This window comes from Dreissena polymorpha, chromosome 12 (assembly GCF_020536995.1).
Source record: "Dreissena polymorpha isolate Duluth1 chromosome 12, UMN_Dpol_1.0, whole genome shotgun sequence".
Taxonomy (NCBI): domain Eukaryota; kingdom Metazoa; phylum Mollusca; class Bivalvia; order Myida; family Dreissenidae; genus Dreissena; species Dreissena polymorpha.
In genome coordinates this window covers 1,925,232-1,997,320 of record NC_068366.1, presented here as the reverse complement: position 1 = coordinate 1,997,320, position 72,089 = coordinate 1,925,232, and the positions used below count along the sequence as shown (strand labels likewise).

The following is a 72,089-nucleotide window of genomic DNA, read 5'->3' as shown; positions in this document are numbered from 1 at the left end:
ATATAGTTACATTCACAAGCTCTCTCTTTACGTTTATCAGAGAACTTGTCATTGCTGTATCTCCTTGAAAGAATACAGACATCACATTCATTAGCAATTCTCAGTTTATAGGGATTTTAGGGACAGTTAAATTTTGACTATCATTTACAGAAGAAAAAAATATGTGTTGAAGGTACAGGGTTTTTTTTAATTCTTTATAAAGTACTCATTAAATGTACTTTCCCAATTGAGGAGAAAAAATACAAAATTCCAAATTGCCGTCCGAAAAATTAATAATTTGCGTCGCTTTCGTTACAAAAGCTCAATATCTTAAAATAAACAAATACAATGAGAACTGAAACTGATCATTTCAAGTAAAAACACGCGTACAAGTAAAACAATAGTTAACTGGGTTTGTGCAATGAAGTGCAAAGCAATTGAAAAGAACAATAATTTCCAATCTGAAAATTTCACGAATTTTCCCTATTTTAATGTTGCTTGTGCATATTTTGCCAAGTAAGTGCGGTACCGGCATACATGCCAGACGTCAGACGTCCCGATCTTTTGGCGGGGCAGTCCTGCTTTTGAGGTGTTTGTCATTGAGTGCCGTGTGACACAATTTGTTCCGATATTCGTAAAAAAACGACATACATTCTATAAGTTCACAATAAAATTCTCTATTCAAGCTTCGTCTGGCTTAAAATTACCATCGCCTATCCCTTTATTGACCCCTATTAACAAAACCTACTAATCAAGTGCACAAGTGTTGTTTTTGACACCTTATCAGCGACCGTGGTGTTATATGATAGAGATCGCTAATTGCTAGCGATAGATACATCGCAGTGAGTTAAAAGCAGACTGCTTGTGTATTTCACGGCCCAAATCAATTCCAAAGATACTATTACGCGGTATTTTGTATATTATACACTGTATCAACAAGATACCGCCAGTGAATTGAAACAGGTAAACAAAGTTGTTCCAGCCAGCTGTACATATCAGTTTATCACTGACTTGTATACATTCCTCTGTAATTATGGTGTTTTATTGTTGTGTTCCTAATTGCAAAGCATTAGGATTTGATGAAAATGTTTCCATGTTATTAATTATTTCTTTATCTAAAGTTCAGATTTATTCTTAAAAACACATATGTAGCATACTGCCGTTATTAGGTTCAGAACATATATACGCTATAAAATTTACAAGAAAAGATAGTATTAAAACTAAGAATCAATAAATGCTTAAACAGGGCTTTTAACATTTATTAAATTATATTCTTAGGATGTAGGCTTTAAACATTTATAAAATTATGTAAATTACAAGATTATGTAAATTACAAGAACATTTATTTAATTATTTAAATTACAAGAGTATGTAAATTACAAGAAAAGATAGAATTAAAATTAGGAATCAATAAATGCTCAAACAGGGCTTTTAACAGTTATTAAATTATATTCTTAGAATGAAGGCTTTTAACATTTATTAAATTATGTAAATAACAAGGTTGTGTAAATTACAAAAACATTTATTACATTATGTAAATTACAAGATAATGTGAATTACAAGAAAAGATAGAATCAAAATTAAGCATCCATAAATGCTTAAACAGAGTTTTTAACAGTTATTAAATTATATTCTTATGATAAAGGCTTTTAACATTTATTAAATTATGTAAATTACAAGATTTGTAAATTACAAGAACATTTATTAAATTACGTAAATTACAAGTAAATGTGAATAAAAAGAAAAGATACAATTAAAACTAAGAATCAATAAATGCTTAAACCATGCTTTTAACATTTATTAAATTATATTCTTAGTTTTAAAGTTATGTGTTATATTGAATAAAAAAAGAAATTCGTTAAATAATATTTCCTGTCTGGCTTTCGTTCTGTTGCTTTTTCTCAGTAAGTATAGTCCCTGCATTTAGGTAATTGGTCATGTCCCTCTGTCGCAAGCACCGTAACACTAACAATAGTTATTTTTAAGTTCAGTCGATTAATCCAGTTTCTCTTAATTGTTACAGATAAGTGTGTTCATATAATGGTTTACAACAAATCTATATATTACCAGATTCATAACAAACAATAAATCCCATCTAGTCATTACTTATATTTGCACAATTAACCCATTTATGCCTAGTGGACTCTCCCATCCTTCTAAATTTGATCAATTTATTTCTAAAATTAGGGATGTCTAGTATATTTAGTTCTATATTTAGAATATTTCTTACAGAAATTCCTTTCAGCAAACATCGCAGAACCAGATGAGACGCCGCATCATCTCATCTGGGCCTACGCTGTTTGCCAAGGCTTTTTCTAGACGCTATGCATAAAAGGGTTAATCAACAACTGTGCAGAAAAAAAATACAATTACACATTTTTCTTTGCTTTACAATAGATGAACCAAATGAAATATAAATTTTATTTACAAAGCATGTATTTTTGTTTTGATGAATCAACAATTAGACATGAATAACTTTATATATTCATTTCTGTATAACACCGATAAACATTCGAGTATTTTGGTCAAGGACTCCCGAGACCTCAAAAGTGTTTTATTTTTTATTTTAAGTTTCATAATTATTTCGTTAAAGTGCGCGAAGTGATATCGAGTTGGTAATAAACGTAAATATAAACGAATGGTAGCGATGCTTTAACAAGTCATGTATAACCACTGTCTATCATCACCACCGGAAATTAATAGATAACCAGCGAAGCGAAAGTTAACAAACCAACCATGGAGAGCAGTCAGTATTTACCTAAAATATCTAATAATAACTCGCTCCTGGATAACCACTGCGTGTTAGGCATGTTACAGAGAGATTAATATGTTTAAAAATGTGTATCTATCTTGCAATTCGTATTGATAAAGCGTTATTGACACAAATTTATTACTGCTTGGTACCGGGTTTAAATAGAAATTCAATTTTAGTGATAATGATAATAAAAATCATAATAATAAAATCAAAATAAAAATAAATAAATAAATAACAACAATAATAATAATAATAATAATAATAATAATAATAATAATAATAATATTAATAATAATACTAATACTAATAATAATAATACATCTTTACTTGCATTTTAATTTTGTGTCAATGTTACATAAAACCAACATATTTCTATACATCCTATCAACGCATTCGCCCGCGCGGTGAGCGATATTATTCAAGTGTCTACTTAATTTTTCAGTGGTCAGAATAGCATGTTAAAAGCGACAAACAAATAATTACATACTGAGGCGAATTGCTGAGAAAAATCTTGACAATAAATATCCAGTTTATGTATACACTCTATTATATTTCGAAAAATGAAAACACCGCTTTGATTTTAATATGCGTAAGCCTGTAAAATGCTTAAATACCATCATGGATGGGTGCTACGAATAATCTTAACATAAAAAAACATTGGAGATACGCTTGTTTCTTTTTTCCGCTGTTCGATATCTATACGAGTGATACAATAAGTAATTCTCCTTCATCTGGGTGCCATTTAGACACATAAAGCCCTCATATCAGTCGACATGCGCTTTAGCCTTTTAGGCACATTTTGTTGCGAACAACATATTGACCTTTAGGATGTTTTGCCATTTGGGCTGCGTGCAATATTTTATTGCATATCGCTTATGTGGAACATTACGAGCTTGATATAATTGTATTTTGAGTATCATTCAATGTGCGTACCTTCGCTTTGTCATAGATCATTACTTGAATTCACATGAATCACCCAGCGCTACCAATAAGACGTTATAGATGTAACTTTCGCATATTATTTGTTGACGCATACTAGTATTTGATTTATGTTCTTTTCAGCGCGCATTCTTAAATGCTGTATATTATATACGGTTAGCGCGCGCTTTATGCTTTTATATTATATGTACTTGCGAGCGCATTTTTGAACATTGAGCTGTAGCTAGTATGTAGAAATAAAGCTCTCTTCCCCCCCTTAATGCTTTGTTTGGTCTTAAGTTTAATCGTTAAAAATCTTTATAATAACGATAACAAACATAACTTTGCACACGAAATGTGGTTTTCACAAACAAATAAAATAAAGTTTAAAACAAATATTGCACCTGCCTGTTGCTTATTTTTGGTACCAGTTGTTATGTAATGTAACGGGTTATAATGGGTATATTTCCGTCAAATGTATATGCAATGTATTTTATTATTATGAGTTTATTTTATGAAAGGATAATAGATATATTTCAGTAATATGTAACGAACAGAAAAATATAAGAATCGTGACTCGCAAAATGCATATAAACAATTAGAAGGTACATTAAGCGGGAAGAAGCGACATTCCGATAGGTATATTTCAGTAATATGTTACGAACAGAAAAATATAAGAATCGTGACTCGCAAAATGCATATAAACAATTAGTAGGTACATAAAGCAATACAAATTGGAGATGTCAAATTAAATGGAGACCCGCGAGTACAGAGGCGTAAAAGTCCGGTATGCACACGTTTGACGCCCATTACTTTATGACAGGCGTGGGTCACGAATTAGGCGAGTACGTTACGAAATTGGTATAAAAGCGGAGTAATTATAACGGACCAGGAGCCATTGAGAGAGCTAGTTTTGACAATCGAGTAGAGTAGTCACGCTTTCTTGACGTGGCGGCCAATAGGCCGCCGCGCTGTAAAATTGTATTTCATGAACATTAGCAAGCGTTGTGTTAGAAAATATTCAACAGAAATAAATCTCGATGAAAACAGAAATGAACTTTGGTTGTTACTGTGTGTTATCAACGAGCAACGTGTAATTACGCTACACAGAACATTTATGGTGCGCAGTGCCAGAATGAACCAGAAGTGCCACTCATTTTAACGACCAACAGGGAAAAAAACAACGCGACATGGAAAACGGAGAACAAACAACACTTTACGGAATCACAGGCCAACGTGAAAAAACAACGCAACATGGAAAACGGTCAGTGTTTTCATAAATTATGGCAAACAGGGGTTTATTTCAAATTTTATCAAGTAAAAAATAAAAAGTAAAAGGCGTCATGACAACGACATTTTTAAAAATTGTTTTAAAGAATTCTACGTAGTCAGATGTTACAAATAATAATGATGATAATCAATTATGTACGAACAAATTTTGCAAATATCAAAATCATGCCAATTTTGCATTTATCGGTACATTTTTATAAATAACGGTGAATTGAGAAAAAAAAAGAGTTATTTGAGTGTTACATTATGTTTATGAGTAATGGAAATCATTAAATTAAAGGTGTAAACACAGAGAGTATTTAAAGAATTTTTATATATTTTTGGTATTGTTAGAATATAGGATTATGTACGGACTTATGTTTTTTTTTTGCATACCAATACATTTTAAACTGTTGGAATGCTTGTAAATTTTCATTAAATTAAAATGTACGAGGAAAAATAAGAGTATTTAAAACAGTTTTGTTTATTATTTTAATAAAGAAAATTTGTGGATGATTATGTTTATTAATATAATAGAAAAACTCGAAGAAGGAACAAATATAAAAAATATTCAAAGAATTTACCCAGTATTTCACATTGGCAGAATTAAGAATTTAGGAATTTAGATTATTTAAGACAGTTTTGTTTATTATTTTAATAAAGAAAATAAGGCGGGTTTTGTTTATTAGAATGATAAAGAAAATTAAAGAGGACGAATAAATAAAATTATTGGAAAATTTAAAAAATAGTTTTCCGAATTGTTTAAGAAAGAAAATAGGAAATAAGAAAAATAATGTTGATTGCGAATATGAATAGGGCAGACACACAAAAAAAATATTATGTAAATATGTATATACGTCATTGTGTTGATGCAAATATATGTAGGATATCGGTAATATTAAAGGTCTTGAGTAATTTTAAGTAAGAATTTAATGCGATCTGACGCGTATAGCGAAGTGAAAATATAACGATATTTACGCATTAAATTTCTAATATAATTGTTTAAGGGTTACAATTATATTTTATGAGCACGGCTGACTGATCAGCGTTCGGACATACCGAGCCCGAGGTTCTGAAAACCTTAGCGTCCTCATGAGTAAGAGAATTTATCCCTGTGCCATCGAAGCAAATTACGCTATGGACAGAAGATGCGATGTCGCATAAGAATTATTTGAGTAGTTCGATTAGGAGCAAAGACCTGAATTTTGAAGTATACCGATACGTATTCTTATATTATGAATGCATATATATAAAAGTCTGCCTTGTCATATTTGCGCATTTTTACAAGTGCACAGGTCAAACATGCCAATAAATCTATGCCCAACGGCAAAACTTTAGTAGTAAAGATGAGGTTTATGAAATCAAGATATGAACAGGTACGTCTATCATTACCCATTACTCTAGGGCAATAAAGTGGCGCGCCTGTCAAAAATTTACTGGCTACACGTGCGTAAAATGACAAAATACCAAATAGTCGAAATAGTAATCATATGATGCCTAAGGCGGTACAAAGGTCATATTAAGTAAATGGCTTGTCAGATGTCAAACTGTCATGTTCTTATCCGAAGTATGTTTTGAGGAATTGACTTATATTTTTCGTTGTAAAGAATTTATTTTTTTGAATAAGATATCACAGTAAGTTGTCATGACGATATTTAACGATAACTAAGGGGATATTTATAAATGTTTGCCATGATTTTGAACAACTGATACTTGTATCACCACAACGCATATAAAATATCGAGATTTGAAGACAACGCCGAAGAAGAGCGACTTCGCGAGACAACGCCTTTCCACAACGAATAGAAGAAACAAACAACATGATTAGGATGGAACATCACGGCGTTTACTCTCAAAGTGAATACCTGGTTCTATCGCTAAAAGAAGACCAACGCCAGAAGATTTCGAAGGACAACAAGTGACGCAACACTGGACACAATACTTGTGACGTTAAACACTTTAGAGTAGATGCAGCCGTTCAACTGTTTGACGTGCGTAGATAACGCATTTGGAATGATACTTCCGAGGCCTAAGACATCAAGGAGAACACTGCTATAGTTAATACCTCGTGAGCATTATGGCCAATAGAAGTTCTTAAAGTCCCGAGAGAAACGAAGACGCTGGGACCATCAACAAACGTACAAACGAAAACAACAACGACGATGAATACAACGGAAACGACAATCGACGACGCAAGTTAAACATCGGAAAGCAAAGCTGAATCAACAAACGCATTCCAATCGCCACGGACGAACCTACAATCGGCTTATCTCTATGACGGCGGCAATGACTTCAATGAAACATCGTATTCGCCGCGAGCTACAACGTCAAGACAACATGGACGACACCAGATGTACAGAAGGCCAACGATCAACAGATGATGTTCTACACAACATTTTGATTGACATTTAAATTGTATAACAATTACTAATGTTATTTATTTCAGCAGAGACGCTTGTCAAGGAAATCTTATTATTATCCACATATTCTCCATCATTTGTGTGTGTTTATATGAATCTAGTTTCTTTCTTCATTAAATTAGTAATTTAATAGTAAAAATTTTAAAAGATTTTTTTAATATCATAAAATATTAAAAAAAATAAAATAAAGGGGAAGCTGTGTAATGTAACGGGTTATAATGGGTATATTTCCGTAAAATGTATATGCAATGTATTTTATTATTATGAGTTTATTTTATGAAAGGATAAAAGATATATTTCAGTAATATGTAACGAACAGAAAAATATAAGAATCGTGACTCGCAAAATGCATATAAACAATTAGAAGGTACATTAAGCGGGAAGAAGCGACATTCCGATAGGTATATTTCAGTAATATGTAACGAACAGAAAAATATAAGAATCGTGACTCGCAAAATGCATATAAACAATTAGTAGGTACATAAAGCAAAACAAATTGGAGATGTCAAATTAAATGGAGACCCGCGAGTACAGAGGCGTAAAAGTCCGGTATGCACACGTTTGACGCCCATTACTTGATGACAGGCGTGGGTCACGAATTAGGCGAGTTCGTAACGAAATTGGTATAAAAGCGGAGTAATTATAACGGACCAGGAGCCATTGAGAGAGCTAGTTTTGACAATCGAGTAGAGTAGTCACGCTTTCTTGACGTGGCGGCCAATAGGCCGCCGCGCTGTAAAATTGTATTTCATGAACATTAGCAAGCGTTGTGTTAGAAAATATTCAACAGAAATAAATCTCGATGAAAACAGAAATGAACTTTGGTCGTTACTGTGTCTTTTCCACGAACGATACATAATTACGTGACAGTTATATCTTATTTTGTATGTACATCTATAATTTAAATTATTTTCACGTGGTTGTCCACAAGAAACCAGACATACTGATTCTGCACATCATACTTCTACATATCTGACTATTTTATCATAACTGGGGCAAGATTTCGTCTGAACATTATGTAGTGAAACTTCGTTGCAACTGGTTATAAGAAAACTTTCGAACAAATAAATAACTTGCACGCCTGAGAAGCAGAAACACACATGCATCATTTAAAACATTTATAGGAGTCACTATTTATTTATTACTGAGAAAATGTGAAAGTTAAATATATTTGTCACGCGTTGAATATCAAACTATACTTTTTAAATCCGGCTTCATAATATATAATTTTAGATTATAATAGCTATTGCTATACAGAATTGAATTGAACGTAACGAGCCAAATATTTGTTTAATCTTTAATACAGAGTAGGGATTTTCACGTTACGTGGAAATAGATTGTACCGCTAGAAATAGAACAGGGATTTTTACGGTACACATAATAATGTATAGAGGAACGCAATCGGACCAGAGCAAATACTGATCAAATGAAAAGCGCAACAATTAAAGCATGATGCAATTTTGGAAGTTCGCATAATTTGCACTTTTAAATATTTACATGGTATAACGGGTTTATTGAGAGGCGGGAAATGGTTATTATGTTTAAACAAATATGAATATATGATAATATGACCTAAGTGTAAAATGAAATATAGAGTCTCTAATACGGAAAGAACTATTCCAATACGAAGAACGTTCGCAGTTTTTCTAGAGTTAGAACCATTAATCAAAGTTTTAACATGATTAACAATTGTTCCCCATGTAGGCACAGCAAATTGAATAAATCTATAGACGATATTTGTTGAATTCGATGGAATATCGATTTTATTTCACGAATGATTATATAAAATAATATTTTCACGAGTGGCGCAGCATCGAATCCAACAAATTTTCTTTTTATTTTATGCTTTTTTAACTGTATATTTACATTGCAAAAGAGTTTCACTGGATAATTTCGCTGGATTTATGACTTCATTTCGTCGAAAAAATGACGTAATTTCACACTAAAACAGTGAAAAATATCGATATTTTCACTGTTATTTTTAACTGTTTGAAGCAGTGAAAAGCCACTTTTATTTCACTGATATTTCTCTATAAACCACCGGAAAGCATAAAATGAAAGGTAATATATGCTTTTATTAATATTCCAAACCCGTAATCTGGATATGATACGCTCCCTACTGTTTTCTCAAATGGCATATACAAATAAAAACAATAGACTTTTTCATTTTTGCGTTGCTGATAAACAATCATCGGCTGCAAAATGAAACTGTGACAGCAAAATTAACCCATTAATGCCTAGTGGACTCTCCCATCCTTCTAAATAGGATCAATTTATTTTCAAAATTAGGGATAAAAAATATATATTTTAGAATATTTCTAACAGAAATTCCTATGCGGCGTCTCATATGGATCTGTTTGCCAAGACCTTTTTTCTAGACGCTAGGCATGAACGGGTTAATGAAGAAATGTTCAGATACTTTAAAATTAACCATAAACAATTTAGCAGAATATGTTTCGTACTTAATAAGCTTTAAAACAGCATAATGTTTCGTTGATAGTAATTTGCATCGGTAAAATAAGCATTCTGCTGTATTGCATAACATGCTGCATTGGATCACAAAATATCATACAAATGCTAGAAATGCAGTTAATAATTGTGGCTTTCAAATGAAATGTTTTAGCGATATTAACTGTATGTTGAGTTAAGTAAGATACTTTGATTTTATGAATACTTATCATTAAATCTTAAAGCCTCCTCACACATAGGCGAAAGTCTCCCGACGTCAACTTGCGTGTACTGGCGAATAAGACTTTAGCAAATTTCGTTCTCATTAGTATATGTACGTTGCACATCGTTGGTGGTGTTTGTATGGATGCGTTTGTGAGCTTTTGCGTCCGTTGCGATTAGCTCTGTTCGTCGGAAAATTTTAAACATGTTGAAAAATTGTTGGCGAATAAAATGGAGTAAGGTAAATTTCTTATCTACCTTTTTAAATAACATTCATTTACTTCTTTGTGGGAATTTCGTCTTCTCGCCAGTGTTCGTTCACCCATGAAAGCTCGTGCAATTGTGGTCATGTCCAATAGTTATTTAGAATTGATCCGATGCAAGATAATCATTGGTCATTAAAATGTACCTGTTGATTTCATTATGAAATAACTGACCACGCTTGCATTTGCCAAGAACCTCTAGTGGACGCAAGTCCATTGTCGTTGTTTATTACAACCTGGTGAGTTAAACAGTTTTCATTTAACGAAAATTGTGTATTAATGCATTATGAAATGTGTGTGAATTATTTTAATTAATGTGAAGTTCATTTAATTCATATTTCGTAGTATCGTTTATTTTGTTTTGTTTGTAAAATATTGTCATTGTTTTGTGTAGGTCTTTTCCGTCATGGCTATATTGGTCAGCGTCAATAAATACAATTAAACCTCCACGGCTTTGATTGAATGGTGTGCCCGCACTCCCACACCCACTACAAATGGCGCCCAACGGGGGACCGTGGCGCTTGCATTCGCATGCAGTTCTCCATAGAACCTGCCCGTGGGTTCGTCGGGTTCAGTTATACATTGTTCCCTGTGACTCGATTTCGAGGACGAATTCCAACTTGGCAGGGGAGAATGTCACGGTACCGAACTTAAGCGGGATTGGTGAAAAGATGTGTGCTCGGTTAGCTTAATCGGGAGAGCATTCGCCCTGTAAGCGAGGTGTCCCGGGTTCGAGTCCCGGACTGGCCGCACACTTTTCACCACCCGGCGACAATATTGGTCAGCGTCAATAAATACAATTAAACATCCACGGCTTTGATTGAATGATGTGCCTCCAATCTCCACACCCGCTTCAAAGTTGGCGCCAAACGTTGGGGCAGACGTGCGACGGAAGGACCAGGTTGGCGGCTGGACCAGGTTCCCGGAGGGCGGCGAGGTTGGTACCACGTTCGTTGAGGACGGACCCACGCTGTCGGAGCGATGCTGGATTTGGGAGCACGACAACCCCAAAGAGGCGCGTTGACTTCCGCCTAGCTCCTAGGACCGTTTCGCAGGACCCGCAGTACTATCGGAAAGGACAGCTGAATTGTGTATTTATTATGCACTTTCTCGTAAGAGAAATCCGCGTGTTTTTCAGTGTTTATGTGAAGTTTTGTTTACACCAAGTGACTTTTGTACTTTTTAATTGTGAATTTCGTAACTAGAACTTTCCGTAACTGTTCGTTGTGGGCGTTTTGTTTGTGAATGTGTGTAAGTAAATTTGTTTTCTTAAACATGTGGGATTGACTGACCAAGTAAGTCTATTATATCAACTTCTTTTATTTTAATATTTATGACGCACCACTTATTACGTGTGTGTATGTGCACACAAATAGTTCCTTTGGTATCAAATGTAAACAATGCGTACGCAAGCACGTCCTGTATTTCAGTTCGGTGTTATTGCAGTCTTTGAAAATATTGTATTAATTTTAAACGATAATTTTCTGTAAGCATTTAAGAAACGTTTGTAGCGAAGTTCAATTTTGTAGATAATTTTAAGTTCACGGTTTATAATATTTTGCTAATATGTTTTCGTGACCGCTAGATTTCATGCACTTGCCTTAAAGTTAAAATTACAATTAAAATCGACATGCTGTTATTAATTTGTGGTATGGACTACTTGTATTACCTTTAAATAGTGGTAAAGTTATTAATCTTTTTAGTGTTGTTATATTTTGACAATTATAAAGTTTTCGCAGAAATTATTTGTTTTAATCGTGACATCAAACGTGTCCTTGTAGACGTACATTTCCATTAGAGCTTATCCGCTTTATCGAATTATCAATTAGTTGTTCATGAGAATTATTAGCGTATTTAAAATCATAATATTGTTTTGGAATTAAGGTTTTTGGTTTAACACTTTACAAATGTTGATTTTGTGTGTAATATTGGTACATATCATAATATGTTTGTGATTTAGACATTTCCCCTATAGTTATATCTGTCAAACAGTCTAGTTTTTAGATTTGTGCATGGTAATGGTTAAATTCATTTAAACTCTCACTCGACCCTGGTGACCTTCGTGAGCTAAATTTACAACTTTGCGTTGTATGATTTCCGGTATACCACGGAGTACTTCAAAGTAGTCATTTATCTTCACTGTGATTAAGTTCATGGCGCGGCTAGTTCTGCTGATGTCATTGAGACTGTTACTGGCGAAATTTGCCAGGAAGTTTACGTAATCCTCTGTAAGAGTGCTTTTTTTTGCTCTCAATGGGTGTCTTGAGCGGAAATCAGGGGATCGTTTGATTCCCTGGGCGATATTTCATTGTGGAGTATCCGAGTTCTTTCGGTTGTTGAAAATTGATCCCAGGGGGTTTTGATATGTGATTAATTTGCACTTCGACCCCAACAGGTAAAAATGAAAGTGTTTGTATCTGAAGACACATTCTAATTTAAATATTCTTTACCTGAAGCTATTTACATTTTAAAATGGTAATGCTCATTCCTTAATGTGTGTATTTGTTAAGGGTATTTGTGCGTTGTGAAGTTTTGTGTTTGTCAGTGTGTTTTTATGTACTTTCTGAGGTGCTATCAATCCCAAATTTGACTTTTTCTGCATTTTTCTTGTATGTTTGTTTCATGGCCAGAAATGAATATATGGGTGATTTGTTATTGAAAATTGTTAATACGGGAGGTCATATTGCCCTTTGTGAATGTTGGTTTATTTAAGTATGTCAAATCATGCTTTCAGCTACATACATTTTTTGTGTTGTTCTGTAAACATCAGTGCAAACTATGTTTAAAAGAATTTTGAATATTTGTGCAACTTTACACATTAGATTCAATATTAATTGCTTTGTTCATGTTCATTAATCATGACCATGTTAATCATTATTTGGTAATATCATTACAAGATGATTTAATAAATCCAAATATTCTTGTTCAGTAATAATGCAAATATTACTGCAGTTTATGAGCTCATCATCAATGTTTTTTTAGCATATGTGTACAAAGTTACGCATTTGTCTAGTAATTCACTAATTGATATGTTCGTTTGTCATTAATCATTACCGTGTTAAACTCTACTTGGTAATATCATTGTAAGATGATGTAATAAATCCAAATATGTGAATGAGTAAGTAAGCAAATATAACTTAAATGTGAGGTCTCTTTACAGAGACATATGTTGTATTCTCTATGTTATTGCTGTATTGTTTTCTTTGAAGATTATTTGCTTATCTATTTGTTAAATGTTGAGACCAATATAGATGTGTTTTAAGTTTTGTGTGATCGTAAGGTGTTAATTGTTCAGAATCTGTGTGTCATGTTTTCTTAGTATTTTTACAAGTTGAAATAATCCATTTTAATTTAGTTGCATACTGCTCATATTGCAGAAAGTTGAGTAATACCATATCAACATAATTCTTTGTTTTCTATTAAGATTGTAGAAGGAAAACATGTGCATCTTTGTGTTTTATTATTTTAAATGTATATCAAGGTTAATATTGTCATCTTTGCAACTAATAGATTGGTGTTTGTATTTTCATTAATTAAGTAACACTAAGTGTGTAACTTCAAAAACCATTATGTAATGCTGGTGCATTTTACTAAAACATTTTCAAAAGATCAATTTTTCAATTTAAATGTTTTTTGAATGACTTTTAAATGTCCGGAGACATTGAGAAAAAGAGGGGAACTGTGTAGAAAGTTAAATTTCTTATCTCCCTTTTTAAATAGCATTCATTTTCTTCTTTGTGGGAATTTCGTCCATTCGCCAGTGTTCGTTCATCCATGAAAGCTCGTGCAATTGTGGTCATGTCCAATCGTTATTTAGAATTGATACGATGCAAGATTTTCATTGGTCATTCAAATGTACCTGTTGATTTCATTGTGAAATTACTGACCACGCTTGCATTTGCCAAGACCGTCTAGTGGACGCAAGTCCATAGTCGTTGTTTATTCCAACCTGGTGAGTTAAACAGCTTTCATTTAACGAAAATTGTGTATTATTGCATTATGAAATGTGTGTGAAGTAGTTTAATTAATGTGAATTTCATTTAATTCATATTTCGTAGTATCGTTTGTTTTGTTCTGTTCTGTTTGCAAAATATTGTCATTGTTTTGTGTAGGTCTTTTCCGTCATGGCTATATTGGTCAGCGTCAATAAATACAATTTAACCTCCACGGCTTTGATTACATGTTGTGCCCGCACTCCCACACCCACTACAAAAAGTTTCATCTATCGTTCGTTAAAATTCGTTCCAATACGTTAGCCGATCGGAAAGTCTTCGCATAGCGTTCGTCAACTGGCGTTAGAGGTCGCAGCTCTCAGCCTATTTGCATATCGTGATTACTTGATTTGCATATCAAGCGAAAGAGGACGATCCGAAAACGAATCTTTGCGATAGATTGCGAACTTTTGCGAACAATAGCGAGGATTTGCGTAAAAAATGTAGCGAATTGAATCCGACGCATTTAAGCGATTTATAACGATAAGTTAACGTTCAGAAAACGAACGATATACGCTCGTATACGAATCAATCCGAAGGGTAACTACGATAAGCGAATTATGCGAATCCATCCGAATAATAGCGCTCCTAATTGTTTTAGTAGTTTTTGCAGACATATGCCTTTATTCATTTATATAATTTTGAAGGTATCATTATTTCTTCGTCAAAATGGAAGATATGCAACGCCTTAAAACTGCAGTATGTTGCTGCTATGGCCAATCAAGAAGTAGTCAAGCAACAACTAAACATACAACGGTTTCTCAGAGACCGACTAAGGTGGAGAAGAGGAGCCAGAGCACGTAATATCTGGAGAAGACCATGGCTGCATCCCGGGAGACGGCGGCAATATGGCGAATATGATCAGCTCATGGTTGAGCTCAGAAGAGAAGATCCTGGAACATTTAAGAAATTCCTCCGCATGCCTACTGAAATGTACGATGAAATTTTGGGAAGGGTTCGTCATCTCCTCGTGAAGCAACACACTCGGTACAGGGAGCCCTTGGATCCAGGGCTGAAGTTAGCTGCCACACTATGTCACCTGGTTTCTGGTGTCAAGTGCTCAGTACTATTATCGTTTTAGTGACAACAATTCATGAATAACCAAACATAAATATTTTCCAAATAAAAATAAAAATAAAGTAGAACTTCGCTAAAGCGACATTTGGATTCAGAGATGTAGTGGTCCTTTAATACTGGTGGTTTCTAAATCAACAAATGCTCTACATGAGTGATTGGTCCTATATGCATGTAGCGATCACCTGTCTAAAACACTTGTAATTGTTATTCAAACAAGTCTAATAGAGAGACTTGACTGTATAAATAACAAAAATACCGTCTCTGTGATGTGTTAGCGTTGGTATTGGACGTAGGTAGTGGGTCTTCATCACTATCATCCCTGTCAGTTTTGTTTCCATGTTCACTGTCAAGTTCAATGCCCTGAGATTGGGCTGAGGATTTTTTTGTCATAAGACTGCTGTATATCACGGCCACTGAACATGAAATATGTGAAAACTAATATTATTAACTGGAAACAATGTGCCATGTATATACCAGAATAATTAGAAACATTTACTGAAAATCATTTTTATTAAACATGACATTGCCAGTTGTAAAAATCAAGATTTAAAAAAAAATGACAAAATGAGAAAATATGTGCCATTTATGGGCTCCAAAACTCTAAAACCTTCACTTCAGTTCTGACATAATATTATAACCATGCCAAATAAAGACTACGGAAGACTTGCACATACGCCTAAAATATAATCATGGCATACGATACGAAATACTTTTATTTCGCCACTCGTGAAAATATGTATTTTTATGATCACGAGTGAATTAAAATCGATATTCCATCGAATCCAACAAATTTTCTTTTTATTTTCTGCTTTTTCACCGCTTATTTACATTGTTAAAGAGTTAAACTGGACAGTTTCGCTGGAAGTATGACGTCATTGCGTCGAAAAAATGACGTAATTTCACAGTGAAACAGTGAAAAATATTGATATTTTTCACTGTTATTTTTCACTGTTTAAAACAGTGAAATACCACTTTTATTTCACTGATATTTCTCTATAAACCACCGGAAAGCATAAAATAATATTAATAATAATTGTTATTATTATTATTATTATTATTATTAGTAGTAGTAGTAGTAGTAGTAGTAGTAGTATTAGTAGTAGTAGTAGTAGTAGTATTTTTATTATTATTAATATTAATATTATTATTATTATTAATATTATGTATAATATTATTATTATTATAATCATAAAATAAAAATAAAAATGAAAAAAAAAAAAAAAAAAGAATAATAATTACAATAATGACAATTATAACGATACTAACTATAAACATAACATGATTAATACTGGTATGACCGCATCGGCACAGTACTTCAAAATAACTGTTCAATGTGCAAACTATGCGAACGTCCAATAGTATTATGTTTTAATTGTTAACTTTCATTTTCACCTTTTTTTTCCAAAAAGTAATTTAACAACTATCTGCTCGCGTGTGTGAAATTATGTGTGTACATTCCAATTTAATCTACTCGATTACATATTTTTTACAGTTTTATTATGAAAGTTCTTTATTCAAATGGAAAACACTTCTACCATGCAGCATTACTGCAATCGTAACTACGTATTAATAACAAATGAGCAATGTATCCAAATCGTCTTATGATGATGTATAGCCCATAGGTACGTAATGTATTGTCATTATGCAAGATACCATTATGCTGGCGGAAATATAATTTACGGATTTTTTCGAGAAAGCAAACTAAACAATTATATTTTAAAAGTGAAATATTAACGTGTAGTCATAATTATGTACTTGCTTTATTTAATCTGCAAGTAAAAAAACAATTTTTTCAAATATTAACGTTAATTTGGACACTTGTATGAAATTTGAAAAAAGAAGTAAAGCCAGAACAACACAACCGTTCAAAATGTAATTGATCGAGTTCACACGTTTAAGAACTGATAAACATATCAACTTACCGCGATTAAATTTCTGGACAGTATTCTAAACGTGCTTCAAAACTTTCCAAGTACTGTCAGCCTTTTTCTGGTCTTTGATTTCTCAGTGATATTAAACCATGTTCCATTTCTATTGCAAAACGTCTTTTCAAATCCCTCAAACACTACAAACACAACTCTTTCGTAAAATAATCATTCATAATAAAATCCCCTTTAAATCGTACCACAGTTTATTACTATTTAAAGCTTCCTTAAGTTCTTTATTTCATTTAAAACTTAAACCCCAACAGCTTCGGGTTAACATCCAATGCGCACGAACACACGATATCTTGTTTTAGCCTTGCAGTACAACTCCTGTATAAATATAGAAACAATTATCGCGAATTACACAAAAACCTTTTTACAATGTTTGCAAATGGTACAGTCCGTTTTTTCATTGCTTTGCGTTCGCCACACGCCTCGCCTTGCGCTGATAGGTTAATTTTCTATGAAGGCGGTCCGATAAACGCAGGCTCGACAAGTGAGCGATAGCCGCAACATTGGCCGGAGCGAGTTATTCAGAAACCGCAGCAGCATTCTGCCGATGTCGAAACGTGAAAACCTGGCATTTAACCATTTTGCGAGCCGCGTTTTACACCCTTAAGGCCGGGTTTCCATGTCTCCGTCTTCCCTTCTACGTTCCGTGTCCGTGTTTCCGTGAGCGCGAAAAAACGAACTGGTTGAAATCTTTTGGAGCTATTCCATGTATTCGCGTTCCGCGTCCGCATTTTTCGTCCGCGTATTGCGTCCGAGAAAAATCGCTCGGTGAGCGATTTTTCACGGACGCGGACTCAGTACACGGACGGCAGTCAACATGAAAGGTCGACTTTCAAGCATACATGTAGATATTAGTGAAAAAATAATAAATTTAGTAAGGGATCACCCTGAAATATAAAACCAACGTATGAAAGAATACAAAGACAAAGACATTGCATCAAACATCTGGAAAAGCATAGCCAACGAAATGTCAATTGATGGCGTTTCAGGTAAGTGAGAATAGTAATATGCGAATATATATCGTCTGCATATTGTACACTCTATTATGGCTTTTCAAAAGACACATTATATATTTCAAACAAGATATAACGCTATAAGAAGTCGCTATTTGTGCTCTTTTTTTGTCTATTCGAGTTCACATACAAGTATTGAAGTCTGTACATGTAATTCGAATAATCAGTAATGTTTATCAATATAACTATGCTAATTGTCATTAATCCAGCTTTTTACACGGAAAGGCTAAAATAATAAGCGGATGCATGGAATAGATACTCCGTGATTTAAGATCGATGTAGACAATTAAATTGATATATGCCTTTGTTTAAGCCTATATTATTTTTGATTACATGTCGTACTTTCTATACTTTCCGGAGATATTCATTAAAAAACGTTGTAAGATTAAAGACTTAGGACGACTTCTTTAATTGAATAATACATCTCTTTGTTTGTCTAAACAGTTACCATTTCGCTATTAATATTGCCCTTGTAAGTGTCATTTTAAAGGTAATGAATTTTGTGATTTAAATTAACAAGTTTCGGAGTTATTCGTTTCAAAACTGTGTAAGATGTCAGGATATTTCATACTTTTTTATTGACTACAACTTTCTTATATTATTATTTAAATAACATTTTACATGTTGCCTGAAATATTATTAAATTTTCTTAATAACATCTTAATTCACGATTGAAATGTTCAACATGAAAAATAATGAGCCTTAAATAAACTGAAATAGTTCCAATTGCGTTCTCTAGATTTCCTAAACGTATGTCTTTATTAAATGTTCGTAAAACGGTCTAAATTTACGCTTAAAAAATAAAAACACGCACGAAATAAGTGATTTATTTTTCTTTAATTACGGATTATAAATGACAGCAACATACATCTCTTGAAAAACATCAGCGATAAAGGCGCGAACGAATTCGCTCAATTGGAGACGATGTTCCAAGTGTGGATTAAAAGCGTTTATGGGTTTGCCCGTGACACCACATGTCTGCACATGTGTTGATACCGAAATTTAGATAAGATATCACGCGTCACCTTTGAATAACATGTTAAATGACAATCAAGACCTTATTCATGCCAGGGACCTACACAAATAGGTCCATGTCCATGCTGTGTGTTATTACTCTTAAACGAATGCAGATGAACCTTATTTCTACTAATTACGTAATTTATATTAATAAAAAAACACGAACTATTATCTGGTTGTCAGATCGATAACAGAAACTCTTTAAATCCTCAAATATATTTGATAAACCCGTTTCGCTTTCTTGTTTTGCGTAGGGACCTATACACACATATATAGGTCCATGTTTATTTCTTCAGTACCGTTTTGGAGGCGCGTGCGAGTATTCAGGGGCGGGTAATCCGGAAGGAAATCGATTTCTGGGATTGTCTATACGGAAAGCTGACACAGAACGCGGAGCGCGGACACGGATGCATGGAAACCCGGCCTAACACTGTGTTTTCACACGATTTAATTAATTTGGACTAATAGAAAATTGCACTCACAGTGTTGTTTATTGTAAATAACTCAAGGCGCTTAAATAAACCGTCGGCCGAAATGTGCCAATTTTATAAAATGTACAGCATTTAAACTTACGAAATAAATTAAGATAAAATTATTGAATATTGTAAATAAAAGTTGCGTTTAACCCTGTGAAATCGATCGAGCAAATATTCAAATATTGTAAATAATTGTTATATTATTGGTCTTTTGTTTGTGAAATAGATTTTTGAATTCGTAACTCGTTTATATATAGGTACTGACAACTGTAATGATGCAACTACTGTAGATGCTTTCATTGGAGTATCCGTAGATGATAAAATCAGATGGACATGCAAGTTGCGCTAAAATAACTATGATTTTCATTTCGTTTCTTATCTGTATAAAAAGAATAATCCTTTTTTTATTTTCTGGTAGTTCATTTACTTATACACATAGTGCCGTATTATTAAACTGCATGTTTCAAAGAGTAGTGAAATCATTCGTTCCAAAAAATATCTGCGTACATTTTTGTTGATAGTATGATTACCAAAGTTAAATTTGTATTTGCGGTCCAATAATTTTGCACTAGATTACTGTTCAGTTATGATTTTTTCAGGTTCAGAATAAGATGTATAAGTCCATCCGTTATTGATGATTAACATATATTTGAAATATATTCGCCGGAAGTTTTCTCAATATATTTTCAGATAGATCGATTTATTTTCGCTCGATTATTTTTCTCGTCGTCATTAAAGTGATAGGGTATGGGCACTGAGACTTGAATGGAAATAACTGAATGTTTCATGTTATAACCCATAACGGCTTGTTAAATCCAGTAATCATTTGTCACTTTTTCCAATTCGTGAATCGCATAAGTGTTCCCATCCTTTCAATTTCTCTTTTGTATTGTTTCCAGTTACATTACTTACAATTATTATTGTGTCATTGACAGAATTTATCATTCAATTCCTTCGATTTTTGCATTTTCTCTTCAGAGCTTTATTGCTTAGTTACGCAAATGTCTCTCCGACTGACTGATTTCGCCATCTGAGACCTCCGGACCCTCAAAATATCCCATAACTGATGAAATATATCCCAGAATCATTATCGCTCAAGAGCCGAGGTCTGCGGTGAATCGCTTTGCACTCGACGTGTCCGGGGCCGCATTCGTTCCGGTCATCTCAGATCTATTCAGTTGACCGAGGGAAAAGCGCCATTGAGTGCGCGGATCCCTGCAATAAACTACTTACGGCGAGCAAGTTGTGAAAAACAATACCCGATAATAATTTTCTGCGGTAACGATTTTATTCCGACCAGTTTCAATGGCTAATTTATGATTTGAACAACGGAATCTAGCAACTGACTTTCGTCAAAATTAAAATTGCATATCGATAAACAAATATTGTTCTGGGTTTAAAGTGTTTGTAGGTATCAAATCTTGATGAAATTCCTAGAGTTTCAAGCCAGTTCTGTGTTTTACAATCAATCAATCTTTGTATCCCGGGTACTCTTAAGTATGCTTAAATGTGCCCCGGGTACTGAAAATACTACTAACACGTACCCCAATTGTAAGAATAATACTATCGAAATACTATTGTGTCATGATAAACGGAACATCGTTGAATTATCTTACCAATTATGAGTTCCGTTCATTTGCAATTGCACAAGTGTGTCAACCTCCGCAGAGACATTTGACTGGAACAAGCATAGCTGGATCAAATTGTATGAGAACGCATGGAACGTTAACTCTGCGTGGAGATTGCAAGTGCGTGACGAATACATGCATTTTCATTTTTCAATAAATAGACAAAAGAACGGTATACATAAATACTATATAATCAAATATGTATTCTAAAACATCGCGAGTTGTACCGTAATAAATGTTATAAACAAAAAATAAATAAGATAATTGATTAAAAGATCTAACAAATAAACCTGCGAGCAATATTGAACACACAGAACGGTTAGTCACTCATTAAGACAGCCATGCAGAATAGCACTTCGGTGTTAATGCGTTGCTACTCTAGACCGTCCTGTTAGCGCAGTGGTTAGTAAACTATCATAAACCGTCCCAGACGGTTTCCTAAACTGTGTCGGACGGTTTACATACTTTGAACCGCTCGTGCGTCTGTAAACCGCATCGGGCGATTTATTTTGTGGATAACAAACCGTCTGATACAAAATTGTTGAATTCTAAATCTTGCGTGAATTTCAGTTCGTACACCATACTATCGCACTATCGCAGTGTCGCCCTCTTGAATTTAATGTGTAACAACGATGGCACTAACGGTATTCCGTAAAATATCGATCGACCAATCAGCGATCGATATATCGTTCGCGCCGGTTGCTAACGACCTATCCGCCATTTTCTAGAAAAGCCGAATGCCTATTGCTCATTTATTAAGCGAGCTTCGTGTATTTTGTTCGTAAAAATAGGAAATAAAATATAAAGAAACGGTGTAAATAAGGTTTATGTAAAACGGACAGTCGATATGCAGATAGATAAGTAAGAGGAATTTCATTATACAATTTCCAACGCGGAAATGTGGTCTTGGCGAGTGCGAGTGGAAGCTTCGATGTGTAGAATTACCAAAATTACCGATATGCTAGCCGACAGTCAAGCGCTGATGACGAGATTACCAGTCGGTGCATTATTAAATCATTAATTTATTCGATGCCAATTCAACCAGTCCTCAACAGTTAAGTTCAATCGCAATTAAAAGACACAAACGTAGTGATAGGATTGTTTACATTTCTTCTTGATTTCCTTCGTGATTCATGTTTTTTAAGTTTTAATTCATCGCATGATAGAAAGTAAAGCACATTAACATATTAGCCTCGCCTTGTGAAAAGGGGGTTAAATGCATGTGCGTAAAGCGTCGCCCCAGATTAGCCTGCGGAGTCCGCACAATCAGGGACGAAACTTTCCACCTAAAATGATTTGCATTAAACCCTATTTTCCCTGAGCGAGGTTCCTACTGATGCCTCTTATTATACCCAATAGTCACCTTAACTCAGGACATATACCGGTACAAACATGTTTGCACACACCCCTTCCTTATATATTATTTATAGACGTTCAATGGGAAATCTCAGCGCGGTATTTTCATTGAAGCCGTTAAATGCAGACTATTTCCTTCGCGAAACAGTGTCGAGCGTTTTGATGAAAAAACATATTAAGAATTTCTGTCTTAGACTAAATAATAACAAAAATTGTGTTAGGTAACATGTTAATTTCATTCAAAATACTGAAAATACTAAGTACGGTAAGGCACATGCAATGTATTCCAATACTCATATTTTCATGCAAGGGATTACCAACCGTTGGCGATCAAATATACGGTTTAATTTCAGATTAAAACAGTTTGAAGCTTTAAAATTCGGAAATTCGTTTGTTAGCAATTTGCGCGCTAAAAACGTAAAACCAAACGTGCACATTAACGTATTGTTCGAAGGAAAATTACATTATCAAATTTAGCTGGCAGACTTTCTGATATGTGTTATAAATTACCTAACAATTCACGGACTTCGATGTCTTAAATAGTTATGCGGTTGAAACGCATATTCATGTTTATGTTTATGCTATTGTCGTATTAGGCTTGAAGGGGCTTTTGACGTTTTGGTAAATTGAACAAATAAAAGAAAAGTTTCAGATTCGCACATTTTTGGTGTAGTTATGATATTTGTGTGGAACAGTAATACTGAACATGTACCATACGTTAAAATATCCATTCCATGCATCTTGACGAATTAAAAACCTGAAAATTATAAAGCGTTGCAACGCGAAACGATTGAATAATTTGGAGAGTTCTAATGTAGTCGTTATTTTTTGTGATACTATGAGGATTGCTTATATAAAGTGTAAAATACATCACGGAATGAATAAAGACGGATGGCCAAGTGATTTAAGCGACAAACTTTTACTCAAGGGGTCAGTGGTTTGAGTTCTTATGTGGTTTTTAACTGGAGCGTTTTATATCCAATCTTAGATTTATCAATATAAAGCATTTAATAAAAAAACTTCAGTACATGCTAAAATCTGCGTAAAGGTCCCTCCAAATCGACGGTCCGTCTAGCGGACGGTAGGCACACTGGCTTTTCACCTAGCCGACTGGGGTTCAATTCCCGTTCCCGGCAGCATGTGTATTTGGTTGGTGGTCACCATACCGAACAGGTTTTCCGCCGGGTACTCCGGCTTCCCCCCACAACACAAGACCTCACTTAAATTGTGAACAATCGTTCAGTAAGAACGAAAAAGTTGGAAATTGCCGCTATAATTGAAAATTCACACCATCTTCCGTGGGTCTAGAAAGTTAATTTGGCAAAATTGCTGGGAAACACTCCGGGTTCACACATAATGTAGCATCTGGCTCGAAAACGACCTATAAATATCGAAATACATACATACACACACATTAAGCTTGAATCTTTCATATTAAGTTTCCCGAATATTTTATTTCTTAAGACAGATGCCGGAAAATGAGAACATTTTTTAGAATGAAAAAAATGTGTCCATTTCTCGTATTGAAGAACGTTTCTTAAAGTATTTTGATTGGTTTACATTTTGACGATATTGTGCAGTCGTTGTAAACATTTTATGTTAAAAGGTCATGTTATTATTAACAGCATCCCAACCATCATAATAATCATGATAATCGTCATATGATCATAAACCCCATACAAAATCCCATCAACGACACATTAAATGAAAATCTTCGCTGTTGATAAAACTGTTACCATCATTGTATGCGTATAATTTTGCGTATAACTGTATGAAATGTGTACATACGCGATGAATTAACTTGCTTACTTGTCATAGAACAGACATAAAAATAAACGAATCATACAAATAAAGCATTTGATATTTTTTAAATAAAATAATTATCTATAAAGGTCCGTTTTAATAGCGAAAATCGTGTGTGTGTTTTTCATGTATATGTAGGAGATTCGTTCGTTTAACCCTCAGTATTTGTCTAGCAAAACGCATTTTACAACAATTGGATTAGCTGTTAATACATGTAAGTTGATATCAAAACCTTGGTAAGGCAGCTTCGCCGAAACAAATTATTTACGATAAAAAGCGAGACTTCTTCTGTTTACGAGGATGCAATTATTTCGTTATTATGCCATATGGGCTGTCTATCAAGGGGTCTCAAAGGATTTAATCAATTTGTGATTGTTGAGGCATTTTAACTAATTGCACCCGTGATGTTTTCTTTCTACTTAAATTAATATTTTTTGTTTAAATAACTTCATGATGTTAACTACTATAATACATTCCATACCCGCATTATGCTTCACTTATTTTCTTATTCTATGTCAAATTAGTTGCGATAATTTAATTAGCTTTGTTGTGCCCCCGATATACGGTGGATATACATTTTGTTTTGTACTGTCTTCCCGAATTATTGGAACCTTCTTGGAAAAACCCCTTATTGAGCGTTTAATTTCAAAATTGATGCATTAAATATTCTACAGTGAACGTTGGGATTGTAATTTTATTCTGAAGTACCATTAATACCACGAAAATACCATGTCGGCAATAGGTATGCTGGAATTTGTGAAATAGACTTACTGCTTTGTGTAGCAATCACTGTTGATAACCCGAAAACAAAGGAAGTAGAACATAAAAATACCGTTAGATTCTGAGACCCACTGTGCGAAAAGGTGAGGTAATGCAGGCGGGTAAAATGTCAGATAAGCTTGTCAAGTCCCAATAGGCTAATCAGAGATCTCACTTTCAACTGTTATGACATTTTTCATTTAAAGAAAATCTTTTAGCAAAAAATTGTTTCTGCGGAAAGTGTCACATGTGTTAAACTCCCTTTTTACGTAGCGGGGCTCAATTATAGGCTAAGGAGCATGAACCAACGCGTGTACGTGAATGCCTACCGGTATATGGATATAGATATAGACTAACGAGCATGCACCAACGCGTGAACGTGAATGGCTCCCGGTATTTGGATATGGATATAGACTAACGAGAATGAACCAACGCGTGCACGTGAATGCCTACCGGTATATGGATATGGATATAGACTAACGAGAATGTACCAACGCGTGTACGTGAATGGCTCTCGGTATTTGGATATGGATATAGACTAACGAGAATGTACCAACGCGTGTACGTGAATGCCTACCGGTATATGGATATGGATATAGACTAACGAGAATGTACCAACGCGTGTACGTGAATGCCTACCGGTATATGGATATAGATATAGACTAACGAGCATGTACCAACGCGTGCACGTGAATGCCTACCGGTATATGGATATAGATATAGACTAACGAGCATGTACCAACGCGTGCACGTGAATGCCTACCGGTATATGGATATAGACTTTCGAGCATGCACCAACGCGTGTACGTGAATGCCTACCGGTATATGGATATGGATATAGACTAACGAGCATGTACCAACGCGTGCACGTGAATGCCTACCGGTATATGGATACGGATATAGACTAACGAGCATGTACCAACGCGTGCACGTGAATGCCTACCGGTATATGGATACGGATATAGACTAACGAGCATGTACCAACGCGTTCACGTGAATGCCTACCGGTATATGGATATAGATATAGACTAACGAGCATGTACCAACGCGTTCACGTGAATGCCTACCGGTATATGGATATAGATATAGACTAACGAGCATGCACCAAAGCGTGTACGTGAATGCCTACCGGTATATGGATATCGATATAGACTAACGAGCATGAACCAACGCGTGCACGTGAATGCCTACCGGTATATGGATATAGATATAGACTAACGAGCATGTACCAACGCGTGCACGTGAATGCCTACCGGTATGTGGATACGGATATAGACTAACGAGCATGTACCAACGCGTGTACGTGAATGCCTACCGGTATATGGATATAGATATAGACTAACGAGCATGAACCAACGCGTGCACGTGAATGCCTACCGGTATATGGATATGGATATAGACTAACGAGCATGTACCAACGCGTGCACGTGAATGCCTACCGGTATATGGATACGGATATAGACTAACGAGCATGTACCAACGCGTTCACGTGAATGCCTACCGGTATATGGATACGGATATAGACTAACGAGCATGTACCAACGCGTGTACGTGAATGCCTACCGGTATATGGATACGGATATAGACTAACGAGCATGTACCAACGCGTTCACGTGAATGCCTACCGGTATATGGATACGGATATAGACTAACGAGCATGCACCAACGCGTGCACGTGAATGCCTACCGGTATATGGATATAGATATAGACTAACGAGTATGTACCAACGCGTGCACGTGAATGCCTACCGGTATATGGATATGGATATAGACTAACGAGCATTTACCAACGCGTTCACGTGAATGCCTACCGGTATATGGATATGGATATAGACTAACGAGCATGTACCAACGCGTTCACGTGAATGCCTACCGGTAAATGGATATCGATATAGACTAACGAGCATGCACCAACGCGTGCACGTGAATGCCTACCGGTATATGGATATACATATAGATATAGACTAATTGGTATATGGACAAGGATTCGATTTACCTTTTTTTACTAATATACATAAATATACTGAACAAAATGTTAGTCTGGAGAATTAAACTTATTCAGAATTAGGAACGGGTGCGAGGTAATCATTATTAACACTTTCTTCAACGCGGTATATTTTAATCACCGAATAAGATTCAAAATCAAGTGTACTGCTAGTTCACGGGTACAACTACTACTCTCATACTATTATATACAACCGTAACACTTCGTCCATCTCCGGATTCTCCTCGTATATATGTTACTCACTTGCGCGACGGGGGTTTCGATAAAAAAAGAATATGATCCTATTAATTCATCGTGTGTTGATTGTTTTATCGTTTTATTGATAATTAACCCCAGATCTTGCACGCACAAATTAAAAACTCGCCACGCCTATTATCACATCGGAATTTTACAAAGACCCATATTTACATTACAGATAACAGAAACGCACCTTCAGCACGATCTCTATACATAAAGAACGTCGCCACATTAATTTCAAATTATCACAGTACCCCACGAAAGTTGCGGAATTTATCATTTACAAATGTAACAAGGCAATGTACGTGTTTATGTTATAAGTCTGTCCCACATACAGGGCAATACGAACACAACTACATAAAAGATGTGCAGATGTCAAATTTCAGAACTGCTTATCAGGGACTACACTTTCCGCCTAAACTCGATTGTTTATAAGAAGAGTCTTCTTTAAACGAAAAATATCATAAAAGCAGAAAGTGTCGTTCCTGATTAGCCTGTGCACGGACTCTAGATTACACGTCTAAGTCACGTGACCGTGTCGTAATTATCGATCTTTTATCGAAGCGCCGAGGCTATAAATTTGATGTACCCACTCACGTATTTTGTTAAATTATAGTTTCATTTCTAGGCCGATTTTGACAAATTATATATCATTAGAAAGATTACGTAACGTAGTTTTCAGATATATAAATATATATTAAGTTTTTCTTCTGATTTCGGCAGCCCGGCGAGTTATAACTTTAACTTTTGCAAATATCATACCGTTTTGGAGTTTTAGAATCTAGATTTACGGTTGACATGTTCGTACTTTATACCGATTTGTAGCGTTTATATTTGGAGTTCAGTTTTAAAAATGACATCTTGCTTAGGAGAAAAGAATTCTGTATATGATAGAGAAAAAAAATAGTTTAAAAATGAAAGCAAGTAAGGAATGAAGGCGGAAGAAAGTAGCGCGCGGTCCTAACGAACCGAACTGATGCTAAGGTCTTGGCGATTATGCTTTTGTTTAGATACCGGCCAATGAATTTCCTTTGCCACGATTATTATATTTTTTATGAAATATATTGAAATATTTTGTTCTAGAGACATATTTATAAAGCTAAGTATTAATGAAGCTTAATAAATTAACGATTTTAGCTCTTAATTATAACACAGAAAGGGTGTTAATTTTATGATGAAACAGCGTATATAGCGGACCCTCTTGATATTTTTCGGCTTTGCATACTTCAAATATAATGGGTGTCAAAACATTCATCGTTTTTTGTTTATTATCAAAAAGGTAATTATGTAAAATTATATGAAAGGTTATTAACCATAAATTATCAATTAATTAAAATTATTTAAAGATTCTTTAAAATTCCGGTCAACGGTCTATGCATGTATATTGAAATATCTTTATAAGTTAACAGAGTTATAAATATATAGAATTCTAAATTAAAACTCTATATTATTTGTATTTTTCGGAAAGATTATTTAACCCCGTTGTGGTCAAATGAGAATGCTGTTTTTAATAATGTTGTTCCGTACACTACCATACACTCTTTATAGGACTACGAAATGACGGAGTTTTTTACCGATACCCGCTAAATACGTTAAATGTTAAGTATAATATTTTTTAAATGTTTAAAATGTACATGTATAGGTATTAAGCACTTATAATTATTATGATTAAGCTGGCTGACATCTATACAGTATTTAGTTTATGGCAATCTGTATGGGCAGATGACTATAAATGTTTTCAATACGCTACATATCTTATGAACGCAAAATTGAGTATTTGGCGTTACATTACTCCAAGAAATTACCACTAATACCACGAGAAGACATGGAGGTATCATAAAAAGTGTAAACTGACCAGACATTGCCACCTGTGGTTAGGGACCAATATACAAGTATAGGTCCCTGCTGTGGCGTATGACACCATAGTGTTATTTAGTATTGGTCGGCACAGTATCTGATCATAACGAAATAATTGGTTTGTGCTGAACACAGGGGCAATAAAACCACAGATCTATCAATAAACAAGATTATTGATATATCTTTTACTGAACACCGCGATAAAAATGCTCAAACCACGGACTCTTGATTACACGGATAAGAAACATGGCAACATTCTCAGATTCATCACTGCTATATGTGTAATCACCTAGCAATTCGTCTAAAAATAATGTATATATTTGAGTTGAAGACGATGTACTGTTGTATAAGTCAGAATAAACTATCTGTCTGCCTGTCTAAATCCAAGCCGTAATCGTCCCAGTGAAAAAAATCTGATTTTGAATAGTTGGACAAGATGCCCTGATGTCATAATACGAAATGACCCGCGTAACACCGACCGTGATTTTCAACAATCTTTAATAAATTGATAATTTAAGGTAAATAACATTTCATATAATTATACATAATTACTTCGTTGATAATAAACAGCAAACGATGAATGTTTTTGACACTCATTTTATTTCAAGTATGCATGCAAAGCCGAATAATATCGAGAGGGTCCGCTATATACGCTGTTTCATCATAAATTTAACACCCTTTCTGTGTTATAAACAAGAGCTGAAATCGTTAATTTATTAAGATTCATTTATAATAAGCTTTATTGATATGTTTCGTGAACAAAATACTACAATATATTCCATTGAAAATATAATAAGATGGCAAAGGAAATTCAATGGCCGGTTTCTAAACAAAAGCATAATCGCCAAGACCGTAGCATCAGTTCAGTGCGTTAGGAACGCGCGCTTAATTTTCCCGCCTTCATTCCTTAATTACTTTCGTTTTTAAACAAGTTTTTTTTCTATCGTATACAGAATTCTATTCTCCTAAGCAAGATGTAATTTTTAAAACTGAACTCCAAATATAAACGCTACAAATTGGTATTAAGTATGAACATGTCAACCGTAAATCTAGATTCTATAACTCCAAAACGGTATGATATTTGCCAAAAGTTAAAGTTATAACTCGCCGGGCTGTCGAAATCAGAAGAAAAACTTAATATATATTTATATATCTGTTTACTACGTAACGTAAGCTTTCTAATGATATATAATTTGTCAAAATCGGCCGAGAAATGAAACTATAATTTAACAAAAGAGTGAGTGGGTACACCAAATTGTATAACCTCGGCGCTTCGCTGTACGCTAATTGTAAACGATCGATAGCCACAACACGTTAAAACGCGCGATGGTAAAACATAAAATGTGTATTTCTTGTGTTTAACTCGCTATAAATCCATTAATAACAACGGGAACATACTTAAAGTTATATTTTTTGAAAGAGGAATTAATAAGCAACAAGATAACGTATAAACCAATAAAATCGGATGAATAGTATTTGCATAAGATTGAATTTACTACAGTAAGGGTCAAATACTCGATTTATCTCCTATCAATATACACTCCGTGAAAGAACATATCATTCTACAGTCAGTTCATCAGTATGCCAGTACAAGCTACGGCATATGCCAGTGCGTGTGCAAAATAGTAATACATTTAGAAAATGATACATGTACATGTATTCTTCTTCGTAACTTATATTTGAAGAAGATAACGTTCATAGAAGCATCTATATCAATATTATCTATCACCCGTGGTATTAATTGACTTCTTTTTAAAAAAGTTTCCTAAATTCTTTTGATTTTTAAATCGCATTTCTTTTATTTTTAGAAATCGATTTTTGTTAAAATTACGCCTAGATTATCTGCACTGATAGATCTACGAATAATCTTTTTTCGCTGTAAGCATCGCATGTCTACTATAACTAACTTAATTAATCTTTGCATTAGCATAGCTCCTTGCATAAGCGATTAATCCTGTATCCGTTAAAACGCTATAATTATTATCTCATTTAACGTTATAGCTTTCAGCGTTTATTACATGAACATATTTATTTGTATTCGTTTTTAAATCAAATGTTAGTGGTGCGTGATTTGAAAATTCGGTAAAATCTTGACAAAAATCTGCCTAACAAATAATTAACCACGCTTTTCCCATAACATATTTCGTCAAACGTGTGAATTTACCAACACTCTCATCGCTCCCTATTCGACCGTAACATATTCGTAAATCACGAGCTATGCATAACTTCAGAAAACTGTCGCCAAAAGCGTTAGTTCGATTATCATTAAATGCCCGACGAATGTAAAAATCAGTTTCGTAATCTGCTGATTGAGAAACAGATCGATCATCGTACAAAGTCCGATTTCAAGGCGTTCTAATCACACAAATACGCTACATTCCCATAATAAAAGAAAATAATGCCAATCTCTAGCCGTAAGTCATTTTAAGTAACGATGTTCATAAAAGGAAAATATACACCGCACATTTTTTTACATGAATCAATCGCCCGACATTTATCAGTTCATATTGCTCACCTGCCGAATAAAACAGTGGGAGTCTGCGTTGTGTATAGCAACCTGCTGTGATGATCTCTATCCTATCACGGGCAACTAACATTGTATAGGAGGTTTTTGTGTGACGTCACAAGAGGGGATTTCCGTTACTAAAAATAGATTGGCCGTCAACTTCTCGATCGCGGCCTATTACATTGTATCAGAGTAAAGGTCGTCGGAAGACTTAATACTTACAATTTCATAAAACAAAACTATAAATACCCGTATTCTTTTTTAAGTAAGACTTTAATAAATGATATTTCATAAACTATAAAACATATAATAATTTGAATATTTTTATAAGTGGTGTGGATGCGATAGTGTTATTTTTCATCAGAGATTGAAATTTAGTGAAGGGGTGTATTGAATCAGTTATAAAACAAAGCCCTTAAACAGCTCAATACATTTGATTTTTCAATTTTGAAATGTAGTTTTAATTTTCTTTTACATTGAATGAATTTTCGTTTCGTTTACATTGAATGAAAATATTAGTAATTTAAGTATTCAAATTGAAAATTACACCTGCATATTTTGCAAATTGAACTGTCTTTGCATGTACATGTATATTGAAAACTCTTCTCTAGTGATAATGAGCGATACAAATCTAGCATTTTATGATACCATAAATCTACACATTTAATTTATGTTAATTAAGTATTTTATATCCGTATATAATGACCAAACGCGATTGCTTGTTTTCATGGTGATGTTTCGAATACTGCAGTACCACACGATCTTTACACATTATAGCAGAGTTTACATTTGCAGGTACCCGTTAAATACGTTAATTGTGTAGCAGTAAATTTATAAAATATTTTAAATGTATAGTTATTAAACACTTTATTATTATGTTTAAACTGTCTAATATATATACTTAATAGTTCCTAGCTGTTAATCCATTTCGGACAAATGTCTATTTTTTTTAAATATGTTCAAATATTTTATTAAAGCAACTGTTAAGTTTTTGACTTAATATGCTAAGAGATGACATGGAGGTATCATAAATTGTGTTTAATGACCAGACACATGTGGTTTATGCAGAGACCCCATACAGAGTCATACAAGTATATGTCCCTGGGTTTATTACACACTGTTTTCTTAGTAAATGTCTGGACAGTATCCGATCATATCGAGATAATCGGTTTGTGATAAAAAAAGGGCAATTAAACACTGGGTTAAAAATGCTGGAACAAAGAAAGTCAAAACTGGTGTGAACAATTGAATAAAAGCATTTTACATTTATAAAGAGGATTTAATTAATCTGCAACAAGGTAAGTTTTTACAGATAAATAGGTTCAAATCAGTTTCTTTATGTTGATTACATAAATTCAATTAATTTGTTGTTTGTTTTCGTCCTTATTTGTGTTCGTTCATTGGATTCAATTTAATCTGAAAGAATTTCAAGTTCTGAGTATTTTTTGTTCTTCAAAAGGGTCGCGAATATGATTGTAACCTTATCACGATGCGGTTCATCACATGCAAACAATAGTAGAATGGCCGCAGTTTTGACGGCCAAAATTTGAGCATGCGCAAACGTGACGTCATTATCGGAATCCCCAACACCTCCTATTGGAAAATAGGATTACTGCCCAAATGACTGCTTTATTGCTATATTGTTGTGTCCATTTATAATTAGCAACCTTAAACAGAATTATGTTTATTCAGGAATAGCAATAGATTTGTTTCGACCATCACCGTGACTACATAACACAACTTGCCTACTTATAAAAATCTATAAAATTATTAAAATTAGTATTTGCATAGGATTCAATAACAAGATTACAATCGGGAATCCTCGGACAATTCACTGTCTGAAGCGTTCAGATTGATCAAGATTAAATACCTTAAAAATAATAACTGATTTTAAGGCAAAAATACATTCAATCAAATAATATATATAATAGAAATACATTAATTAAAGCTAAACGTTGCAATTTATACCGCACCAGTCATACCATTTTTTGCCTCAGTTAGGCCAGAATGTTTTAATGAAATGATTTTCGGACCCGCCGACTCCAATTTTTGACGAAACCAAAAAAAATAAAAATAAAAATCTTTTTTTTGGATGCCAAAAGTTGGCTTTTAAACACAAAACGCTTGCCGGGTTTTAGAAAAAGTTCAAATGAGTTATAAATCATCATAATAAACCCAGTTTTAATTACCCACATTAATACGCGAACCTCCTTCATCGTGTACATGTGCTGGAATTTACCAACAGCTACGCCATCATTGTTTGTGCAAGAAGTTGATGAACGCTACAACGCTTTCATCAACAAAGTCTGCTAATTTCTCAATAATTATGCAACTGTCAAATAAAATCATGAATGCAATTGATTTGTAAGTAAATATTTTATTATTTCTTTACAATTTTATAAAATTGATAGTATAAAAATGACTAAAAAATATTATGAAAGCAATAAGAAAAGAACGATTTTAATTTAACAGGTGCTCGAAATGCGAAACCCATTTACGCCTATCAACTTTAAACATTCCATATTTTTCGCACAAATACGGTCATATTTTAGAGAATACAATTTTATGTGTTTTTTAATGCAGTTGTAGTGACGAATTTGTGCATATAATATGTGTTTTTTCGTTATTTTCAATGGGTACGAAACTTTGGTTTTGTTCCGAACTGGTTCGTACCAAAAGTTCAAAAATCGCAAAATCAACAGTTTCTAAAACGATTTCAAACCATGAATGTCCAAATAAAATAGTCAAGTTTATGGGGTTATTATCGGATTAACAGCTCCTTTATGCCATTGAACTATCAATTATTTTATCCTGGGATAAACTGTCACGAACATCAATAATTATAACGATTATTAGGGACGCTATTTCTTTAATCAATACCATGACAAAAACACATGTTAACTTGTTTCAACAGGCATTTGTGTATAACAGTTCCATTATTAATATGTTCTGGGAAGGATATATTTTAATTAAGATACCAACTATTTCTGAAATCAAAAGTAGGTCCTTCACTTGATGTACTATATTTCGGATGTGTTAAAATTCGGACATATATAAAGATAGTGATATTTATGTGTTGATTTGTTGTATATAGTTTGTACAAATTTGTTTTGTGTTATTTCAGACAGCAAGAATGGATGGGGGCAATTATCCTGTCAAGAAATAGATGTGAAAAAATATTCATTTAATTGAACCTGGAAATCAACCACCCCAACTAACAGAAGACCTTTTAACAAAAGTTGTTGTTTTAGAATTTGTGAAATTTGATAATAAACAGAAGTTGATGTATATCATGTCCAAATGACCAAATGTATAAACTGTTTAACAATTTGAATAGAGATGCTTTATTTTCTGATGTTTGATTTATTTTTCCTTTCAGATGATATATATTTGTGTGATTCAAGGTTTAAATAAATAATTCTGAAACATTTATGCAGCATACTGTTACATTATTGTTAACGTTATTATATTATGTTGGTTATCTGGTTTATCAAGTGGAAAAAATGTTATTTATATTAAAATAAAGCTTTTAATATTAAGACTTATGAAGGTACTTATTGTTATTTATGTATTTACATACTTCTCAGAGTAATAAAAATATAGTAAATGCCATTATTCATTAATGTAGTAAGGTTCCTTAAATGATTGTCCTTATTGATTAAGTTTGAATTACGGGCGGTTTTCACACCGCGATAAAGTGGCGACAACTTTTTTTGGGCCAGTGAAACCCCTGAAAAGCGTTTTATTATGCTATTTGTATTTGTCTGCGGTATTGATTTTTACTGGACAATTAACTATAAATGTTTCTTTTAAACCTCAATAGCTTATGGGTTGTTTGTGGAGATAACGTATTTTTAATGCAACATATGGATTCCTTGTGAAAAAAAACATCAAAAAATCACCAAAAACTTTATTATAGACAAGTGAAAAGATTGCATAACTTTTTAACTTATATCTATATAGTTAAGATATTTTTAAAATTCAAACTTATTTAAAAACTGCAAATCAAGACCTACAGTCTGATTATCATCATTGTGCACATCAACATGTTTGGAAAAAATCACTGTGGTTGCTTAGTAAAAAGAACTTCATACCATAACATTTTTAAAATGAGTGCATATTTGGTCACCCACCTTTTTCTCCGTCCTCCTACCCGACACTTTCAGAAAAAAAATCCGAAAATCATTTTAATAAAAAATGTTGGCCTTATTTACAACTCCTCGAGATCAAAATCTCACGAATTTTTCAAACATTCAATTAATAGAGAGCAATATCTGGCTGTCATCATCGAACCTAAATTTGGTTGCAATGGCAGTCAAAATTGAATTGTAATGTTTTGTTTTTCAACTTCCCTTCTCAAAGTGTGTGAAATGTACGTTTTAAGTAAGTTTTGCGTCTGTTAAACGTGGCGACATTGGCACTGCGTTTTATGTGCGCTTTTTCTTACCGAGTGAGTTTTTAACAAAAACAAACAAACAAGAAAGTGTGCGCTTTTTGTGGGTAAATGTGCCCTTTTATGTGGGTTAAACGTGCGCTTTTTATTAGTGCGTTTTTTACTGCCATTTATGTGTGTAAAATGTGCGCTTTTAAGTGGGTTAAAAAAGCGCTTTTCGCGAGTTAAATGTGTCACTTTAAGCGCAGTTATAACCCACATAAAAACATTCATGTGTGTCAATTGTGCGCTTTTATGTTCGTAAACGTTTTTGACTGCCAATTATGTGTGTAAAATGTGCGCTTTTAAGTGGGTTAAACCTGCGCTTTTCAGCGAGTTAAATGTGCGCTTTTTGACGATGCTGGAACAGCAGCGTCCAAGGTTTGATAATCACCTTAAAAAAAATTCACAATGGTCATCTATGTAAAAGACCGAGCCAGTCCGATTGAGATAACTCGATTTTTCAGTTACTTCCCTTGGGCATACGCCACTGCGTATGATCCTAGCATTGATAACATTCTCCTAGCAGAGTTGTCGTTCGTGTTTCAACATTCAACAATGGCCGCCTTAATGGGAGTTTCGATTAAAAACTTTCTTACTGCATACATTGGCTTGTTTCGCTATTTAGAAGCTGTTATTTAGGATATATGAATTATTTATTCACTAAATCTCCGCTTATGACAACAATAGTTGGAATTCGAAGGATATATACTCGATGTGAATGAAGGACTTTCTGGTCTCTGGATCGTAACAGCTTGACACGGCAAAACTGGCATACTGATTACTGGTATTTTTAGTTATCAATATAAGTCACATTGTGCTTTATAAATTGTATTCGAGCATTTTGCGACTTATTGAATGACTATGATACCCGATATCAACATTTCATCGGGGATTTGCAGATCACCAAGCTGTCCTGAGATTCAACATTGATTTCAAACTTTTACTGGTTAGTACTCTTTCTTAGTGTTAGTACTTTTTATCATTTTAAAGTTAAATGAACTGTGTCACAGTAAAAGAGACAAAAGAGAGATAACCCTTTCAGTGCGTGACCGAATTTTAAAGGCCTTTGCAAACAGTTTGGTTCCTGATGAGACGCCACAGAACGTGGCGTCTCATCTGGATCCAAACTGTTTGGTATTCTGATAGTATTCTTTGAAAAAAAAATGAAGAAAATGCTTATTTTACAAATTCAGCAGACGACATTTTAGCAGACGACAAATTTCCCAGCATGCAAAGGGTTAAGGCGATTGTGGCCAGTTTGGATCTAGATCAGCCAGCAGTCGCTTGAAAGCTGTTTGCTTAAAAGCGTTTTTCTGACAATAACAAATAATTTAATTGGATACTGATTTGACTGCGCTTTTCCTGTGACCTGGCTCAAATAACAGAATTGTCATTAATCAAATTATTTATTTCGAACATTAATCAATTGTTTTTCTTGTCCCTCGGGATCAATGACTCCAGCACTTTCCTGTTGAGAATTGAATACTGCTAAAGGCGATGCTAGGGGGCGTGAGAGATGTTGCACCTTCCAGTATCGCTCTATTGTTCATTGTCGGCTCGGGTACTACGTACATGTACCCCGGGTACTCTTTAAGTATACTTACATGTATCCCGGGTACGGTAAATATACTAAAATGTACCCGGAAATTTAACCCTAAATCAGTCGTTGTCGACTATTTTTTTGTAATAATTATATATACACATTTATGTCAATTTCCTGAAGAATGGCCTCTATATTATTGGAAGACATACTTAAAAAGCATGTTGATGCAGTGTTTTTTGAAGAGAAGTGTGTTTAAGATAATCGGTTGCGCGTTTTACGACATCGGATTTTGGGCGCGAATACAACTCGGGTACAGTCTTATATGGCCCGAGTACAATTACAATTTATTTACCGTACCTGGGGTACATGTAAGTATGCTTAGAGTACCCAGGGTACATGTAAATATACTTAAGAGTACCCGGGGTACATGTAAGTAGTACCAGAGCCGACAATGACCAATCAAGCTCCATTATCCGTCATGAACCGACTCAAAAAACCGAGTCGGCAATATTTGACTTAATTTTTGGTTTGGTTGCTCTCGAGAAATCGAAAATTTCAGAATCTTTCTAAAAGCCCTACGGTTTCGATCCCCAGAAGCGACATTAAAAACTAGCATACTTTGTTATCTAAAAGGTTGCTAAACCTGATATACAATGATAATGTGAATTTTCTCTCACATGATGTTCATCAGTCATATTATATAAAAACTTACAGCAGTAGTAAACAACTGGACAATAATTAATGAACGCATCTTTCATTTGTCTTTGACACTTTGATTTTGACATGGCCTAGATTTAAATATGTGACTGGACTTAACCAGCACTCTTGTAACAGAGCTAAAGTTTAAATGTACCATTGAAGATCGCCTAAATCCAGATTTGCTATTATAGACGTGTGGAAAGTTTTAAGGGTGTGACAAGTAAGCAAAAATTTGTCATTACCCAGAGGCCACAACTGTTCTATGACTGTATTAAAACAAGAAAAATCAGTGCCTGATTTAGATTTCCTTAGATAGTTCAATAAAAACTAATTTCATAAGCCTGGTAACAGTTTAACGGTAATGCTACCAATGTGTCACACCAGGGCCTTGAATGTGAAATCTAGGACATGCATGGTAATTTCTTCATGAAATCAGGACACAAAATGGTATTTTAAGTCCTTAATTGACCTGGCTATAGTTCTCAGATTATTATAAGCTCAATCAGTATATTTATATCATTATTTATGCTTTGTGTATTGTACACATATACACAATCATGCAGTTACATGATAGCAATAAATAATATCAAAGCTACCCATACTATAAAGGTCATTGACAAAGCCTATGGTCAAAATGTGAACACATTGAGTGTAATCGCCCTCTCGTGCCAGCACAAACAACACGTTGACAGGTTGTCATTTATGACAGTTCTACTTTCACTTTCATTTTGTGATATCAAACTATTAACAATTATGTGGCTGAGAAAAATATCGCCATTGCTTTTAATGCTCCCGGTAGGGTGGCCTATATCAGTTGAACTGTCAGTCAGTCAGTCAGTGTGTCAGTCTGTCCGTCCGTCCGAAAACTTTAATGGCCATAACTTTTTTAATATTGAACATAGCAACTTGATATTTGGCATACATGTGCATCTCATGGAGCTGCACATTTTCAGTTGTGAAAGGTGAAGGTGAAGGTCATCCTTCATGGTCAAATGTCAAATATAAAGCCTCTGTCTGTCTGTCCCAAAACTTTAGCATTGGCCATAACTTTTTCAATATTGGCGTGCATGCGTATCTCATAGAGCTGCACATATTGATTGGTGAAAGGTCAAGGTCATCCTTCAAGGTCAAAGGTCAAATTTTGCAATATTGAAGATAGCAACTCCATATTCGGCATGCATGTGTATGTCATGGAGCTGCACATTTTGAGTGGTGAAAGGTCAAGGTCATCCTTCAAGGTCAAAGGTAAAATATATGGGTTCAAAGCTGCGCAGCAGGGGGCATTGTGTTTCACAAACACAGCTCTTTTTTAATATATTTTCTGCACATTTCTTCAAAAAACTTACATCAATACACGATTTTCTTCGTTAATTCAATCATTCCTGACAGACTTGTGTACATATTTCGCTTACATTTTGACGCGCGTAGGTAGGACCGCATTACCGCTTCCGAAATGTGTATTCATACTATTGCCTTCGAGGAATTTATCTGATGTTTGACGGAAAGGGCCGAAAATGTGCGAGTGTGGGTCAAGTTCCCCACAGGTACTACTTTCCCGTTCCCCCAATTTTTTTTCCGTACTTAAAATTTTTCGTACCCAATTTTTTTCGTACCCAATTTTTTTTTCGTACCCAATTTTTTTTTTCATCCCCAAATTTTTGTTCGTACCCAAATTTTTTTCGGTCCCAATTTTTTGGTTCCCAAATATTTTTTCATACCCAAATTTGTTTTCATACCCAATTTTTTTTCGCAGTACTTTGATTTATTTAAAACAGCGCACATTTAAATCACTTTAAGCGCGGTTATAACCCACATAAAACGCACAATTTACGAACATGAATGGCAGTCAAAAACGCACTAACAAAAAGCACGCATGTGCGTTAAAGGTGCATCTTTTGCCTTAACAGTTGATTCAATTATATCCTGTTAACAGTTGTGTTTTTTTATTCAGATACGCAATAAAAACCAATAATAAAACACAAATATATTTGTGTATTTTAAATAATTACAAGATAATACAATTTTATACTTTAATGTACACCAACATTTGTTAACATACATGAGTAATTAAATATCAATGACAATTTGATGAAATAAATATTAACATAATTAGAATATAAAAAAACAAAACATAATAGCATACTTATAAATAACATGTACAGTATATACCAGTAACATCTATATACATTAAAAAGATGAGGATCAATCAAGGCCTGTCATTTCATTGAGGCGGCCGAGTGCGGCTCTCATCTTTCTCTCCACGTCTGCCACCAGCCGGTCAAACTTCTTTGCAACTATTATACTGTCACGGCCTTTGCGCGGTGCGTCTCGTGCATGATCTCATTTGATCAGGTCCTGAAAGATATTTTATAATGTAAGTGTTGAATATTGCTGTTATGGTAATCTCGTTGCTATAAAATTTATAAATTTAAATCAAAATTAGTTTGTTTGCTTGTTGTTTTTGGTTGTTTATTTTTGCAATTTTAATCCCTGATCACATGTGACTTAACGCTTTTCATAAATAAATACGTTTGGTAGAAAATACTGTTTGAAAATGTACCAAGATACGTGGTCTCATTTGGCTGTGTGGACTGGTCGGAAGTGTGACACCTTTAAAATGCAATATCCAGTACCCTGTATAGTTTTACCTCTAAACAAATCTAGCTTTTCTTGGTCAAGGAGAGGGCGCGGTTTTCCCACTCCTGTTCTCCTCATGTTGGCCAGCTTGTGCAGTGTAAAACCTGATATTCAAGTCAATACATCAGGTAAGCTCCATTTTGCTCCCATTTTTGGCAGGCGATGCGATGATGCACATTCTCTCCAAAGGATCTTCTGATCAATGTAAATTTCACGGTCACCATGGGGTTTAACCTTTAAATTTAAAATATAAATGTTATCATTTAATATGGGGTAAAAAATCTGTTCATTAATGACCACAAATAGGTTTAAATAACATTTAAGATGACAATGACCATAAAATACAGCCATAATTATTCAAATGGTGTTGTTTTTCCTTAAAATTGCATTAATTTTACTCGTCCATTTACATTTCCCAGTAACAATACATAAATATGATAATGATCATAATTAATTCAATAAAGTAAATAAAAAAGGGATGCAGAATTGAAAATACAAACCTGTTACAGCAGACTGTTCTTCGGTATTCCAAAAATACAGGCAGTTGTTGAACTAGACCATATCACTTTATATGTCTTTAACCACCCACTTTGAATTTCCTTCGCAACAAACATATTGTTGATTTACACATTGTAGTAAATACACATTGTATTCATCACACAATACTTCATGCTGAAAGTATTTCAAGACATTTAACACTAGAATCATGTCTTAATGTTGCTCAAAATTTTATGATTCCTAAAATTTAACTCAAAGAAAGTCAGTGGCTGAAACAAGCTTGTTTTCAATTACCTTCTGCCCTTCAACCAATCAAAAGTCGCTTGTTTTGAAATAGATGGTGCCTCAACCAATCAAAAGTCTTTCAACACCCCTTTGTTAGGCTTAGATGGAGCACTGATAGGGATTAATGTTTATGATGCTAATCTCTTATCTGATCTACTGTCTCAGCCAATTACTCAATCTGGGAAATATCCACTGATAGGCACACATCAACACCAAAATATTTATTTAATAATACACAGCACCATTAGCATACTATATTTGATTGTGAATATTTTAATATAACATGCTGAATGGTGTTAGCAAATAATAGTAATATTATCAATATTATTTTAATTGCCTTTTAAAATGTATGTTAATAGTCAATGTGGTATACACTAATTGTATTGGGGTATAAATATCAGTGTAAGAAAGTTCAAATACTTATATTTTATGTTGAGGAAATATAATTGATACTTTCAAGCCTACATAATATTTTTGACACTTTCAATATTTTTAATTAGTTACCCACAGTCTGATTTAGGTGGACATTTTTAGAAATGTTTGAGATTAAAACGAAAGCAATGTTATATGCATTGAAATTGTATTATAAAGTATATTAACATTAAACAGGTTCATATGCAAAACCAGTAACCGCTTTGAATTCAAACTGCACCTTATATTATAACAGATTACTGAGGTATATGTCTATGTTTATTCATTTGATGCAAATAAATTGTTAGAGCCTGTAACAATTTTGTTTCTTGTTAAATTTCTGTACAACATTTGCAAAACGGTTCTTAAAGACGCACTTTTTAAGAAGTGTGTTTAACATGTGTCCTTTTAGATACATCCGTTAAAAACAGATCATATGATAAAAACGCACTTATGAAATAAAAGACTCACTTATGCTTAAAAACGACGAACATCAAAAAGGAAAAACGCACTTTTGTGAGAAACAACCCACATCTGTAAATCTTAAAACACTTCTTAGATAAAAGACGCACTTCCTAGATAAAAGACGCACTTCTTAGATAAAAAACACACATTTTGCTTACATCTGCACTCAAAAGAGCACTTACAGATGAAGGAAACACACAAAAAACAAACTGTTTCACTTAAATAACGCACTTGAAAAGAAAAAAACGCACTAAAATGCACACTTCAATGCACTTTTGAGCACTGAAAACGCAGATATTAACAAAAAAACACAGAATTAATGCACTTTTAAGTGCGCTTAATGTGTGTTTTGATAAAAAGTGCGCTATAAATTGACAAGGGTTCTTGCTCCAAAAAATGTTTTTTATTTACTTTCTCCATGTACATTAGTTAGTCCGTTTTAGCGTTATGATTAACTAAACAATAATGGTGAATTGAGTGTTAAAGATTTTTAAAGTTTTTCAAAGTTGTAGCATTATGCAGTTCATAAGGAAGACGTTATACGAAATCTAGCAAAATAAAGGCGCACGTTTTCCGAAACGTCACATTTCAACGTTGAAACTTCTAAAACGCAGTAATTACCATTAAAAAACGCTTTAATAAATGTTAATAAATGTCAATACATGTTCTACCACAGTGTTATTTATTATCTTATTTGTTTTTACATTTTGTATAAGCGAATAGAAAATTTGTTTATTTTAATCGAAATCAATATTTGTAACAAACTATAAATTTGATTTATGTTAAGTTGCTTAAACCGAACACGAAAGTAAAAAGATACTCTGTTTACGCATATTTTCGTCGTTTCGAGTATGAGTTCCAAACATATATCTTTAAGAAAGCAAAATGAAGTTGTAAATGCGATTGCAAATAACTCACAGCCGGTATATTGCTTTTTGTATAATATCAGGTACTTCGTTACAAATGTGTGTCTTATGCCGTTGATAACTGAATTTGTCATCCGTCCGCAATAATAATAATAGCGCCTCCAAGCGTTCCATACATAAACTGTGAAGGAAATGGTCGAAAATCAATAATCACTTTGTTAAAGATGTATTTTTTCCAGAAAATCACTTCATTGTCGTATTCAGTTAAATCGTAAACGGCGCTATGTTCGGACCGTATACTTAATTTTTGAGAAAAAAAATTAAATGAATTACAAATAATGTATCATCATCTTAATCCTTTACGGATGCTAACAAGTATTGCGATCTCAAACGCTTCTTATTACTTTTGTAAACATACCGTAGTTAGCAATTGTAAAATAATTTGATAAATACAACACGTAATGTTTATAATGACTTAACGAATGTTGGTTTGTAATCAAATTTGTTTAATAATTCGCTCTCAATAAGAATCGCATAAACGGTTGTGGTGGCATTATTGATGACGTTAATTACACAGACTATACGACTTACAATATTAAAATCTGATTGAGCAAATACGACGTAAACTGATCATAATTTCAACAAAAGTGATAATCTTGATACAATTTATATTTCTATGCACTTGCTTACTCGAGCATTCAGTTGTAGGTTGATTAACAAAACATCAAATAATCAGAAAAAGACTCGTTCGTTGCTTTATTAATGTGTTTATTGTCACGCAATTGATTTCCGCCATCATTGCGGCATGCGTTAATTGACACAATGTAGCGCTTAAGATCGACTTTGTACGATCAAGTCCATGAAAACTGCAATAATAAACAAGTTTTTGGTTATTATTTAATTGATTTTTTCGTAATTTACATTATATAAATCGATTTCGGTACTGACATGGCGCTTTCGGTGCCGATACAGCGTTAATTGACATAATAAAACGCGCTTAAGATCGAATTTCTACCAAATACTCCATGAAAAATGCATATATAAACATGTTTTCAGTTATTCTTTAATTGAAAATTTAACTGGTCAACTGATTTTTTCCATAATTTACATTTTACAGTGCGCTTTCGGTACTGACAATGCGCTTTCGGTACCGATACCGAAAGCGCGCGCTTTCGGTTAATCTAGTAACCGTTTTGTGGTGACCATGTGACTAAAAGTGACGTCCGGTGGAAAGTTGTCCGTGAGCCCACGACAGAGGTGAATGCAATGAACCGCAGTGTAAGAGAGTGAGAATCGTGTTTTCAAATAAATGTTCATGTTTTACAGGGTATTTTTAGTTATCTGTAACCTATAGTACAATAGGCGAGGTAACCGCTGCAAGGGGTTGGAAAATAAAAAAGTGTCTACCTTCTATATTCAATACTTCCGCATTGAAAAATCAACACAAACAGTGAATAAGTCAAGTTCATTAACATTGTTATAAATGCATGTTATCAACAAATATCTTGTTGTGGATGTGTAGTGCTCTATATGTGGAATTGATGTAAGTTGTTAGAAGTATAATCATGGAATGTAAATGAGCTAAACGTACATTTTCAACGGCACAGTAAATTCATGGTGCACTTTCGTTTTTGAAAGTGTCTATTTTCATAATTCAGGGCTCCAGATAAGGGTCGTATTTTCGTAATTTCGAATTATTTTAAAGTCTGTTACATATTTCTTTTAAAATCTTGTCGTACCATCAAGAATTACAAAATCAAGTTATGAGAATTATTTTTACATCGGTTTGTATCGATTTTTATTGAGTTCTTTTTGCGTATTAAAGATCTATTCAGTGCTTATATAAAATGGTTATTGGGTTTGTTTAACAAAGCGCATTTGTTCCAATAAAAGCGGCGTGTACAGTCCATCTGTTAAAAAACAATGGTGGCGCCCAGAGATCGTCCTAAAAACTGCAAAGCGTGCAAAAACATGCTTTTAACATATTGTACACAAAGTGAGCCGAAGTTAAATGTTAAGAAAGACATTATAGAAAAGATCTTATACGATGTTGTATGTTCAGCTGCCGAAACAGTCGGAAAAGCTAAAAAAACGCGTCAACGGGTCCAATCTTAAACAAAAAAACATTGAACGACTGGAAGGGACAATTCCAGTGGCCAATTGTTGAAAAGATTGAAAGGGAGACCCGTTTTAATTGTGAAATATGTAAAAAATCATCGAAGGCATGCAATCTAAGCACAGTTTGAGCATATGAAGGTTTTTGAAAAATAAAATTGTATAATACTGAATAGACACTGTTGAACTCGTTTAAATTAAGTTGCTAGTAGGTTTATTTTGATTGTTTGCATGAAAATAACCATTATTATTTATTTTTAGGTCATTTAGAAAAGTTAAGAATTATTTTCCAAAACTTAGTAGTAACGTTAAGAATAAAATTTCAGAGTTAAGAATTATTTTTGAAAATCTGGTAGTAACGTTAAGAATTTCACAAAACCTTATCTGGAGCTCTGCTTATGTGAAATGTTTCCACTTAAATAACGTAGACTTGACTTTAAATGTATTTAGTAAAAAATGCTATTACACTTTTTACAGAAAACTGCAAATAAACTATTGTTAAGGAAAATGTCGGATTACCGGGATATATTTCGAAGGCCGGAAACCCAGAACTGGTTTAAGGCGGCCATGGGTATAAATATCGCACGTGAATGCCTGCTCGACATTGTAAAAGAGGCTATGCACGAATTTTATCATACCATCCGTAAAGAGATAAACCGAAAACACGGTATTCCGGAGATCGCTGTCTGCAGTCAATGTCAAACTCCAAACGTGCTGCCCTGTGATACCGATAATAAGTGCTGCAAATACAGAAAATGCAAATTTCATGCAATTTACAAGCCGCAGAATTGCCCCGGTAACAATTTATGTAATAACATTTGTAAGGAAATTGTAGAAAATTACCGATTTCGCAATCGTTCAAAGCCAAAAAGCCATCAAGGCCCCACATGGGTAAACACTGATGCGTGCAAATGGTGTGTACACTCTTGGCAGATTGCCAAATGCTATCTCTCAAAAGACGGCTACAAAGACGCAAACAAAGCAGAAGATACCGACTTTAATGGCATCGTAAATGTCATATTAAACTGTGAATTCTTTCAAAGGTATTTCACGGAAGACCTGACACAAACGGAAAATGTCTGCACAAAGGTAATATTAAAGCTAAAAGCTATTCAGAAACTTTTATAAACGTTTTTTATTAAATAAATTACATCGATTTAAAGCGGTTAATTTGAGAATGATCGTACTCTCTGGCAAAAACACTCAAGAAAGTTAACTCATGTTACCCACATACACGGAATGAACATATAATTCAATATAATATGAAAATAGGTTCTACCTTATTTACTGGCAAAACCTAAATTGATACCCATGTATTGTAATACAAATTTGGACATTATTGTGTACATAACTTTATAATTGTTTCAATAATAAATAATAATGCATCAACAAACTCAATACTCATATTTTGATTGATAAAGCGTTTTTCATCTACCAAGCTTTTGCAATTATTGTGTGCTGTTTAGGCCTCTAAGATTCCACGATAGTTTTGTGGCTGCGACATACTGGTTAAGGTGTTCGCTTAGCGACTAGGAGATCTCTGTATTGGTCTTTTAAGTGGAAACGTTCTTTAGATCACCCTTAAGACACCAAATACCGGTCCTACCCAGAAAAAATTGTATTATGTCCAATTCAACTAAAGCTGGCTAAAACTGTTGATTTTAGCATATACTGAACATAGAAAATCAAAATAATGTCACTTGTCAAATCAATTTTTATTGTCATGATTATCAATTTATTAAAATGCTACACTGAAGGACACCATGCTTGTTTTGCGAATGAAACATTTCATAAATGTACGTATCTCCCAGAGTTTTTATATTCTTTCACATACCTTTGTCGCCTAGTTTGAATTCAGTCGCCACTAAAAATACTAGCAATTTTGTAGCAATTCATAAATGACAGTCTTAACTGCATACACTTAGTTTGTAGCGTCTATTCAAGATTTAAACACAAACAAACATAATGTAATATCATCCATATTATTTATTGTTACATTCTTATAAACATGGATCAAACATAGATACATAAGTTATCACAAGCTCTTATTCATATGCGGGCTTTTGTCCGTAATATAAGAACCATAATTAAGCAAAAGACAAATAGTTGATGGTACGATACTTAAAGATTCCAGATCTTTTAATGAATACCTACTTGTACTGTATGATGTGTATACTTATGATTTAGTAAAATTTACTTTCTTTCTTTATTATGCCCCCCTTCGAAGAAGAGGGGGTATTTTGCTTTGCACGTGTTGGTCTGTCGGTCGGTCCGTCCACCAGGTGGTTTCCGGATGATAACTCAAGAACGCTTGGGCCTAGGATCATGAAACTTCATTGATACATTGATCGTGACTCGCAGATGACCCCTTTTGATTTTGAGGTCACTAGTTCAAAGGTCACGGTGACCCGAAATAGTAAAATGGTTTTTGGATGATAACTTAAGAACGCATACGTGGCCAACAGGGCGAACTCTGAATATAACTGAAGCAACTGGTCTGTAATCCTAAATCTATAATTATCAGTCCAATGAAACATCATCATTTTAGTAAAATAAAGTGGATCAGTAAAAAATATTTTCAGAATATGAGATTTTTTTTGTATATTTTGTATATTAAATATTGTGTTAATGTATAATTTTGTTGATTAATATAAATAAAAGCAGGACAGGGGAGGTAATATACTATTATATCTTTCTTATATACAGGGGAAACAAATGCAATAAGTTTAAATTTCATTTTTAATAAATAGAGGATATTTGTTCATGTCAGTGTGAGATCATTTGTTATTTTTTTCATTGTCCATCGACATATTGCTTTTATATTTTGCATACTTGTTTACCAACATCACCCCAACCTAAATTCACCCTCCAACCTCGCCTCCCAATTTTTTTTAAACATCATCTAATAAATTACCAAACCCAAATTATACTTCCTCTCACCCTCACCCCCCTACCCTCACCACCCCAAAATATATATTTTTTTAACATCTAATAAATTACCCCCCCCCACATTATACCCCCCTCTCACTCCCCCCTACGCCCACCCCCGCATTTTTTTAAACATCTAATAAATTACCACACCCCACATCATACCCCCCTCTCACTCCCCCTACCCCCCACACCCCCAATTTTTTTAAACATCTAATAAATTACCACACCTCACATTATACCCCCCTCTCACCCCCGCCCCCCTACCCCCCATCCCCCTATTTTTTTTCAAACATCTAATGAATTACCACACCCCACATTATACTCCCATCTCGCCCCCCTACCCCCGCATTTTTTTTTAAACATCTAATAAATTACCACACCCCACATAATACCCCCTTTCACCCCCCTACCCCCCCCCCATTTTTTTTCCTTTTTTATTTTTGAAAGATCGTCTAATAAATTATTGAATATGAACAATTTCCCCGTGATGGCTTATGTTATATTGTCAAGCACTCGAATAGTCGAGCGCGCTGTCCTCTGACAGCTCTTGTTAGGTCACAAGGTCAAAGGTCAAGGTCACAGTGACTCGAAGTAGTAAAATGGTTTCTGGATGATAACTCAAGAATGCTTACGCCTAGGATCATGAAACATCATAGGTACATTGATCATGACTGGCAGATGACCCCTATTGATTTTCAGGTCACTAGGTCAAAGGTCAATGTTACAGTGACTCGAAATAGTACAATGATCTCCGTATGATATCTTACATTAGATCAAACGTCAAGGTCACAGTGACAAAAAACGTATTCACACAATGGCTGCCACTACAACTGACAGCCCATATGGGGGGCATGCATGTTTTACAAACAGTCCTTATTTTTTTTGCTGTTGACATTATAAAACAGAATGCATACACCAATAAACAAATCACGCAGGCACTCATCATGTTCATGTTAATGAATTATTGCACACAAAGGAAACGCGGTAAATGACAAATTGATATTTCAGGCTAGAGATGTTGGGCGTGACGTTCGCCATGCGCCCTCAAACGCCATGACTCAACAGGAGAGTGACCAAGCCATCGACACTCTAGTAGCGTTGTTGCAGAGCCTAAAACATGCCGATCACCAAGGCGCTTCGAAGTCTGCCGTGGACAAATTAACACAGGTAGGTCAAAATGGTAGTTATATGGTACAAACTTTACAAACTGTACAAACATTACAAAATGCGCTCCATTACAGAATTGCAATTTCATAAGGTAGCATTATGCACGTCTTAACTCGCCTGGACACATTGTGCTACCAATGTGCTTTGTAAGTCGTGTGTAGACCGTCGTCAACATTTACCTAGTAAATACTCTTAGAGGCATGTCAACATTTACCCAGTTAACACTCTTAGAGGCATGTCAACATTTTCCTAGTTAACACTCTTAGAGGCATGTCAATATTTACATAGTTAACATTCTTAGAGGCATGTCAATATTTACCCAGTTAACACTCTTAGAGACATTTTAACATTTACCTAGTTAACACTCTTAGAGGCATGTCAACATTTACCCAGTTTACACTCTTAGAGGCATGTCAACATTTACCCAGTTAACACTCTTAGAGGCATGTCAACATTTACCTAGTTAACACTCTTAGAGGCATGTCAACATTTACCTAGATAACACTCTTAGAGGCATGTCAACATTTAACCAGTCAACACTCTTAGAGGCACGTCAACATTTACCTAGTTAACACTCTTAGAGGAACGTCAACATTTACCTAGTTAATACTCTTAGAGGCATGTCAACATTTACCTATTTAACACTCTTAGAGGCATGTAAGCTAGTTAACACTCTTAGAGGCATGTCAACATTTACCCAGTTAACACTCTTAGAGGCATGTCAACATTTACTTAGTTAACACTCTTAGAGGCATGTCAGCATTTACCAAGTTGACACTCTTAGAGGCATGTCAACATTTATCTAGTTAACACACTTAGAGGCATGTTACATAGTTAACACTCTTAGAGGCATGTTTTTTTCAAATCTGTATGTAACTGTGTCAGATCATTTGTCTTAATGATAATTTTGTCGAGTTCGAAACGAGAACACGTTAGGTCAACCACCAATGTATGAGGTCGATTTGAGGAAAAAGGTTGTAAACAAACAATATAAGTTACATTTATAGTCGAATCTTCTTGAATATTCGTCGGCACATTTGTTTAAAAGATGTCTTGGCTAAGTTGTAAAATGGTTCCGGTTTATCGCAAACCATTCCTTTTATGATTAATCTTGTGATTACTCTAGAAGTCACATTTCTCCAATCTTCATGAAATATTATATATGTTTTTTTTTAACCGTAAAATCTTCTCTGAAACTTGAAAGGTAATGGGGTTTGTTATATTGGTTGTGTAACTTTGTAGACAGTAAAATAATGCCCCCGTGTTATATCCTTACCACGCCCCAGGGGTCAAGTGATGTATAGACGTATATAGTAAATAACCCCAGGGGTCAAGTGATGTATAGACGTATATAGTAAATAACCCCAGGGGTCAAGTGATGTATAGACGTATATAGTAAATAACTTTTAATATATTCCCTAAAAGAGCAAAGGTCAGTGGCTTACTATTTGATATTTAACATAGCATTGTGGTTATTTACTAAAGCTGTTTAGATCATGCACATATGATGTTAACTGGACTAGAGGTCACATGAATTATAAGTTAATATATACTAAATAACTTTGAACATCTTCTTTGAAATCGCAAGGGTCATGTGCTTAAGTATTAGACCGATAGTTCCAAGTTCATTATAAGTGTCAACTATAAGAATTCTCAACAACTAGGTCTTTGTCGAAAGCATACTGCACAGTTATCAAGCAAAGATAGATAGACATTAAAAGCAGAAATGACAACCATAAAGTATCGCGTACAGTAGTATTCACTTGATCCAAGATCAAGGGGTATATTCAAGATAAATAAAGCGATGATTGATCTGAAGCGCTCACCTGAGTTCAAGGTTAACCAGTTGTCAAAGACATGATTGGGTGACGTACTATTTTACCTCACTTAATTCAAACATTGCTTTGAAGTTTTGTTCAAAATATAGATACTTACACTGTATCATCAAGACTGAGTCATACAAATAGAATAGTATTATAAGTTGTTTTTAGATTTGACATTGTGACCTAATATTTTTGGTGATTTATTAAATGAATAATCGGCCTTGATATTGTCAAGATAATTCTTTGATTACGTTTCAGTACGATTTAGTCATTGATGTGGCTTCTATAGTAACAAGTTTTCTTTAAGATTTAACGTAATGGCCTTGTTTTTTGACACGCGTGACCCTGAAGCAATCTCGGAATATATATTGCTAAGATAAACATCTTTACCATATTACATCAAAATTTATTCATTAAATGGCGCGTCTATATTTGGTTACAATTTGTTTATAAAATTTGGCATGATTTAAAAATACATATTTTGAGAAAAAATAACTTTTTTTCTAATCAAGATTGAGTCTTCTTGAGTGGAAACAAAGTTGTTTACCTGGTTAACTAGCTTTTCGATTTCCGTCACCTAAATTGGAGCTAAGCTTAACTATTATCCAAAATAACTCTCTTACAAATTCTCGTCAAGATTTGAGACTTACATGTGGCCTCTAGACAGATTTTACGATATTTCTACGGTATGACATGAAGACCTAGTATTTTGACTTGAACTCTGGATAGATATTGTCAAGATAAACAGTCGGATTCCGTGCGGTCGCTGTGGCGTGGTGTATATGGTGTCCGCCTTGCGTCCGGTATTTCAAGGATTTGATCTCCATTGTTGAAGAGTTTTTTAAATTCTCCGTATCGACACCAAGTACTGATTCTACCCAGGGAACGGAGTCGAGATTATATCAATAAGCCTTAGGCTTTCCATGCAATCGAGCATAAATAAATATGGTTAAACTTGTTTTAAAACACTCGGACAAAGTGTCACCCAAAACGATTAACTATTTCAGCAATAGAGTATTTTCAAAGTTATTGTATTTATTGGTTTGACTTGAATTGTGTCTTGAGTATATCTCGGAAAAGAGGTATCAATAATAGAATATCAGTAATCAAGACAAAACCTCATAGGTATGTAGCCTGCGTAGTTGGGAAACCAGTTCTTAAAACTGAACTGACTTTGCTTTTTGACAAAGAAGCCTGCGGGAGGGGATATTTCAGGCACGACAATAACAGTTGATGTATCGGTCAACGTTGAATTAAGTTTTTTATTGGAGTTAAAAGAAGGTAAAAAAATGTGTATTTAAACTTAAAACAAACGTTCACAAACAATCTAAGGATTAATTGTTGGATTTGATCTATATTGATTTCAAATTTTACAGTTGAAGAACAATACACTGGCTATAACAGACGAAGATGTAACGAAGATCCTTGAAGCATTCAAAGAATGTTTGACAGAAGAAATCAAAAGAATTCTCTTATACGAAAAGGATAAACTTGTAGTTACAATGGAGAACACGGGCAAAAGCATCACTGCAGAAATCATAAAAGCTGGAGAAGAACAAATTGCGATTATAAAGAGGACAAATGAAGACAATTCATGCATAAAAAGCAAACGTGCAAGGAAGGGCTTGGACTCGGATCAAGATCCAGGAAGAACTGACAATGACATTGCACCGGGCGGATCGATTGAGAGTCCATTTGCAAGAGACATTCCATTATTCAGTAGGTGTTATATATGTTAATGGAATATAACGTTTTATCATTAAATACGTATTGTAACTAATTTTTTCTCTGTAAAGTAGTTCTGGTATTTTTTCTTATCATAGACATGTCAAGTTCTTGAAATTATACAATAAGGAAGAAAACTCCCATATCAAATACAGTGACAATGGTACAGATGGGACATATAGATTATATTCCAAGATTTACATTCTTGTTGGAATAAAAATATCTTAATCGTGGGAACATCTGCGGAAATTCAGTGGCATATAAAATTACACGTTGCATTTATTTGTTTACCTTAAATATCAGTAAACAACCTATGTTTTTATTTCTTACAGAAATTAAGGCCTGGTTAATAGAACAGTACCAGTCGAAGTGTGTCGCGCCGGTGTCGATGCTGGATTCTGACATAGATGTACCTTTAGAACGGATCTACGTTCCCCCGTCAATCAAGAAACTTAAAAGAGGCCAGGAAGATAGATGTGGAGGGATTGAGACGGACAATACATCAAGGGGGGAAAACAACGTGAGTTGCTACAAAGAGTTGCTTCATCGTGACGGGAATCAGAATAATACAATGTATATCCAAGGCGATCCGGGTTGTGGCAAAACGACCTTTTCAACAAAACTGGTTCTTGATTGGTGTAATGCACATTCGGAAAATATTATCAGCACTAAGACAATTATCCCGAGAATGGCAACTTCCAGCAAGGAGACGCCGAAACAAACACATTTCAGCGATGTTGACGCTTTGCGAGACTACACATTTCTGTTTTTTGTGTCATTACGTGAATACAGTGGAACCATGTGTAACGTCAGTCAGATGGTCGAGGATGCAATAAAAAGCAACAAACTACCTTGGGATGACAGTGTCTGGGAAGATAAATGTATTGTTCTGACAGACGCCGCAGACGAATGGTACCACCCTGACCCATCGAAATCTAACTCAGCGTGCAAGTGTAAAGATCGAAGTATGCCACAGTATTTACAAAGAAATAACATAACAAACATTATAACCGCACGCCCCTGGAAACTTGCCAACCTCAAAATGAGCGATACGTCAACTCGTATATTCCAAATTTCGGGAGTTTTGGACTACAAAACCTTGGCGGAAAATGTCATTAATGTTTTAGCTGAGAAAGACGGTGTTTCGCAAAAGGCTCATCAAAGCAAATGTAATGATTTCTTGAAGAAACTAACGTATAAAAACATGATAAATCTCATGAGAATACCAGCTATTTGTGTGCAGCTCGTTCATCAGTTTTACGTTGGACGTTTAATGGAAGATTCACTGTGTGCTATATACATGTATATGCTAGATATGCACATAGCCAAGGGATTGAAAAAAACTTCAAATTGAAGATTTTGACACTGAAAAAATTTGCGTTAAAGAAATAAAACACATATTTGGAACCGGAAACAACGAGTATATGTCGGCTAATGGGTCGCTGGTTCGCTCTGCAAGTGCGCTTGCGTTTAAAACACTAACAGACTCTAGTAAAGAATCGTCGCTAGTCTTTGTGAAAAACACAATCACAAACCACATGACGAAAACACAACTTGATTACTTACTACAGACAGGGATAATCACAAAGAAAAAATCGTTTTCTCTTAGCTCTCGAAAGAATATTGCATACATGTTCGTACACAAAACAATTCAGGAGTTTCTAGCATCGATTCATATTGCAATTAATCAGATAGACATTGAAGACAATCTGAACGCCATACAGTCGGTGTATTGTGATGGTAAGTCAATTCTGGACATCGGTCATTAATTTATCTTCACGTGTGGAATGTGTGCTCCAGTGGCTGAAAGAATGTCAAAGCACATGATGGATGTCATAACAAGCGACATGGAAAGCAAGCTGCTTTCTATTTCAGACCAGGAGATGGATCTATTTTCCACGCCTTATTTAGCACAAAGCATTTTAGTGGGCGGCTTTATTGAAAGGTTGGCGAATAAACAGCCGTGCTTGCAACTTACACTCACTCATATATCACTTGATGCTTATAGAATTCATACCATCAAGGAAATCGATGCTTTACATACGTTAATAGATATGAACATCTCAAACATCACAAGCATGGATGCACAATTCCATCACACGTTTCAACAGGAATTAGCATCAAATCGTGTACAGGAAATTATTTCGCAATCGAGAGAATCATTGTCGTATCTGAAGCTTAAATACACGGGTCAATTAGACCTACATGGTTTTAAACTCAAGTACTTATCATGTGAATACGGTGCCTATTTAAGTAATTTAGACTGCACCTATATGCGTTCGTGTTCTATAACTTCACAGGAGCGCATCTTACAATCGATGTCCTTCACTGGTAAAAACATTACACATCTACAGCTGTGGTTGGGTGAATCAATTGACCGTCTCTGTGCAGCTTTTCCGAACCTGACTAGTCTACACACGCTTATATTACAAGGGAGAAATCTTAGGGTTGCACTGCTGTACTGTCTTCCTGAATCGATCAGAAAGGTAGTTTATCGAGGCGGCAATGTTTCCTTTAAAGATGTAAAGTCAATGGTGGAATGGTCAAAATCACGGGACGCGTGTGTGCGTTGTGTTTTGTTGGACTGTCGTATAACTGCCAAACTGACAACTTGTAACTGGATGAAACAGCAGGACGGCATTGATATTACACAATGCGAATTCAAAGAATATGGCATATCTAAAGATTGGTTTATTTCTGTTTCCTGGAGCACCATTTTATCAAAGTGACAATTATCAAACAAGTTGTCACAAATTCAAGACGAAAGGAGAGTGACATAACACTAAGCACGTTGACAACATTAAAAATTTACATTTCCTTCATAATTCAAAATTAATAAAACTATACAGAATTACAAACGCGAAAAGTGAATAATCTAAATGTGCTCGTTTCTTTTTTTGTGTTCTTTAAATTTGGTGGCGACGCTCAATTCACTAATATAAATCTTTAAATGATTTTTACTCAAGCTTGGACAAAATGCAAAAACCGTAAACAACACCCTTTTATGTTAAATAATTAGCTTTCGCTTTACTGTGTAATTATTATCAATAATTTATACAACTTCATGATGTAGCTATACATTCCATTTGAAAAACGAGTGAACAGTTTATTGTTTACGAGTTTGTGTTTTGTCTCTGGTGCTTTGCATCTCACGGAACACTGATGTATTCTATTTCACTCGTCCTTCGAGAATTGTATACGCCATTGAATTATGTTAAAAAAAGTATTTTTAATATAATATGTTTTCCAATTATTAAGTAACCTATTCCATGAGACAATATATTGTGCTGTTTTGTACAGATTTTGCAATATATATGAGCCTTGTTCTGAGAAAACTGGGCTTAATGCATGGGCGTACAGTGTCCTCCCAGATTAGCCTGTGCAGTCCGCACAGGCTAATCAGGGACGACACTTTCCGCCTCAACTTGATTTTCGGCAAGGAGGGACTTCCTTGAAACTAAAAATACCATAAAAGCGGAAAGCGTCGTCCCTGATTAGCCTGTGCGGACTGCACAGGCTAATCTGGGACGACGCTTTACGCACATGCATTAAGCCCAGTTTTCTCAGAACGCGGCTCATATATATATATATATATATATATATATGCATTATAAACCTCCCTTTACATGTTAACGACTCGTATAATTTATGTTATGTGTAATCATGTGTTATTTATGAATGAAAAGAACGCACTATACCTTCGGAGGAACTTCTAACTTTACAGTGCTAAAATACATTTGTATCATAAACGGCAGATTATACCACAGTAAATGTGCGGTTAAATCTTGTAATATTCCAGAAATTGTATTTGAACGTGCTCACTCTTTTCAATTATCAATAAATCGCTGCACTTGTAAGGACTGACTATTTTTTATTTAATTGTACAGATGGTTAAAATTAAGATGATATTTTCCAAATAAACCTTTTTTATACTTGTCTTCACAGTTTCTGTTAATTATGTATCCAAATAAATATCATGTCTGAGGTTGTTATAGCACATGATTTGTGTAATGATTAATTGTGACGTATATAATACACTTGCGTTTTGTCTTAGTCTACGCTGCTTTCCTAGCGCGTCCTTGATCCGACTATGATTTAAGGAAGTGGTTAAAATATAGCATTTTATAGTTTAAAATCCTTTTCACATTGCTGAGACCCTTCTTGCAAATATATTGTTTATCAAACAATATGCACTCAAGCATTGGCTTACTAACGGGCTTTAAAGAACATAATTCTATGGACATTTTATTTAATGTATTTAATAAAATGTGTGAAAACAGTGCCTAATATTGACTTCAATTTTTTATTATTTCATAAAATTATTATCAAAGCATTTTTTAAGTAACATAACTACTTAAAATCAACGAATATTCCGCAAAATTTTTCGTAAAAAAGTTAACCTATAAATTATCACTATTCCTTATAGCAATACCTACGGTTTCAACATTTACAAGCTTCGGCACCGTCGGAAGAAGCACGTATTCATGACAAACACGTCGTGCTTCCGAAGCTAGTCTCGCGTTCGCTCGTATATGTTCGGATTTCGTAGTCGGAACTTCTTTGCATTGGTATGACTAACAATGGCTCACACTGCTTATACAAAATATATTTCAGAGTGGCCAACATAATATTGTAATATGTGTTGCAATAACTTTATTTTCAAAATTGTTGACATGATTTATATTAAGTGGAAGATTTGGTTCTATGCTATACTCATTCCATAATTTAAGCGCGTTCAATCAATATAATAAGCAAACACATCTTAAACGCTTACATCATTGTCAAGTTTACCATCCAGCCATGTTTAAGTAAAGTGTAACAAAATGCTTAACACAATTTGTTTAATTCCTAATATTATTCCAGCTATATACGTTCGAATTTATTTGAGCATAACTCTAGGAAAACGAGGCTTAATGCATTTGCGTAAAGTGTCGTCCAGATTAGCCTGTGCTGTCTGTAGATGCTAATCCGGGACGACACTGTCCGGTTTTATGGTATGTTGCGTTGAACGGACGATATAGAATGTACGAACATGAATTAAGCGCCGTTTTCGCAGAGCGCGGCTCATTAAAAAATACGGTAGTTGGCATGCAAGCATCTAACTGCTGTTATATTCCCCTGTACATAAGCATAGTCATGAGAGTAAAAATCTTCAACTGTCAAACCGACCACCCACCAGTCGTCATGATGAAGTGCCTTGCCTCTTGACCAGGGCGTGCGTTTGAGCTACAGGCGCCCAAATGTTCTTCTCGCAGTCGACGCAGCGCTGGGTGGCGTCCTGCTTTACTTAGAACCTGTTGGAGGGAAACACGGGGGCATGGGAAACACTCGCGTATGGGAAACACTTGTGTTACATTATAATTTATCGTATGGGTGATATGGGAAATACGGGTACATGGGAAACGTGGTGAGGGAAACACGTGCTATTGGGTCATAGGGGTTAAAGAAACAAGGGCGTATGGGAAACACTGGCGTATTGGAAACACGGGTGTATGGGAAACACTGGCGTATTGGAAACATTGGCGTATGGTAAAACGGATGTATGTGAAACACCGGGCTTTGGGAAACATTGGCGTATGGGAAACACGGGCGCATGCGAAATCACGAGTGGATGGGTTCTGTCGAAAATCGCTAATATAATGTGCTTGTTATGGTGAGGTATGGAAAATATTTAGGTGTAAAGTTTGCCCCGTGACCGAGGATAATTTAAAAAAAACATCCATATAATAGAATAATTAGAAACAACTTTAATAAGATTTTATTCACAAGTAGTAACAGAAATGTAAATCTCGAGTTTGATATTAATAATATATGATATTAATGATAAATATTGCACTGGGCAATACATGGGCCGCGTTTTATGAAAACTGAACTTAACGCATGTGCGTGAAGTGTTTTGTCAGATTAGCCTGTGCCTTCAACACAGGCTAATCAGTGACGACACTTTCCGCCTAAACTTGATTTTCGTTTAGAAGAGACTTCCTTTAAATGAAAGATTCCATAAAAGCGGACAGTGTCGTCCCTGATGAGCCTGTACGGAGTGCCCTTGAATTAAGTTAAGTTTCCCCATACTCAACCATTATTGTCTAACGAATCACACACTGTGGTTGAACTGTGCGTTGACATGAATTCTGTATGTTTGTGTATTGCTTTATTCAACCACACGAATTTTGAAATCGCAAAATCTATCAGAGATAGAACTTCAAAAATCTTGAAGCTTGTTAAATTTCTACAGATCTGAATCGTTGTTTTGTTTGGACTATCAATAGAAAAACCAAACATATCAAATGTTTTTTTTTTAAATAAAACACTTAGCGGCCTTGAGTTCAATCTCATCTCGTTCGGCACGTGACCATCTGCGGCCGCCAGGGCGCGCTCGAGCGTCTGTTCCACCTTGATTCGCTGGCTGTCGTCTAATTTGGACACACCCCTTCCGGTACCATTTGTTCCAAGTCACACATCGGGTATGGGAGGTCCCTGATGCGCGCGCATGCCTCAGAACGTACACATCGAGGCGCGTGAAAAACATGGTGTCCAGGCACAAAAGAGGCTTCGGCCTCTGGAAGGTTCCGAAACATAGTGGACACCGGTCCATGGTCGCGACGGAAGTAAAAAGTTTTAGCCTGTGACATCTCTATGGACGGTGTAAACAGAGTTGAATATATAAAACGAACTATATTTGGCGCATGTTCTTATTTAGTGTACACACTTAAACACACACGACATAACCATGTATTCCAACGTCTATTTTATGGTTACTGTGTGAGAAATATTTGTGACACCACATGCATACTTATGTCCATCAATAGCGTAGAAATATCGGAAATGATTGTTTAAATCAATAATACTTTTTTAGAACTACGCACTTCTATTAACTGACCTTACTTGGTAATTGTACTTATTAAAGAAAGCGGTTTACTTGTAGCATTTTGTCATTTGCAGTTAAATACCAAATTGACTAACAGCATGTATTAAATTTCTCGAAATGTATTTAGCGTTCGCTTTATATTAAATAGAGTGTACAGGCAAAGTTAAATCAGTACCATTAGTCTGTTGTTTATTAGATTCGATCACTGAATACCGTTTTCAACTTTAAATAATATCAGATGCCATTACGTCGAAAGATACGAGAGATTTAAGATGATATTAGCCTCGTTCTGGGAAAACTGGGCTTAATTCAAACGCGGGAAGAGTCATCCCGTTATAGCCTGTGCAGTCCGCAGAGGGATTTCCGTTTGTATGGACTGTTTCGTTTACATGAGGTCTCTTTAAAACGACAATCCAGTTAAGGCGGAAAGAGTCGCCCCTGATTAGCCTAAAGCTAATCACGGATAACGATTGACGCACATGCATTAAGCCCCGTTTTCCCAGAGCGCTGCTCCACACATGTTCGATTGTTATTCAGCTTTAAGTAGGACTGTAACTTCTGTTTTAAATGAAGGCATGCGTTTACCGTAAATAATATAATCAACATGAGTACTACATTTGATTATGTTACCTCTAATATGAGAACAACTATTCGTGTGTGTTATGTGGGAGTTTAACATCGACACTTGTAGTCCTTTATTATTTATATTATACAAATGTGTGTCTTTCGAAGTTTATGAGGGCTTCCGCGCCTAAGACTGAATTAAGTGGATTCCTGCTCAGACACAGTTAATACTAACGTAACCGACTGCAACATAAATAAAAAATAAAAGTTTATGATTTGAGCCGCGTTCATGGACAATTGGGCTTAATATATGCGCATAAAGTGTCATTCCAGATAAGCCTGTGCATTCCGCTTTTATGGAAGTTTTCGTTCAAAGGAGACCTCTAGACGGAAAGTATTGTCCATAGTTATCCTGTGCGGTCTAGACAGGCTAATCTGGGACGACACTTTACTCACATGCAGACTGGACAGGCTAATCTGGGACGACACTTTACTCACATGCGGTCTGGACAGGCTAATCTGGGACGACACTTTACTCACATGCGGTCTGGACAGGCTAATCATTGACGACACTTTACTCACATGCGGACTGGACAGGCTAATCTGGGACGACACTTTACTCACATGCGGACTGGACAGGCTAATCTGGGACGACACTTCACTCACATGCGGTCTGGACAGGCTAATCTGGGACGACACTTTACTCACATGCGGTCTGGACAGGCTAATTTGGGACGACACTTTACACACATGCGGTCTGGACAGGCTAATCTGGGACGACACTTTACTCACATGCATTAAGCCCAAGTTTCTTAGAACGAGGCTCATTTAATGGGTTTGCTTCAAATTTTCTGCGCTATAAAACAGGAACCATGATGACTCTTAGAGTCAGCTGTCGCTCGGGCCGGAAATAGAGGGGGTCTCGCTCAAGTTTGGGGTCTTCATCACCGCGTACTTGCTGTTGCTATACAATGTCGGCTCCCTCGCTACCGATAAACAGACGAGCAACACGCATGCGTATAGCAGACAAATGGAGACTATGGAGAGAGCGATGATGATGTTTTCAGCCGAGACTAAGTTTACTTTAATCATGTGACCGATTTCCTCAGGGCACACAAGCGGAGATGTCGCGTTCTGCGAGGTCGCAGTGAGCAGTTCCGGTACCACGCTCGTCCAGAAGGTCCTGAATGGCTCCCGGAAGTGGTGTTTGAGGGTCACGTGCGCTGCGGAGATGTCTAGGTACGTCATACTCGTGGCGTCATATTCAGGCCACTGAGGGTCGCCAGCGGCGTTGAGCGTTTGGGATTTCTGAAAAGACAACTTTTACCTAAGGTCGCATTCATCATGGTTTCCAATAACCAATTCTTATACATACATTGTAATACTGTAAACTATTATTATTAGTGGCACATCAAATTTTGTTGATGACCGATCCACGCTCTTGGAAAAAAGCAGGGCTTATGCGCGTAGTGTTGTACCAAGTTAGCCTGTTCAGTCCGCACAGGCTAATCAGGGACGACACTTTCCGCCTCACATGGATTTTCGCTAAAAAGTAGACTTCCTTTAAACGAAAAGTACCATACAAGCGGAAAGTTGCGTCCCTGGTTAGCCTGTGCGAAGTGTACATGCTAGTCTGGGACGACACTTTACGCAGATGCAGTGAGCCCCGTTTTCCAAGATCGCCGTCCTTCTGAGACACGCTTAATTATGAATTTCAAAACAATTCAAATACTTACTTAATTATTTTATTCAAGTTATGGCTTAAAACGTGTTTCATTAGATTATATTTACCTAAAGTTTAATCCATTCGTAAATACTATCTCCACGTGTCTTAAAGATACAATTGAACAGTTCGTTCAACCAAATATAGAAACTGATATAAATATTGACGTGAATTGTATCACAGCGTTTATTTATACGCATGTTAGTCAGAAATTTCCATACCGACAGTCTCTTTAATGCATGTCATTTAAAACCTATGTTGAACATTTGTTTCGAGTCGACTTAATATCTCGAGTATATCTGCTTCAAAAAATACCGTCAATAACTCGTGAATCCGTCCTAATGTGTGAACTGTCATTGGATGCACAAATAATACCAGATTAGGACCAAATAGCTTGCCTTATACACTAGACAAATTTAATTAGTGGGACTGAATTCCACCGTCAAGGAAACACACTTAAAAATACAGTAATAGAAACCAATACATAAAATATTTCACTTTAAAATAGCTATACATGTAAATTGGCGCCAACTCCTAATCTGGGCGCCACCTCATTGGCATTGGCTCCATCTATTTTTGAAAAAAAGGAAGTTTATCTATTAGATCGGCTAGACGCCGTTGTTTTTGTGAACGCATTCACTCGTACAGGTTCAAATTTTTTTTTTATATAATGAGCGATTTAATTGGCTGCGTTTACAGATGGGTTGAGATTGAATGTTTCTGTACATCTTTGGACGAATTTATAATCGCTGAATCGCACTACATTGGAAGATTTTTTAAAAACAATGCAAAATATGTTGAAAAAAAAACACATATAAAATCTAATCACCATGTAAAATAATCAGTTAAATTTCAAAACATCCGGGCCTTAGCGCCACCTCGGAAGTAGCATTGGCTCATTTATAAACGCATCTCAAAAAAAGATGTGGCGCGCGTGATTAACGGCCGTGCATAAGCCCTATTTAAGAATACATGGCTTTAGTCACTTACAAAATGAAATGCGTGAACTGTATATGACGATAAGGAGCATGGATTATTCTGTTAAAACTTACTTTTTCTCAAGAAATCGTGGCCTGTATTAAAAATTCCAATCTTAAACGATAATTTAACGATTCAAGCGCATCCTATTATTCGGTATATACAGAAACTCAATACTCGTGGAAATAAATGATTGAAGGTTGAAAACCCGGTTAAAACTGAATCTAATATCAGAATTATGCATACTGTGTCTGTAATCATCGTCATGCAAGAACGGGACTTGAAGCAATACATGTAATTTTTGAACATGTCAAACCGGTTTACATGTACACATGACTGCTATATTACCTTATTTATTACCATAAATTCGGTTTATTGTATTACGATACAATCTGCCATCCGGTCATTGTGATTCGCTCTAGGAAAACGGGGTTTAATCCCTGTGCGTAACGTCTCGTCCCAGATTAACCTGTGCAATCCGTTTAGGCTAATCAGGGACGGCAATTTCGCGAAAAAGATACTTCCTTTAAAAGCCTGTGCGGGCTGCACAGGCTAATCTGGGACGACACTTTATGCGCTAAGTCCGGTTTTCTCAGAGCGCGACTCAAATTGTTAGTCATGCTTTACTACTGCATCGACATATTAGCCTCAATGAATGGCCCAAAAAGCATGGGGCGAACGTATTTTGAGTACTTATTCTCATATATCCAAAGCAATTGGTTGTAAAGATAAACAGATAAGGTCGCCGTGGTGTAATGGATATTGTGTCCGCCTAGCGACCGGGAGGTCACGGGTTCGATCCCCGCTGTGGGAGCGTTCTTTCGATCTCCCATTTAGACACCAAGTACTGGTTCTAGGCCCAGGAAACGGACTCGAGAGCATTTCAAATAAGTAGGAATTACTTTCTATGCAATCGAGCTAAAATAAATAGGTTTAAACTAAACAGATATGTTCATTGCATTGGCATATCATGATTTTTCAAAAATAAATTAATATTGAGATTCCTTTACCTATTTGTAAATACATGTATACGAATTCGTCTTTGTTTTGTCAGTAAATCAGAGTTTGATAATGACTTTATTTTTTATCTGTTTTTGTTTTCGGTAATTGAACTATGTATATTTTATTGTATTTTACAAATTAATAAATAAACCTCACTTTTGATTTCAACCCCCTCAGTTTTCCGAGCTAGCGGGTGTAAATGTGTGCAAGTAAATGAACCTTATTCTTCATAAAAGCTATTTGTAATTACCAAAAACCATGATTTTACATCTTAGAGAAAGTCCCCGCCCCCTTAAAAAATTACACAATTACCTGTCATTCATGGGGGGGGGGCATGCGTACACTGGAGCTTACCGCGTTTAAGTGAGGTTAGTAGGAACTTACTTCCAAGATGGCGTCACTTTGGTGTTTTTCGTGAGAGAGTTGCGGATAATTTTAACCGGTTAGCCAATATATTTATATTGTTTTTAAATGAATACACCCTTTCTGCTAGACAGCGCTTCCCTAACGGAGGATGAAGACATTAATCTTGATAACATATATTAAGAAGTATATTTATAACGATATTCGCCGTATATCCTGACGTTAGAAGAATAAAGTAAGAAAACATACGTTTTTATTTGAAACTGTAGTAGAAACAATGATGAACCATTCTTTTTAAAGTAAAAAAGTTTATACAGCTGTAATTACATTTGTATAATAACTTGCCAGGACAAAATTATGGGCTTTGGTTGTTTACATCTGATAAAGTGTGAAGCTAATGATGGTGCCCTAATACTTCCGATACATGACATGAAGTAAAACTAAACAAAATTACTGCGAGTGTGATAAGAGAAAATTATCAAAAAATAATATATATTTTAATGTGCATATTAAATACCACACACTATGAAAACACATAATATTTCTTGTATAATGTACATTACGTAAGTTGCTGCTCATATGGGATCCCCACCAGGATTTGAACCTGGATTTCCTCTCCATATGGAAAGGTGTGTTTGCTTACACTATAAGGATGTTCTCATAAATAGCAATAATATTGGTTACAATTATTTCTGTCACTCATATGAACTTTTACAATAAGTTTTGACGCAAACATATCTAAATACATGTTTTGAAGCTTTTTAAACACAGTTAATCCTCCATCTGCTTTTTAAGGCAGATGTCACTTTACTTATGACATGTGCCATAAGGGCTTGCCTTTGAAGCTGCTCTGGATCAGGATCTGGTGTAGGTCTGATAATCCTATCTCCTACCCTTCTGTCCTTTTTGTGGGTGATGGCAGTGACTATGGCTCTAATTATCGAGTCAACTGAAGGGTCAACTGAAGGATCAGTCTCAGTTCAAGCAAGAACCACTCCATCTTCTTTCCACCAGCACTGACCCTGAAATCAGACAAAGATACTTTAAACCACATTTTTGTTATAGAAGCAATTTCCGTTAAATGCCTTTATGTTTGTTTATTAACACGTGTTAGTTCATGTGTTGGAACATTAACATTAAATAAGATGTACACAGAATATGTTGTTGGAAAGTTCTGGAATTATTTCACCAAAATTTCTTCAAGAAAGTTTAATGTACAGAAAAGTTTAGCTAATTAAAAAAACTAAACAATAATGTTACATATATGCACACTTACTTTAGTCTTTTCCAAGTACCATGATAACCATGAATACAACAAATTGTTGTTGCATAAACATTGTTACTGATGACGCAACATACAACAATTAAACAGTTTCAATTACTTAACACAACGCTGTTGAAAACTAGGAGCGCTTGTCATATTGGTAACAACACATTATAATCATAAAAGAAGTTGCTTTCCTCAATTAATGTTAATATAATTCTTTCAAAACAATGATAATATTTACATTTGCATATACTCGTCAATAAATACCTCAAATGAAGTAAAGGTGTGCTGATTTATACGCGCGAGCTGAAAACATGTGTCTTGCATCACACGATGACCCTTGACTATCATCTCTTGTATATAGTTATACTTTGCCAGTACTGTTCGCCACCGTGCCTTGGGAACAAAACTAATCCAGCAGGGCCTCCAGATACCTGTTAAGGTCAAACCAAGTCCTTGACCATGGTTCATTGATATTGCACATTTGTAATTGTTTAAGATGATGGTTTATATAATATGAGTGTTAACGCCATAATAACAACTGAATACATGTATTAACGCCACAATATTAACGGAAATCAAAAACAGTTGGAATTGGTTGTAAGTATATATGGTCGCTTATTAGCTATACAATCCTGATAAAGTTGTTGAACCAAACCTTTTAAAATGGAAAATGAAGTTGAACTAATGTCATGTGATGTTGTTTAGTTGTAGCGTAATTACACATTGTTCATGGAAAACACACAGTAACAACCAAAGTTCATTTCTGTTTTCTTCGAGATTTATTTCTGTTAAATAATTTCTAACACAACGCTTCTAATGATCGTGAAGTACAATTTTACAGCGCGGCGGCCGACATGGCCGCCTCGTCAAGAAAACGTGACAACTCTCACCGCAGACTTTCAAATCTAACCTCAGAATCATTCTTACAATAACCTCACAGCATTTTATTCTGAGGAAAAGTAAACATAACGTTTAGATATGTCTTATCCCATTCTTGATTGGTTTACTGATACTCTTCCCCCGATTTACTAAACCCAACCTTTCGAATAACCCTTGTTGATTGGATGGATCGCTCATGTATCTACCACATGTCGAAGCAGAAGAGAGCAATACACAATTATCACTTTGGGAACAGGAGACCTCATATCATTAGCATACTTGATCATACAAACAGATGTTCTCTATGGACAACCCACATTGGTAATATGAAACCTTACACTTCTATAATCGATTATGCAAACCCCGATACACTTTCGATACACATTCAATCCGAACTTGCATCGTTATGTATCTTGGGAAATTGGAATTACCCTTATATAATTATCATATCTGAATTATGTATTGGTTTGAAGTAATGTTGACCAACGAGCCAAATTGTTAATCAAGAACTAATACCATGTCAACAGATGTTCCCGATAATTGTGCTACATTAGAGAAATGAAACCATACTTCCATAATAAATTTTTCAAACTTCATTACATACCCCATCCGAAGACATCTGTTATGTTAATTCTTAATACCCGCAACATACAGCTACTTTACAAGATGAACTCTCAAATAGTTTGACCACTTTAAACTTTTAACTTCTGTTTACGTATAAGATAGAAATATTGATGTAAATAACCTTTCAATATTTTCTTACATATTAGTAATTATAACAGTTACTAATTAATTACTCAAACATATTATTAAATATTTCCCTATTATTAAATATATCTGTACTTAAATTTCTATCATAAGAATAAACAATAAACAATAACACCGTTATGTCACACAACCCTCCCTCTTATTTTGATTTGTTTTTGTATTTTATCTTTAAAATTTAATTATCGAATTACGAAGAACTTGAAAACATAATTCATATAAACACATCTATGATGGGAACTATGCGGATAACAATAATATTTTTCTTTACAAGCGTCTCGGCTGAAATAGATATATTAGTTATTGTTATACAATGTCAATGTCAATCGGGATGTATTGGAGCACATCATCTGTGGATCGTTGGTCTTCAGTACATCTGTTGTCGTCCATGTAGTATTGAAGTTGCGGCTCATGGCGAATGAAGTCGCTTGAAGTCGGACCGGTTACTGCCGTCGCGGAGAATAAGATCGATCCGTCTTCAAGTCGTGTAGGCGAATCGGGTCTATCCCTGTTGCTGTGATGATTAATATAAGCCGATCGTCAGGTCGTCCTTGGCGATACGCGTGCGTTTGGGGTTCCTGATCTTATTTCTGCTGTTCATATTGCGTCATCTATTTTTGATTCCGTTGTTGTTGTATTTTCGTTGTTGGTTCCATCGTCTTCTTCTTTTCTCTCGGCACATTAAGATCTTCTATTGGCCATAATGCTCACAAGGTATTAACTATAGCAGTGTTCCCTTTGATGTCTTAAGCCTCGGAAGTACCATTCCGAATACGTTATCTACGCATTTCAAACCGTTGAACGGCTGCATCTAACTCTATAGTGTTTAACGTTACAAGTGTGTGTTGCGTCACTTTTTGTCCTTCGAAATCTTCTGGCGTTGGGTCTTCTTTTAGCGATAGAACCATGTGTTCACTTTGAGCAATTAAAATAAATAAGTTAAAACACATGGTGTACTAGAGTTCAGCACTGAACCCCTTTCCGCTCAAAATCACAGTGAAAATGTCTACATGCAACCAGCATAAAACCAGAACAGCATATGAGAAACTCACAGTCTGTTCAGGTTTTACTCTGTTTGCTGCTCATCAGTACCTAACAGTTGGAAATGAAGCCTCTCAATATTGAATCTAGAAAGAAAAGTCTGAAATATAGTTTGATTTTCTAAAGCACTACAAATGCGTCAAAAAGCGTATTTGATTGAATGGTAAACTGTAGATGGGTCATCTTTCCCTTGGCGACAATGCAGTAGGCCTGTTTTCCTTTGCGGAAGTCGTGGGCGCTGTCCATGAGATACTGTAAGGACTGAATCAGCTCTCGGTCATACAGACCCAATGTGGGCCACACCGCCCGCATAATACTGTCAGTCTGCAAAATGTACGAGCCTCACTTCATGAAAAACCATGCTTAATGAATGTGCTTAAAGTGTCATCCCAAAATGATATGTGCAGTATGTGCATCAGGAATGATAATTTCCGCTTTTATAGATTTATTACTTTAAAGGAAGTCTTTTTAAAACAAAAATTTAGTCTAGACAAAAAAGAGGCACAGGCTAATCTGGGAGGAAACTTTATGAATTAAGTCCTGTTTCCCAGAATAAGGCTCATGTACTATTAGTGTTTTGGTAACATCTAATCTGTGAGGAAACTTTATGAATTAAGTCCTGTTTTCCCAGTATAAGGCTCATGTACTATTAGTGTTTTGGTACCATCTAATCTGGGAGGAAACTTTATGAATTAAGTCCTGTTTTCCCAGTATAAGGCACATGTACTAGGGTTTTGGTGCCATCTAATCTGGGGGGGAAACATTATGAACTAAGTCCTGTTTTCCCAGTATAAGGCACATGTACTAGTGTTTTGGTACCATCTAATCTGGGAGGAGACTTTATGAACTAAGTCCTGTTTTCCCAGTATAAGGCTCATGTACTATTAGTGTTTTGGTACCATCTAATCTGGGAGGAAACTTTATGAATAAAGTCCTGTTTTCCCAGTATAAGGCTCATGTACTATTAGTGTTTTGGTACCATCTAATCTGGGAGGAATCTTTATGAATTAAGTCCTGTTTTCCCAGTATAAGATTCATGTACTATTAGTGTTTTGGTAACATCTAATCTGGGAGGAAACTTTATGTATTAAGTCCTGTTTTCCCAGTATAAGATTCATGTACTAGTGTTTTGGTAACATCTAATCTGGGAGGAAACTTTATGAATTAAGTCCTGTTTTCCCAGTAAAAGGCACATGTACTATTAGTGTTTTGGTACCATCTAATCTGGGTGGAAACTTTATGAATTAAGTCCTGTTTTCCCAGTATAAGGCTCATGTACTATTAGTGTTTTGGTACCATCTAATCTGGGAGGAAACTTTATGTATTAAGTCCTGTTTTCCCAGTATAAGGTTCATGTACTAGTGTTTTGGTACCATCTAATCTGGGAGGAAACTTTATGAATAAAGTCCTGTTTTCCCAGTATAAGGCACATGTACTAGTGTTTTGGTACCATCTAATCTGGGAGGAAACTTTATGAATTAAGTCCTGTTTTTCCAGTATAAGGTTCATGTACTATTAGTGTTTTGGTACCATCTAATCTGGGTGGAAACTTTATGAATTAAGTCCTGTTTTCCCAGTATAAAGTTCATGTTCTATTAGTGTTTTGGTACCATCTAATCTGGGAGGAAACTTTATGAATTAAGTCCTGTTTTCCCAGTATAAGGTTCATGTACTATTAGTGTTTTGGTACCATCTAATCTGGGTGGAAACTTTATGAATTAAGTCCTGTTTTCCCAGTATAAGGTTCATGTTCTATTAGTGTTTTGGTACCATCTAATCTGTGAGAAAACTTTATGAATTAAGTCCTGTTTTCCCAGTATAAGGCTCATGTACTAGTGTTTTGGTACCATCTAATCTTGGAGGAAACTTTATGAATTAAGTCCTGTTTTCCCAGTATAAGGTTCATGTACTGTTAGTGTTTTGGTACCATCTAATCTGGGTGGAAACTTTATGTATTAAGTCCTGTTTTGCCAGTATAAGGTTGATGTACTAGTGTTTTGGTACCATCTAATTTTGGAGGAAACTTTATGAATTAAGTCCTGTTTGCCCAGTATAAGGTTCATGTACTGTTAGTGTTTTGGTACCATCTAATCTGGGAGGAAACTTTATGAATTAAGTCCTGTTTTCCCAGTATAAGGCACATGTACTAGTGTTTTGGTACCATCTAATCTGGGAGGAAACTTTATGAATTAAGTCCTGTTTTCCCAGTATAAGGCTCATGTACTACTAGTGTTTTGGTACCATCTAATCTGGGAGGAAACTTTATGAATTAAGTCCTGTTTTCCCAGTATAAGGCTCATGTACTATTAGTGTTTTGGTAACATCTAATCTGGATGGAAACTTTATGTATTAAGTCCTGTTCTCCAAGTATAAGGCTCATGTACTATTAGTGTTTTGGTACCATATAATCTGGGAGGAAACTTTATGAATTAAGTCCTGTTTTCCCAGTATAAGGCACATGTACTATTAGTGTTTTGGTACCATCTAATCTGGGTGGAAACTTTATGAATTAAGTCCTGTTTTCCCAGTATAAGGTTCAGTTACTATTAGTGTTTTGGTACCATCTAATCTGGGGGGAAAATTTATTAATTAAGTCCTGTTTTCCCAGTATAAGGCTCATGTACTATTAGTGTTTTGGTACCATCTAATCTGGGAGGAAACTTTATGAATTAAGTCCTGTTTTCCCAGTATAAGGCTCATGTACTATTAGTGTTTTGGTACCATCTAATCTGGGTGGAAACTTTATGAATTAAGTCCTGTTTTCCCAGTATAAGGCTCATGTACTAGTGTTTTGGTACCATCTAATCTGGGAGGAAACTTTATGAATTAAGTCCTGTTTTCCCAGTATAAGGCTCATGTACTATTAGTGTTTTGGTAACATCTAATCTGGGAGGAAACTTTATGAATTAAGTCCTGTTTTCCCAGTATAATGCACATGTACTATTAGTGTTTTGGTACCATCTAATCTGGGTGGAAACTTTATGAATTAAGTCCTGTTTTCCCAGTATAAGGTTCATGTACTATTAGTGTTTTGGTACCATCTAATCTGGAAGGAAAATTTATGAATTAAGTCCTGTTTTCACAGTATAAGGCACATGT

At 35.0% G+C, this 72,089-nt stretch overlaps 1 protein-coding gene and 1 non-coding gene across 2 annotated transcripts; both read left to right on the top strand.

Moving 5' to 3' along the window:
- The first annotated feature begins 10,951 nt into the window (after positions 1-10,951).
- Trnat-ugu (transfer RNA threonine (anticodon UGU)) lies at positions 10,952-11,026 on the top strand. Its single transcript has one exon. It is a non-coding gene; the product is annotated as a tRNA-Thr (tRNA).
- Positions 11,027-46,292: 35,266 nt separating this feature from the next.
- On the top strand, positions 46,293-55,306 carry LOC127853772 (uncharacterized). Its single transcript, XM_052388539.1, has 5 exons — positions 46,293-46,980; positions 49,831-49,989; positions 53,189-53,531; positions 53,870-54,057; positions 55,229-55,306. The coding sequence occupies exons 1-5, from the start codon at positions 46,348-46,350 to the stop codon at positions 55,304-55,306; spliced, it is 1,401 nt and encodes a 466-aa protein (XP_052244499.1). The 5' UTR covers positions 46,293-46,347.
- The last annotated feature ends 16,783 nt before the right edge of the window (positions 55,307-72,089 follow it).

What these genes read in the sequence shown, in the direction of transcription:
- LOC127853772 (XM_052388539.1), top strand. Translation starts at nt 46,348, where the DNA reads ATGCTATTACACTTTTTACAGAAAACTGCAAATAAACTATTGTTAAGG. An exon ending in CGGAAAATGTCTGCACAAAG is followed by an intron (nt 46,981 to 49,830) that starts GTAATATTAAAG and finishes TTGATATTTCAG; the next exon opens with GCTAGAGATGTTGGGCGTGA. An exon ending in CCGTGGACAAATTAACACAG is followed by an intron (nt 49,990 to 53,188) that starts GTAGGTCAAAAT and finishes CAAATTTTACAG; the next exon opens with TTGAAGAACAATACACTGGC.